The following is a 60,948-nucleotide window of genomic DNA, read 5'->3' as shown; positions in this document are numbered from 1 at the left end:
TTTTCACTTTACGATGCTTTTCGTATTTGCATGACCGTGATTTTTTCCCACATAAAGTTCCATCACAAATATAATCATCACATTCAACCAGGTCAAATATCTCAATGTTTTCAACAAGAGTCTGACTTCTGTCTTCTATCTCAATCATGATCAAGCGCCCCACTGTTTCCTTGCGCTACCTCGCTAACGCGGGAGACAGCGACAAAGTATATATATATATATATATATATATATATATATATATATATATATATATATATATATATATATATATGAAATATTAATGAGATTGCCTAGATTATGGCATTCAATTGCCCACGCCAATATATAAAATATCCCTGTCGAGATCTAAATAGGGAATCTGTACCACTTTTGGCGTCAAGTGTTTTATAAGAATCCCTGCGTACACTTCCAGATTTACACATCATTTACATTACTGCCATTGATCCCGACTTGCTGTTCCTTATCCTTGGGGAACCGGCAAAAGTCATGACAGATCATTCTTTCTTTTTTTCTACAAATAACACATGAACGCTATTTATTGGTCACTGCTGCCATGGCTTACAGTCACTCTCTAATTTGAATATTTCCAGAGTCCGCGGTGTAAACAAAGTGACAACTAGCGCCATCTGTACGTAGGACGGCTTCGCGTTTTCGTTTGTGCGTGACCTTACCTAAGAATGAACTTAGGGATTACATCTATAATCATTTTCTTTCGATCAGCTAGGGTAAAGTGTAATCACAGTACTTTATCCATAATTTCGATTACAGTGTGACATCATGGATACATCTGTAGGCTAACGATGATCTCATTCCAAAACTAGATACAATGTATCTTAATTAGTGTATGGAATGTAGGTGATTGGTAAAAGCCTGCAACAAGAATTACCATGTCCACTAATAGACGCAAATTCATAACAAGCGAAATAGGAGAAGAATCATAGACTTGAAATTCATTGATAAAGAGGTGTCTGGTGAATTCCACACGTTTCAAATTGATCAGAAGCGTTTACTCCTAAACCTGAAGGAAATGGAGGACGTACACAGGAGAAATGTAGACCAGCTACGATTTGCGGCATATCTACAACTACTATTAGTTATTGATTTCAGGGGTAGCCCAACGAGGGTGGAGGGTCACCCAATACTACTTCAATCCTCACGCTTACATAGCATCTTGCTGTGGCTGATTGTGGCTAACTGTCACCCAGGCAAAAGAGCAGAGTGTTACCTCTCCGGGTCATTTATCCGGAGTTCTGCTGAAGAAATTACAGGAAGAAGTTCCAAGGGAACTAGATTTTTCATCAAATTATGCTGTCTGACAAATTTCACTTTTTACCGGTTAGATAACCCTTACCAGCCACTAATCATGACTTAGATCCAATAATTATGTATCTAAAAAGTGATCAATTTTCTACTTAGTCATTAACATTGCATTCCTTTAGTTTCATGAAAGGTGAGGTATTATGTAATCGTGTTAATTCCATTCTGTCTCGAATGTCGCGGTAAAGGTCGCGCCTCACAAGACCTTCTGCTTCAGACGTTTCTGGCATATCGTCTGCTCAATGCCCCTCGCACTTACAGTGGCAGTTTTCGATTGAGCTCTTATATATATATATATATATATATATATATATATATATATATATATATATATATATATGAATGTACATGCACTTAGTCCTACATATCACTAACATTTAGTTGTGGGATGTATGTCCCATATATATTTATGTAAATACATTGTGCTACTTTTCTTCGACTTAAATCTTTTGAATTACTGATGACTGGATGAAGCAGCCATTGTTGGCAACGAACCTGAAAAGTTTATTGAAGTTGTTGATAGAACACACAAACCTTATAACAAAAACTAAAAGCTGTTGTATTCTCTTCGGGAAAAGGCACACCGCCCATGTTTCTATTTGTCATTAAAGTTGGTATACCAAAAACTATTTTGTTTTTATCTGACTTTTGTTTAGCTTCATTAATGACTATTAGGCACAGAGGAAAAAAAGAGAAGAAAATATGTAAATGTGAACGCGGTTGATTTCTGCTGATGCTGCCCCATGTAAACAAACCTAAAGCTGCAGAGTTGGGGAAGGTAAGGGGCTGAATATTGTACTCGTATTCATATGAATATTCACTACTTATCCATTGCAGAAAGAGTTAACGATAATGGTTGTTCATTGGGGAATAGATTTTTTCAGTGCCGGATTGCTGTTAATTAACAGAAGTGGGGAAAAATGCGAATGATATTGTCACTTAGCTTGAAACTGGGAATGGAGTTGCTGTACATAGCATTCAGTGAGTGAATCACCCACACAGAGTGTGGTTAGAGCTTGAATAGGATAGAGAATGTGTGGTATAGTCATTTTCTATCCTAGCACCACATCACTGCATGGCTATTGAATGGTTTAGTTCTTTGCCTATGTAGTATTTAGAGAACAAGGTGATTGACACAGAGTTTAGAATTATAGTGACATGTCTCGTTGAAGTTCATAGATGATTTTAGTGTATTAGGTAAAAATGTGGGGTTGATTATTGTAGATGTTAGTAATGAACACGTCGAAAATCAACAGAACCCATAAAAACTGCACCTAGAAGAGAACCACTCAGACTGAGGTGGTTTCTTAAAATAATTGGAAAAATTATTTCCAGTAAGTTGTTGCGAGATAAGTTTATGAAATGCCATCAGTTACATACATGCTTAGCCGTTTGGCAGTATGGCACGAGCAGTAGATATAATTAGTAGGTAAGAACACTTAGATGCATTAGGTAGGAGTAGTAGGTAGTTGTATTAGACAGGAGCATTAAGTATTTGTAGTCAGTAGGAACATTAGGAAGTGGCTTCTGCAAACACTGTGTTATGGTTGCCATCTGCCAGTGGCCTGTTAAGGGTGATGCTCTAAAGGCTAAGAATCGGCAGTTGAGCTCACTAGTTTTTGGTTTTTGAGACTCTGTTGCTGTGGGCACCCCCATGAGAGAGTTTCAGGTGGGAACAAGTGTCAGAGATAGATAGATAAATAGCGAGTTACTGTACAGAAAGGGGAGAGGCTGGGATCTGCATCAGCCATACTACGTATTACCTACAACACACATAATATTTGCTCTCCACACCACAGACATCAACAGCAAGGTAAGTGTGGGTTAATTGATGCCCAAAGAACACCCACTGGCACCAGTTTTGAACAAAGAAAAGATTCTCTTTGTATTGTGTGCAAACATTTTGCTCCACTCTAAGGTAAGCCTCACCTGCTTTGTCATCCACCTTGTCAAGAGCAAGTATATCAAAGCTGCAGATTACACAAACTTATGACACTTCCACAGCAGAACAAAATTATTTCCGGTTCAGTTTTACCTCAATGTGCTCAGCACTCAGCTTTTTGCAACAACATTAGACCACCTGCACCCAGACCAGTCCATAACAAACTACCAATCCACAAGTGAAAATAAAAAGATCACTCCCACTTCGTCCTTCAGCAGCGTATATACTAACTGACCCCACTCCCCCAAAGAATGCATCATCGACAAAAACATACACACTGTAATGACATAACAAGCACTAAACAGATGCCTTCCCAACCAATTTATAAACTCCCCTGTGCCAGGCATTCATCAGAAACCACTTCTAGGCACATATGAATTACACATCTTTGTCCACTTTCTGGGCACCACCCATCTTTCCAGCATATGAACACTGATGCAACAAATCACAAGAACCCATATGCCCAAGTTATTACAGCACCACACTTCTTGATATGTGGAGATTAACTTCCTAATAGCTCACTTACACTAAGACAAAAGTACCCATGTGAAGCGGATCTGCTTTACTTGGTGACTACCGATAATTCTCTTATATTTTCTTTCATGGACTAATATTGTTCCAAGTATGTACTTTATTTCTACGATAGTAAACTAGAGTGAAGAAGTATATCCCTAGTAAATGAATACTTGTCATCTGTCACCATCCAGTGCATTGGTATCAATCAGAGGCATCTCCTTCTCTCATATCTAGTGTTCTCTGATGGTGATTTAGAGTTATTATTCTAGTTACAGTGAATTATTACTGGTTAGAAGTAATACCTCAAGGTGAAATGTTGGTGGTTTTTAAAGACATACTTTGAAAGGTTGGTGGTGTTTAGAAACATAGTTGTGGTTATGATCAGTATTGTAACTTTTTTCTTTCACTGATTAGATTTGAAAACATGATAACTGATTGACCAGAGACCCTCATTTCCCAATGATCCTCCCTCCATTTTGAACTCCAGACACATGAATAACAGGTGCCAGCCTTATATGTTTAGTGGCTGTACATGCCTTTCTTGGAAAAATTGGAACCGTATTGAACATGGATGTACATAAAAATTATTTGCTGAGTTTTGGTAAGACAGAAAATATTCTAGTGTATCCCCAAGATTGTGTGCCAGAATTCAGAAACATAGTTGTTTAAATTTTATAGCCTCATAGACTGTTCTTGATGTATAATTGATCTTTCATTTTTTCAGAGTCTGTGGTATTGCACCCTTGCTTCACCATGTCTCATCTCAAGAAGCCTATTGATAACGTAAGTTGTTTTTAACTTTAATGTATTGAAATTGTAGAAATGTGGTATATGCTTTAGAGTGTAACATCATTGTAAAATTCAAGTTGTGGTTCCTCTTGATTTGAAACTAGACATAAACTGTATGGAGAAAGTACCAGACAACTAAGAAGATTCTTGGAGAGAAACAAGTAATAGGAAAGCTGATGAGATGACTGAAATTTATTTAGCTTTGAAAATAAGAGAGTTAAGAGATAATCTGGTACTGGAATTCATGATTATCAGTTGCTTCAGTAATCTTGATCTACGCAGCTGCTTAAGGCTTGATTTGTTGCTTTCACATTGCAGTAATATTTTATAGTTAATGAGGTGAAGTACTGTTTCATCAACAGGATCATTAACTTATGGAATGAATGTTGAATTACCAGAGAAACATTTTGGAATAGACTTGATGAATATTTTGTTTTAGTCCGTGACTGATATTCTTTGTGCATGAGAAGTTTGGGTTCCTTTTTGTCTTGTTATAATTTCTTATAGTTTACTTTCATGTTTGTTTTCAAGTTATTCCCCTTGAAGATGTTCTTCCAATTTGTTTTTAAAATGTCAGTTTTTGCACTGTGGTCTTTGTCTTGGTGAAAATTCATCTTGCTTCATTTTTTTTTTTTTTTTTTGCTTTGTTGCTGTCTCCCGCGTTTGCGAGGTAGCGCAAGGAAACAGACGAAAGAAATGGCCCAACCCACCCCCATACACATGTATATACATACGTCCACACACGCAAATATACATACCTACACAGCTTTCCATGGTTTACCCCAGATGCTTCACATGCCCTGATTCAATCCACTGACAGCACGTCAACCCCGGTATACCACATCGATCCAATTCACTCTATTCCTTGCCCTCCTTTCACCCTCCTGCATGTTCAGGCCCCGATCACACAAAATCTTTTTCACTCCATCTTTCCACCTCCAATTTGGTCTCCCACTTCTCCTCGTTCCCTCCACCTCCGACACATATATCCTCTTGGTCAATCTTTCCTCACTCATTCTCTCCATGTGCCCAAACCATTTCAAAACACCCTCTTCTGCTCTCTCAACCATGCTCTTTTTATTTCCACACATCTCTCTTACCCTTACGTTACTTACTTGATCAAACCACCTCACACCACATATTGTCCTCAAACATCTCATTTCCAGCACATCCATCCTCCTGGGCACAACTCTATCCACAGCCCATGCCTCGCAACCATACAACATTGTTGGAACCACTATTCCTTCAAACATACCCATTTTTGCTTTCCGAGATAATGTTCTCGACTTCCACACATTCTTCAAGGCTCCCAGAATTTTCGCCCCCTCCCCCACCCTATGATCCACTTCGAGCTTCCATGGTTCCATCCGCTGCCAGATCCACTCCCAGATATCTAAAACACTTTACTTCCTCCAGTTTTGCTCCATTCAAACTTACCTCCCAATTGACTTGACCCTCAACCCTACTGTACCTAATAACCTTGCTCTTATTCACATTTACTCTTAACTTTCTTCTTTCACACACTTTACCAAACTCAGTCACCAGCTTCTGCAGTTTCTCACATGAATCAGCCACCAGCGCTGTATCATCAGCGAACAACAACTGACTCACTTCCCAAGCTCTCTCATCCCCAACAACCTTCATACTTGCCCCTCTTTCCAAAACTCTTGCATTCACCTCCCTAACAACCCCATCCATAAACAAATTAAACAACCATGGAGACATCACACACCCCTGCCGCAAACCTACATTCACTGAGAACCAATCACTTTCCTCTCTTCCTACACGTACACATGCCTTACATCCTCGATAAAAACTTTTCACTGCTTCTAACAACTTGCCACCCACACCATATATTCTTAATACCTTCCACAGAGCATCTCTATCAACTCTATCATATGCCTTCTCCAGATCCATGAATGCTACATACAAATCCATTTGCTTTTCTAAGTATTTCTCACATAAATTCTTCAAAGCAAACACCTGATCCACACATCCTCTACCACTTCTGAAACCACACTGCTCTTCCCCAATCTGATGCTCTGTACATGCCTTCACCCTCTCAATCAATACCCTGCCATATAATTTACCAGGAATACTCAACAAACTTATACCTCTGTAATTTGAGCACTCACTCTTATCCCCTTTGCCTTTGTACAATGGCACTATGCATGCATTCCGCCAATCCTCAGGCACCTCACCATGAGTCATACATACTTTAAATAACCTTACCAACCAGTCAATAATACAGTCACCCCCTTTTTTAATAAATTCCAGTGCAATACCATCCAAACCTGCTGCCTTGCTGGCTTTCATCTTCTGCAAAGCTTTTACTACCTCTTCTCTGTGTACCAAATCATTTTCCCTAACCCTTTCACTTTGCACACCACCTCGACCAAAACACCCTATATCTGCCACTCTATCATCAAACACATTCAACAAACCTTCAAAATACTCACTCCATCTCCTTCTCACATCACCACTACTTGTTATCACCTCCCCATTTGCACCCTTCACTGAAGTTCCCATTTGCTCCCTTGTCTTACGCACTTTATTCACCTCCTTCCAGAACATCCTTTTATTCTCCCTAAAATTTAATGATACTCTCTCACCCCAACTCTCATTTGCCCTCTTTTTCACCTCTTGCACCTTTCTCTTGACCTCCTGTCTCTTTCTTTTATACATCTCCCACTCAATTGCATTTTTTCCCTGCAAAAATCGTCCAAATGCCTCTCTCTTCTCTTTCACTAATAATCTTACTTCTTCATCCCACCACTCACTACCCTTTCTAATCAACCCACCTCCCACTCTTCTCATGCCACAAGCATCTTTTGCGCAATCCATCACTGATTCCCTAAATACATCCCATTCCTCCCCCACTCCCCTTACTTCCATTGTTCTCACCTTTTTCCATTCTGTACTCAGTCTCTCCTGGTACTTCCTCACACAAGTCTCCTTCCCAAGCTCACTTACTCTCACCACCCTCTTCACCCCAACATTCACTCTTCTTTTCTGAAAACCCATACAAATCTTCACCTTAGCCTCCACAAGATAATGATCAGACATCCCTCCAGTTGCACCTCTCAGCACATTAACATCCAAAAGTCTCTCTTTCGCACGCCTGTCAATTAACACGTAATCCAATAACACTCTCTGGCCATCTCTCCTACTTACATACGTATACTTATGTATATCTCACTTTTTAAACCAGGTATTCCCAATCACCAGTCCTTTTTCAGCACATAAATCTACAAGCTCATCACCATTTCCATTTACAACACTGAACACCCCATGTATACCAATTATTCCCTCAACTGCCACATTACTCACCTTTGCATTCAAATCACCCATCACTATAACCCGGTCTCGTGCATCAAAACCACTAACACACTCATTCAGCTGCTCCCAAAACACTTGCCTCTCATGATCTTTCTTCTCATGCCCAGGTGCATATGCACCAATAATCACCCATCTCTCTCCATCAACTTTCAGTTTTACCCATATTAATCGAGAATTTACTTTCTTACATTCTATCACATACTCCCACAACTCCTGTTTCAGGAGTACTGCTACTCCTTCCCTTGCTCTTGTCCTCTCACTAACCCCTGACTTTACTCCCAAGACATTCCCAAACCACTCTTCCCCTTTACCCTTGAGCTTCGTTTCACTCAGAGCCAAAACATCCAGGTTCCTTTCCTCAAACATACTACCTATCTCTCCTTTTTTCACATCTTGGTTACATCCACACACATTTAGACACCCCAGTCTGAGCCTTCGAGGAGGATGAGCACTTCCCGCGTGACTCCTTCTTCTGTTTCCCATTTTAGAAAGTTAAAAAATACAAGGAGGGGAGGATTTCTGGCCCCCCGCTCCCGTCCCCTTTAGTCGCCTTCTACGACACGCGAGGAATGCTTCATATGATATTATTTTCATTTTCCTGTATCCTGTTCACATTCTTTTATTTCCGTACTGTTGTGAAAACAGCATCATGTCATATAAAAATGAGATCTATGATGCTATTCCCTCTTGTTGCCTTTTTGGTATACTTGTTAATGGTTGAATTAATCTCGTAGATTTATTAGCATTTGGGACTGTTTGCTTGCACTTTGCTGATCCATTATTCCTTGTTTTTGCATTGATAATCTACTCCTTTCTACCCTCAGGTTTTCTTCAGCATTAGTTGATATTTTGTTAAAGTCATTTACCTTGGTTTAGGTGGCCAGGAAGCTATAGATATTTTATTTCTGAATGATTTTCACCATGGTAGCTCACACTATGTGAGGTTAGTTTACATTTATTGATGCTTACCTTCCCTATCTGCTTTCCTTGTAGCTTATTATGTGTATATATTGCTACATTACCTTTTTTCAGTTTGGTTCTATCTGTTCTGAATGATCAGAATGATCCAACCGTGCTTCATCTATATCTTTCTCATTGAACCATGTTTCCCCGATGCTCATCAGGTTTACGTTGTTGTCCCTATTGTTTTCATTTATGTAGATTATCCTGGTTCCTGATTTCTCCCTTATATTTTGTTCTAAGGATTTGCTGTTCCTTTATTTGCCATCCACTGGTTTTGAGTTGTGTCCTTTATTTGCCCTCCACTAGTTTTGAGTTGTGTCCTTTATTTGCCCTCCACTGGTTTTGAGTTGTGTGCTTATTCTTTTTTTTCAATTTCTCATTGGGAGTTAGTGTATTTGTGATTTTCTGTTCCTATTTCTGCGAGGACTCTGGTATTTTGATAAGAGTGGATTCCACTGGTTTAATGATTTTTGTAGTCTACATATTCTGGCCAGTTATTACTGTTTCTCATTCCCTCTTGGTCAGCTGTTTGATTAGTCTTGTGGCTTTCATGTTCTGTTCAATGCTGGCGTGTAATTTTCACATTCTTACTCCATTCATTAATTGTATAATTCTAGTCATTCATCTCTGGTAATTTCCTTTTTTTTATCCTGTTTTTTAGGCTGTGTTTATCCAGTTATTCTTTCTTTGGTATTGGTTTTCATTATACTATCTCTGTCTCTGTTCACATCTTCCTGTATATATATTTTGATATCTGTTAATGTTGATTTTTTTCCCTTTCATATAGTTTATTGTTATCAGTTTTAGTATTTTGTATTTTTTTCCATATTACATTGTTATTGGATGTTTAGATTTACAATTCTCAGTGGGAAGCCAGCAGATGGGATAAGGCATTGGTGTAGAAGGATCAAGTTCAACACTACTGTTGGGTGCTGAAGTGTAGATGAAGAAGTAGCCTGAAATATTACAGGTGTAGCTGGCTCATAGCAAGACAAATGCATTGCCAGCATATCAAGGAAGATACACAATATCAAGTCTGGAACTATACCTGGAAACATTCCCTAACAGTATCAGATGAAAATTAATGAGTATCCTACAAAGAACCTTGAGCATGTTTTATGTGCCAGGAGAAATTAGAAACATAAATGGAACAACCACAGAAGTATTAAAGAAAGGACTGGTTTTTATGACTGAACTAATGAGCTGTAAATGGCTAATTAAGTATTTAAAGATGTTACGACAAAGAAAGATAGTTTTCTGTAGTTCATCATGCAATACATGCCATACATGTGGTTAGTGTACACACTAAATTCAACTGGAATCCTTTCATAAGTACTCGTTGGATGGTATTCTAGACATAGAGGTGGTTTGCAGTCTTCTAGCTTTTCTTACACATGACATTTCTTAAATTATTGTTTTCAGCCCTCTCCATCATGTTGCTTTTTACTATGTCACAGATCTTTTGGCTCCTCAAATTTGCTGTCTTCTGAAGTTCTCATGATACATTACATATCTTTATTTTTATTGAATTTACAAATAATCTTTCATCAGTGAACACTAAGTGTGCCTTCTTTTCTTATAAAGAAATCAGTGTCTTGTTAAGAAACTCATTTGAAATACCTTGTACTATGTAGATCATTTAATCAGTAGTTTTTTTTTCAAATTTTCACCCTTTAATGCCATAGTAAGGAACAGATGACTCAGTATCTTTCAAGGAAGTAGTGCTAATTTTTATTTCCACATCAGTATCTTTGTTTCTTCTTTTTCATAGGTGTCTGCACAGGAAGTGATGAAGAAGTTCCCAGATATGGCTTATTCTCCACATTGCCAAGATATCTTTCTGGAGGCTGTCAGTAAGTATTATTCTCATATTTATAGAATGTGATATTGTTGAATGAGATTATGATTGCAGGTGCACTCTCACAAATCCAGGAAGTTCCAGACTGAGGCATTGCCAGAATTCAGGATATTATGTTTTTCTTTAGATTGCTACCCCCCTTTGAATAATGGTACCAACAGAAGTAGTTTTAATGAAATTTCTGAAATTATGAATCATGGAACTTGCCCTCAAAAGCCTCTGACAGCAGAGTCTACATAGCCTTAGGAATATAGATCTTCCCTCTGTATATTTTTATTTCTGACACCTGTTCCCCTTTGGAACTCCCTCAAGGGGATGGACACAGCAAAAGTGACTCCATAACTGATTATCTCCATTGCCACTTCTTAGTGTGCAGTGCTTCACCCTTAACAGGCCATAGGCGGAGGGCAACTCTTAAATAGTGTTTGCAGAGGCTCCAAGCTAATTTTCCATTTACTACCTCTGTCTAGTGCTCCTGCCTAAATGTTCCTGCATACCACTTTGGTCTATTTCTCCTTCCATTTTGCCAAAAGGCAGGGCTACTGTGTAGTGCTGATTGCAGGAATATCTAGTGTTTTGAAGAATGAGCTGTGAGAGTTAAATGTCAGGTGTTATGTTTGACAAAGAGAGATTGTATGTTTGAGGATGGAATACCAGTAGTCGACATGTGTGCGGGAAGCGGGGAGAAAAGACAGCTACCTGGGTCAGAGGAGTGCACCTTGACAACCACTGTTTATGTAGGAAATATTGGAATATATGATTAAAATGAAATGGAATACACAACAATGAAAGGATATTTAGAAAGTTTAGCAGAGTTCTAGAACACACATATCTGAATACTTACCTATTACTTCTACATAATGCACCTATCTGATGTTTCTTCCTACTACTTCTCTCAATTGATCTTACTATTTTGCCAAAAGGTAGGGTTAGCTTATAGCACTCACTGCAGAAAAAGTTAGTTATGAAAAATGAGTTGTGTGAGTTAAGTGTTGTCAAGGGTTATGTGTAACAAGGAGAGACTGCATGTTTGTGGACAGAATGCCAGCAGTTAAAAGGAGAAAATCTTGAATTACAAAAAGAAGGAAATTTTGAATGATGAACAACAGACAAATAAATAAGACAGTGTTATGTTTGATAAAACTAGAGTTAGCTGATGCAGCCAGCATGATGCAGTAACACCAGTTAAGCCTAATGCTTGGGTCTGTAGCCTTTCACCTCCTTCTCATCCCAACCCCTAATTTTATGGAAATCTTATGAAATGTGCTTTTGTAAAATCATTGTGAAATATTTATTGAATGAATTCTATATCCTTGTTTGATATCTACTCACCTGGCCTTCCACCTGACCCTGTCCTGCCTTGCCAAAGGCTGGACTACTTACATTGATGAAGTTTGAATTTATTTATTATACTTTGTCGCTGTCTCCTGCATTAGGGAGGTAGCGCAAGGAGACAGATGAAAGAATGGCCCAGCCCACCCACATACACGTATATACATACACGTCCACACACGCACATATACATACCTATACATTTCAACGTATATACACATGTACATAATTCATACTTGCTGCCTTTATTCATGCGCGTTGCCACCCCGCCACACATGAAATGACACCCCCCTCCCCCCTGCACGCGTGCAAGGTAGCGCTAGGAAAAGACAACAAAGGCCACATTCATTCACACTTAGTCTCTAGCTGTCATGTATAATGCACCGAAACCACAGTTACAGTTTAAAGTTCACTTGGATAATGTACTTTAAAAGTTTGTATATTAATGTCAGATTTTAAGAATTTGTTTCTGTTTTTTAATGGCCTGATAAGAAATGGAAATTAAAGGTATGCATTGATAGGGCAAATCTACTTTGGAATTTTCTCAGGAATTCAGCAGAAATACATTAGTTTTGTTGACAGTGTAGATATTTTCAGTACTCAGATTTTCTTGATTTTGAATACAGTTTACCATTCTGAAGAATATTCACTGGGTTTTTCTGTTTTTAGTTCATCATAGAATGACTTGGCCTACCCAATCAAACATTAGCCAGAGTAGGTACTCTTTCATTCCTTTGCTGACAAAATCACTAATATAGAAATCGATCCACATCATTTATCTTCACTTTATGCAGAGCTTTACCCTAATTCATACGCTTGGAGTACAGTAGCACTGCCTGCAAAAAAGTGATATCTCCTCTGTTTCTTGACATCATGAATTGTTGAAGTATCTAGTACTGTCACCAGAATCTTCACCGAGCTTCCTTACAGGTGTACCTTTCTTGAGTTTCTTTAATAACTCAAGTCTGCAATTGAATTGTGACTTGTTTTTACTTTTTTATTTCAGTGAAACACTAAAGACTGCTCATTGGTCTTTTTGAAAACTGTGTAATGGGCAAAATTTTGACAAAAGAGTTTCACTCACCTCTAGATGGAGCAGTATGCCAATGTAAACATGGGTCTGTAATGACCATCAGCTGAAGTGGACACTGAATACAAACACCTTGTGATACCATTTTTTTTTTGAGAACTGTTCCTGGAGTAATGTCTCATATGTCTTATCAATAAGAATAGTTTGTTCTCTGGTGAAATTGTTCTTTGTTTTTTGAGACCTAGATTTGCAAGAGTGCACTGTGAAAGCTTTCATTAGTGTTAATTGGTTTATGTGGCTTACATACAGTTGTGAATGCTGCTGTTTTTGTTTAAGGATTTGAAAGAATTTAACCTTAGTTAAGTAGGCTTATTTCCTAGGAGTCATACTTTATCATCTAGAATTTTTATTATATTGTTAATGTTTTGATTTCATGGGAATAGGAGTCATAAATCTGCCTCTAATTTTTTGGTGCAATCATTGTTCAGGCTTTAATATTTTCTATTTTCTTGCTTCATCATGAAATTTCAACTCATTTATTAGAATTGATTGCACTGAATATGTAGAATAGTCAAGAAAATTTCTTCAGAATAACAGTTGATTATCCAATCAATGATGCTTCCAGGTATATTATACGGGCCGGGTTTTGTAATCAGACCTGATCCCTCCGGGCACATGCAATTCTGTTGTCAGGTACAGTGTGATTTTAGTAGTTATTATTTTTAGATAAGATTCTTACTGAAATCCTAGTGATACAGCTTAAAATTGGTAAGATTCAAAGAAAATTGTGATAATTTGTTTCTATTTCAAGAAAATTATTTTGTTTGGGTGCATGATATGTGATGCCTTGAGATTTATGCGAGTCATTTCTACATATTAGATGTTTTAGTGATGAGAACTTTAATAATTCAGAATCTTTTATAATTCCTAGATGGGGTCGAAAGTTTTTTCAAATTATGGTGATATGAAAAACCTAATAAAAAGCATCAGATTTATTTTTCATCATATTTGATCAGTTTTTGAGCCAACCCATCACCTGCCTTCATGTCATGTGGTTCTCTAGCTTAGCCATTTGATTTAGTCATTGTGGTAGAGATACCCATTGTAGATAATGCTACTTTCTCAATATTAGCACACATTTTAACTGTCCACTCTCCCTGTCTCTCTCTCTCTCTCTCTCTCTCTCTCTCTCTCTCTCTCTCTCTCTCTCTCTCTCTCTCTCTCTCTCTCAATGACAACTATTTTTCACATTCAGTCTCAGCTTTTCCCTCTCACACTCACAGTCCCTGACTTTTCAGTTTCTGACTTAAGTCTACCACCATAGCTGTGTTATAAACAAAAAGGCGATTGATTAACCTTCAGAGACCCCATGTCATCAAGAATCTTGCATTTATATCCCCTCACAACCCCATCCATAAACATATTAGATAGCCATATTAACATTATCATCAATGTCACAGACCTCCCTTCACCTGGAAGCATATATGTATGTATGTATATTTGCGTGTGTGGACGTATGTATATACATGTGTATGGGGGGGGTTGGGCCATTTCTTTCGTCTGTTTCCTTGCGCTACCTCGCAGACGCGGGAGACAGCGACAAAGTATAATATAAAAAAATATTCTTTTTATAATACTTAAACGCCGTCTCCTGTGTAAGCGAGGCAGTGCAAGGAAATAGATAAAAGAATGGCCTAACCCACCCACATGCACATGTATATACATAAACACCCACACACGCACATATACATACCTATACCTTTCAACGTATACATGTATATACATACACAGAGTATTAAGAGTATGTGGTGTGGGAGGTAAGTTGCTAGAAACAGTGAAAAGGTTTTGCCATGGATGCAAGGCATGTGTACGAGTAGGAAACATTGACAAAGAGGATATTTGTGTCAGAGGTGGAGGGAACGAGGATAAGTGGGAGACCAAATTGGAGGTGGAAGGATCGAGTGAAAAGGATTTTGAGTGATCGGGGCCTGAACATGCAGGAGGGTGAAAGGCGTGCAAGGAATTGGAACAATGTAATATACCGGGGTCGACCTGCTGTCAATGGATTGAACCAGGGCATGTGAAGCATCTGGGGTAAACCATGGAAAGTTTTGTGGATGTGGAAAGGGGGCTGTGGTTTCGGTGCATTATACATGACAGCTAGAGACTAAGTGTGAACGAATGTGGCCTTCGTTGTCTTTTCCTCGTGCTACCTCACACGCATTAGGGGGGAAGGGGTTGTCATTTCATGTGTGGTGGGGTGGCAGTGGGAATGAATGAAGGCAGCAAGTATGAATTATGTACATGTGTATATATGTATATGTCTATGTATGTATATATATGTATATGTTGAAATGTATAGGTATGTATATGTGTATGTGTGGACTTGTATGTAGATACATGTGTGTGTGGGTGGGTTGGGCCTTTCTTTCATCTTTTTTCCTTGCGCTACCTTGCTAACGCGGGAGACAGCAACAAAGTATAATAAAAAATGAAATATATATATATATATATATATATATATATATATATATATATATATATATATTTTTTTTTTTTTTTTTTTTTTTTTTTATACTTTGTCGCTGTCTCCCGCGTTTGCGAGGTAGCGCAAGGAAACAGACGAAAGAAATGGCCCACCCCCCCCCCCCATACACATGTACATACACACGTCCACACACGCAAATATACATACCTACACAGCTTTCCATGGTTTACCCCAGACGCTTCACATGCCTTGATTCAATCCACTGACAGCACGTCAACCCCTGTATACCACATGACTCCAATTCACTCTATTCCTTGCCCTCCTTTCACCCTCTTGCATGTTCAGGCCCCGATCACACAAAATCTTTTTCACTCCATCTTTCCACCTCCAATTTGGTCTCCCTCTTCTCCTCGTTCCCTCCACCTCCGACACATATATCCTCTTGGTCAATCTCTCCTCACTCATTCTCTCCATGTGCCCAAACCATTTCAAAACACCCTCTTCTGCTCTCTCAACCACGCTCTTTTTATTTCCACACATCTCTCTTACCCTTACGTTACTTACTCGATCAAACCACCTCACACCACACATTGTCCTCAAACATCTCATTTCCAGCACATCCATCCTCCTGCGCACATCTCTATCCATAGCCCACGCCTCGCAACCATACAACATTGTTGGAACCACTATTCCCTCAAACATACCCATTTTCGCTTTCCGAGATAATGTTCTCGACTTCCACACATTTTTCAAGGCTCCCAAAATTTTCGCCCCCTCCCCCACCCTATGATCCACTTCCGCTTCCATGGTTCCATCCGCTGACAGATCCACTCCCAGATATCTAAAACACTTCACTTCCTCCAGTTTTTCTCCATTCAAACTCACCTCCCAATTGACTTGACCCTCACCCCTACTGTACCTAATAACCTTGCTCTTATTCACATTTACTCTCAACTTTCTTCTTCCACACACTTTACCAAACTCAGTCACCAGCTTCTGCAGTTTCTCACATGAATCAGCCACCAGCGCTGTATCATCAGCGAACAACATATATATATATATTTATATATATAAAGAGAAAAATGAATAAGAGCAAGGTTATTAGTTACAGTAGGGTTGAGGGTCAAGTCAATTCGGAGGTGAGTTTGAATGGAGAAAAACTGGAGGAAGTGAAGTGTTTTAGATATCTGGGAGTGGATCTGGCAGTGGATGGAACCATGGAAGCGGAAGTGGATCATAGGGTGGGGGAGGGGGCAAAAATTCTGGGAGCCTTGAAGAATGTGTGGAAGTCGAGAACATTATCTCGGAAAGCAAAAATGGGTATGTTTGAAGGAATAGTGGTTCCAACAATGTTGTATGGTTGCGAGGCGTGGGCTATGGATAGAGTTGTGCGCAGGAGGATGGATGTGCTGGAAATGAGATGTTTGAGGACAATGTGTGGTGTGAGGTGGTTTGATCGAGTGAGTAACGTAAGGGTAAGAGAGGTGTGTGGAAATAAAAAGAGCGTGGTTGAGAGAGCAGAAGAGGGTGTTTTGAAGTGGTTTGGGCGCATGGAGAGGATGAGTGAGGAAAGATTGACCAAGAGGATATATGTGTCGGAGGTGGAGGGAACAAGGAGAAGAGGGAGACCAAATTGGAGGTGGAAAGATGGAGTGAAAAAGATTTTGTGTGATCGGGGCCTGAACATGCAGGAGGGTGAAAGGAGGGCAAGGAATAGAGTGAATTGGAGCGATGTAGTATACCGGGGTTGACGTGCTGTCAGTGGATTGAATCAAGGCATGTGAAGCGTCTGGGGTGAACCATGGAAAGCTGTGTAGGTATGTATATTTGCGTGTGTGGACGTATGTATATACATGTGTATGGGGGGGGGGTTAGGCCATTTCTTTCGTCTGTTTCCTTGCGCTACCTCGCAAACGCGGGAGACAGTGACAAAGCAAAAAATATATATATATATATATATATATATATATATATATATATATATATATATATATATATATATGAGTTTGGTAAAGTGTGTGGAAGAAGAAAGTTAAGAGTAAATGTGAATAAGAGCAAGGTTATTAAGTACAGTAGGGTTGAGGATCAAGTCAATTGGGAGGTGAGTTTGAATGGAGAAAAACTGAGGAAGTGAAGTGTTTTAGATATGTGGGAGTGGATCTGGCAGTGGATGGAACCATGGAAGCGGAAGTGGATCATAGGGTGGGGGAGGGGGCGAAAATTCTGGGGGCCTTGAAGAATGTGTGGAAGTCGAGAACATTATCTCGGAAAGCAAAAATGAGTATGTTTGAAGGAATAGTGGTGCCAACAATGTTGTAAGGTTGCGAGGCGTGGACTATGGATAGAGTTGTGCGCAGGAGGATGGATGTGCTGGAAATGAGATGTTTGAGGACAATGTGTGGTGTGAGGTGGTTTGATCGAGTGAGTAACGTAAGGGTAAGAGAGATGTGTGGAAATAAAAAGAGCGTGGTTGAGAGAGCAGAAGAGGGTGTTTTGAAGTGGTTTGGGCACATGGAGAGGATGAGTGAGGAAAGATTGACCAAAAGGATATAGGTGTCGGAGGTGGAGGGAACAAGGAGAAGACGGAGACCAAATTGGAGGTGGAAAGATTGAGTGAAAAAGATTTTGTGTGATCGGGGCCTGAACATGCAGGAGGGTGAAAGGAGGGCAAGGAATAGAGTGAATTGGAGCGATGTGGTATACCGGGGCTGACGTGCTGTCAGTGGATTGAATCAAGGCATGTGAAGCGTCTGGGGTAAACCATGGAAAGCTGTGTAGGTATGTATATTTGCGTGTGTGGACGTATGTATATACATGTGTATGGGGGGGGGGTTAGGCCATTTCTTTCGTCTGTTTCCTTGCGCTACCTCGCAAACGCGGGAGACAGCGACAAAGTATAAAAAAAAAAATATATATATATATATATATATATATATATATATATATATATATATATATATATATATATATATATAGAGGGGTAAGTATGCAGTCTGTTGGGGATGAGAGAGCTTGGGAAGTGAGTCAGTTGTTGTTCGCTGATGATACAGCACTGGTGGCTGATTCATGTGAGAAACTGCAGAAGCTGGTGACTGAGTTTGGTAAAGTGTGTGAAAGAAGAAAGTTAAGAGTAAATGTGAATAAGAGCAAGGTTATTAGGTACAGTAGGGTTGAGGGTCAAGTCAATTGGGAGGTAAGTTTGAATGGAGAAAAACTGGAGAAAGTAAAGTGTTTTAGATATCTGGGAGTGGATCTGGCAGCAGATGGAACCATGGAAGCAGAAGTGAATCATAGGGTGGGGGAGGGGACGAAAATCCTGGGAGCCTTGAAGAATGTGTGGAAGTCGAGAACATTATCTCGGAAAGCAAAAATGGGTATGTTTGAAGGAATAGTGGTTCCAACAATGTTGTATGGTTGCAAAGCGTGGGCCATGGATAGAGTTGTGCGCAGGAAGGTGAATGTGCTGGAAATGAGATGTTTGAGGACAATATGTGGTGTGAGGTGGTTTGATTAAGTAATGTAAGGGTAAGAGAGATGTGTGGAAATAAAAAGAGCATGGTTGAGAGAGCAGAAGAGGGTGTTTTGAAATTGTTTGGGCACATGGAGAGAATGAGTGAGGAAAGATTGACCAAGAGGATATATGTGTCGGAGGTGGAGGGAACGAGGAGAAGTGGGAGACCAAATTGGAGGTGGAAAGATGGAGTGAAAAAGATTTTGAGTGATCGGGGCCTGAACATGCAGGAGGGTGAAAGGCGGGCAAGGAATAGAGTGAATTGGATCGATGTGGTAAACCGGGGTTGACATGCTGTCAGTGGATTGAGTCAGGGCATGTGAAGCGTCTGGGGTAAACCATGGAAAGTTGTGTGGGGCCTGGATGTGGAAAGGGAGCTGTGGTTTCGGGCATTATTGCATGACAGCTGGAGACTGAGTGTGAGGGAATGGGGCCATTGTTGTCCTTTCCTGGCGCTGCCTCGCGCACATGAGGGGGGAGGGGGATGTTATTCCGTGTGTGGCGGGGTGGCGATGGGGGTGAGTAGGGGCAGACAGTGTGAATTGTGTGCATGTGTGTATATGTGTGTGTCTGTGTGTATATATATATGTGTACATTGAGATGTATAGGTATGTATATTTGCGTGTGTGGACGTGCATGTATATACATGTGTAGGGGGATGGGTTGGGCCATTTCTTTCATCTGTTTCCTTGCGCTACCTCGCAAACGCGGGAGACAGCGACAAAGCAAAATGAAAAAAAAATCTTTTTCTTTCAAACTATTCGCTAATTTCCCGCATATATAAATGTGTGTGTGTGTGTGTTTTTCACCTGTTTTCTGTGCTGCCTCACTAACATGAAAAATGGCCATCAGGTTTTAAAAAAGAAGATAGACATCTGTTATGATCTGGTAACCAATGATTTACTGTATGGTGCATAACTTGAAAAATTCTTTCACAGTTAATGATTTTCTTTCAGACATTTCTTGCAGGTCCATCAGAGATCAAAGCTGGCTGGAAGTCCAGTAAGACTTATGCCAAGAGATATTTGTTTAGAAAATTTTCTCATTACAAAAAAGTTTTGCCCTGGAAATATTGAGTCATTTGAAGTCCTCATCAAGAGAAAAGTATTAAAGGTTATCATCACTGGAAGAGAAGTGTCAGGGTCCTTTCTTCACCAAGTGCTCATATCAAGTATTTTCTAGTTATGTATATCCTGCTTTTCTGCCCCTGTTTTTGTGGTAAACTACAGGCAATTGATGGGCTGCCTCAAAATGTTGGCTTTCAGCTTGTGAAAAAGTTGTTGAGCCAGAGCCATCTCATGCCATCTGTTACCCATCCCACCTTTCCCTGCAAGGTGTGGTTTCCTTAAAACTGGTGAGATTTAAGATTGACCTAACAAACAATGATGTGATGGGGAGAAGGTTGGTTTGATGTCATCAGCAGGAAGGAAGGTGTAACAGCATATCAGACAATTGCACTGATTTATTGTAGATTTTTGTATGCAACCATCTAGTACATAATATTTTCATGTGTTTTTGTTGTAGGTTTTACTACTTCACTGACTGAATTAGATAGCATAGCTAGAGGACCACATGTTGGGGGAACAGGTAATGGTTCTGGCTCAAAATCATGTTTTTTGTAAGTTCAGACTGACTTTTTATTTATCATTGTAGTGTTTTCTGCTGTTCATTGTTTCATAATCCAGTTTCAGGTTTTTATGCACTTGTTCCTTCATAGGTATTTGGGGTTAGAGTTAGGTTAAATGAAATGTAAGTTGTATATTTTCTCTCTTACTCTTATGTAGGTAAATTGAATTCTTGTTTTCCTAAACAGATTTGTAATAGGGATATGAACTCAGAGAGTGCTGTAGCAGAACACTGCAGATCAGGAACTCATCAGAAGGTAAGATGATTGAGAATGAATATAACAGAAATAATGTTTTCACCCCAGTTTTGTTACAGATTAATAGTAAATGAAATTATTTCAGACTTGATTAATGTGATTTTTCCATGAGAATCATTACTTTATTATATTTTGCTTTTCATGTGCACACTTCATTTGTTTTATCAAGCTAATTATATGAAAATGCAGCATTTCTCTCCTAGAATGCAGACAGGAAGTTACAGGACAGAGGAGAACAAAGCTACCACTCCATTTACTCACGTTATGACCCCGACTCCCTACAGTTCAAACTGCTCAGTAGCCACGTCAAACCTTTAGGTATGTTACTTGTAGTGCAGTAATTCATCAGTTTTATTCACATCAACATTCTGCACTCATAAAACAAATACAATTGTATTTCTTTAGTCTGAATATTATCTGATGCCAGTGACAAATATGTAAGAACAAAATGATTTTTAGCTTCATGCAGACACTAGAATGCAATTTCTTGATTTGGTCAAGTTGATTAGTGTTTGAAGAGGGAAAGGGTGTTGTTCTCTGATTGAATCATTTTGTAAATGCAGTCATGCATCATTGCATTGCTGAGGTTCACAAGTAGGGCCCAGTATTTCATGATATTGTGTAGGTGCTACCTTTTTCATAGAGAAATGTTCTTTTTATATCATGTATTGCTTGATCTTTATCCAGAGCCTAATGGTATATGAGTACTTCATATACCTTCACTGTCATACCATCTTGTTTTGCACCAAGAAGTTGGAAACCTTGAAAAGAATGAAGGTTATCCAAGCTAGAATTGATAAAGGGAAAGTAAATGTAAAGAAGTATAAGAAACTAGAGGAAAGTGCCATAAATTTTTTTTGTACCACCCTACATCTGCTTTCCCATTGTTAATTCCAGCTTAGTTAACTTCCATCCTTTTCAGGGTTTCCAACATCTTAATGCAAAAATGTGGTAATAGTTAAGAAACTCATTATAACTACCGCTGGTGAATCATCTGTATTCATAGGAATGACTGTGAATGGGAGTTGATATGTCTGTATGCTGCTAGGTTCAATATACATAACAGAAAAAGAACACCTTTCTACAAAACAGGCAGCACCTGTACTCCTGTGAGATGTTAGTACATGTATGTAATACTGTAACATTGCAGTGCAATTACAGTGCACATATAAAAAGCCAAAGGAGAGTCCTGTTTAACATGGGCCATACACATGTGAGAGTATATATAGCCTTAGAATTACCTTTAACACATGAAGACACTGTTAGTTTTTGGGTAGTAGTTATGACTTGACCTTGTTGCTCTTCATGAATGTAGCAGTTGATAGCATAATTAACAGCTAACCAACCCACCAGTTGTGTAAATAATGGGGAAAGTAGAGAAAGGAGATATGAGTTATTTAAAATTTCAAGTTTGTTAATTTCATTTTGTATCATGAATACAATTTGACAATGAAGACATCTTATCATATCTTATGTATGACACACTATCAAATAGTGCTATAGGATGACCACAGAAATATCATACAGATATGAGCAATCGTTCCCTTTTCGCATGGTTCTATTATTGCTTTTTGTAGACAGCCATGGTCAGCCTGTATAAAGTTGAAACTCTAGGATTTTTCTTTCTTGTAAAGTTACCTATGAGCTATTGATTCCTTAGTTATCTGTCCATTTATAGATTTGATTGTGATGAGCTCCATTTTTACATGCACAAAAAAAAAAGACTTTAAAGAATAAGTGGATGGTTGGCTTATCTGAAGTATTTAGTTCAGAGCCCAAGACTGCATGCAATTAATAGTTAGTATGTACATTTGAGATGATGTTACAGCTCTGTTGTCCATGTAGCAAAAGCTTCAAACTGACATTAAAAGTACTACTTTATTTGTATGAAGCTTCATTTTGACCTATGTCAAAATCACGATCATGGTATCCATTCAAGGAGTATGAGAATGATATGCCTACCTATGCTATTTAGTTCAGAACCCAAGGTTGCTCCAATGGTTTTTATGTGCATTTGAGTTGATATTAAAACTGCATTCTTCTTTCAGCAAAAGTTTGATATTGATATTGAAATTACTGGTTACTCTTCTCTCATAAAATTTCTTTTTCACCTTTTAGGTTTGCAGATGGTAGAGGGATATGACAAGGGGAAAGGGTATACTTATTATAAGTGTAACCTTTGTGGAGCTCATGGCAAGCTGGACACTATGTACCTCCATTTGATTGGAAAAAGGCATACAGAGAAGTACATTGTATGTTTTTTGTGTAAAGGCCTTTTAATGGGGAAAAGGTCTTATAAGTCTTTTCAGTTGATTTACCAAGTGCTTGATTTTTTTTGCTTAAACCTAGTTGCTTCTGCTTTAGAGAGATAGCTTCATGAAGAAGCAAACATAGATCTCTTTTTTATGTGTGCTTTAGCTTCCATGTACATTGGTTGGTTTGTTACAACAACAGCACATTGCCTTTCTCATACTATATCAGTTTTATCCATTTAATCCCATGCTGTACTTTGTGTTATATGTCTTGATTCATTACAAAAATAGCATGTCACCTTCCTTATACTACATCACTTGCACACATATCACCCTCCTGAATGTTCAGATCTTAGTACCCCCAAACCTTTATCAATCTAACCCTCCATCTCTTAAGTCTACCCCTCCCTTTCCTCCCACTTTTCATGATACATAGATCCTCCTTGTAAGTCAGTCTTCTCTTGTCCTCTCCGTTTGTCTGAACTATTTTAGGACATCCTGGTCAACTCTCAGTCAGACTGCTTACTGTCTCACCTTTTTTATGCTGTCATTTTTTTACATGATCAGCCTGCCTCACTCCAAATATTGTCCTCAGAAATTTAATTCCTTTCATGTCCACCCATTTTCTATCGTATTCATCCAAAGCCAGAGACTTGGAGCCATACACCACATTCATGACTGTTGTTCTTAGAAATGCCCATTGTTGACTTAACAAACATTAACTATGTTCACACACCTAACATGAGCCTGGGATCATAACCCCTTCTTGCACCTGTCCATGTCCACTTCTAGGGACCTAAAGCACTCCACATCCTTCAGGCTCGTCCCATTCAGACTTTCCTGCAAACTATCTTGTATCTTTCCCCTGCTGCACCTTAGTGCGTTTGTTCACATTTACTCTCAGTTTTCTCATTTCAGACATTCTCCAAAATGATGTCACCAGCTCTTGGAATTTCTTTCTGGAGCCTGCCACCAGAGCTGTGTCATCAACAGACAATAAATGATGCAACTCCCATGCCATCCCATCCCATTCTGGGTATACTGCAAACCTCCCCCTTGCCCTGAGACCCTTTCAGTTATCTCCCTCACCACCCTGCCCATGCATAGATTAAGCAATCGTAGTGCAATCACACAACCTTCACTCACATAAACCTACACTAGGAACCACTCATCCCCTCTTCCTTCTCACTCACACATCCATGTGAGGTGACAAAGAGATGGAGTTCAAGGGCTGGTGAATGTGATAGATGATGGGATGGCAGGTATTGTATGTTTAAGGCGAAATGGCTCACAGAGTATAAGTCATGGTGAGTATTATGCTGAAAAGAGAGGTGTTGAAACCCTAGTCAAAGATGAAGTCCCAAGACGACCTTAATTAGGGCAATTTTTCTGTCCATGTCGTGTTGTTGTAAAAGTTAATAAAAAAAGAGTGATTGAGACAAGGTAGTATGCATAATGAAAGGGTCATTATAAGTGGTATAGTAGAATGCAGTGAAGTAGTGATCGCCCTACACAAGATAACGTTTGGTAAATCAAGTAAGTGGATAGGATTGCAAGCTTCTCAGGAAAGGGGATAACAGTGCTGCTAACTGGTTTGTCAGGCTGTTTGAGTTTATTTGGTCCATTGAGAAGCGTCTGAGGACTGGCATAATGTTTATTGTAAACACCCCAATACCAGAACCTATAGCTGACAACTAAGCTTCAGACTACTTTATGGTTCACCCAGTAGCATCATGTCACCCCTATATCCTTACAACACAGTGATCCAATTAATTCTACCTCATGCTGTACTAAATATTCAAGCCTGATATCCCAAGGCTTCTTTCACTCCATCCTTCCATTTAATTCAGGGTCTTCCCCTCCCCCTTTGTACCTATACTTCTGACATATATTCCCTTCCCACTTCCTACTTCTACTTCTGACAAATTTTGCCCTTCCTTCCTCTGCTTCTGGAAAACACATCCTCGTAGTCAGTCTGTCTGTGCTCATTTTTTGATGATTGCATCCAGTCCATTTCAACACGTGCTTATTATTACACCAGTCTCTTACACGATCATTCCTTACTCTGTTAACCTGCTTCGTCTCACAAATAATCCTCAGGCATTTCATTTCCAACATGTCTTCCCTCTTTCTTTCTTTAGCATTTAAGGTCTAGGGCTAATATTCACTCAGGTTTGCAGAGGTAAACCAATTGTTCATTCTGACACTTCTACCTGAAACTACCTGAAACTTGGATACCTGAAATCGATCTGAGAACCAGAACAAGGGGAGAACTTTCTTCCTTGAATTGGCCATGTGGCTGCATGCTTACATAGATCTCCATTTTGCACATGTGTTATGTCATTTCATTAGCTATTGCTTGTATCTTTATGCTATACTTGGCAGGTTTGTTCAGAATGTTTTATCAGAACAGACACTTGCCCCTGAAAGCTATGAGAATTTCATTGTTAGTAATCGATACAGGAAGAATAGTTCCAAATGCAACTTTCATCAAACTACACAGAAAGTCTCTAATAGGAGCCAATTTATCAATTAATCTGCATTGTACTTGGAGCTTTTTGTTTTTTCATCATATTTGAGACAGAGAAATCGTATACAGTGCAATGACATTGTTACCCCGAAAACTTACTCACCTGTGCCATCTGTGTTCCAAAGATACTCCAAATTCATTTTGTTGCTGTGATAAACACCTGCCAACAGCACTAGCCCTAAAAGAACTTTCATTTCAGTACAGGCTGTGTCTCATGCCGTGCTCTTTAGATTATATTTCATTCTTTCATCACTCATAGGCAATATGTATTCATCAATAATGTTTGTTTGCTTGTTTATTTCTTTTTCTCCCATACTTCATTTCCATTTCCTGTGTTAGGGAGGTAGTGCTAGGAACAGAAGAAGAAAGGTCATATCTGCTCACAGCCATTCTCGAGTTTTCATGTGTAATGCACCGAAACCACAGCTCTCGATCTACAACCAGGCCCCACAGACCTTTCTGTGGTTTACCCCAGATGCTTCACATGCCCTGGTTCTGTCCACTGGCAGCACATCGACCTTAGTATACCAAATTGTTCCAATTTACTTTATACCTTGCATGCCCTCTCACCCTCTTGCATGTTTAGGCCCATTTGCTCAGAATCTTTTTCATTCCATTCTCCCATCTCCAATTTGGTCTCCCATTCTTATTCTTTCCACTTCTGACACACATATTCCTCTTTGTCATCCTTTCCTCACTCATTCTCTTCTTATGTTCAAATCATTTCAGCATGCGCCCTTCATAAATCCAAACCATTTCAGCACACCTTCATATATCCAAACCATTTCTGCACACCCTCTTCAGTTCTCTCAACCACACTTTTTTACCACACATCTCTCTTACCCTTTCATTACTTACCTGATCAAACCAACTTACACCATATTGTCCTCATACATTTCATTTCTAACATGTTCACCCTCCTCCACACAGCCTTATCTGTAGCCCATACCTCACATCCATTTAATAGTGGAGGGAGCACTATGCCTTCAGACACTTAATTTTGCCTTACCAGATAATTTTTTCCTCTCTCCACGCATTCTTCTGCACTCCCAGAACCTTTTCTCCCTCCCCCACCCTATGACTCACCTCCGCTTCCATGGTTCCAATTCGCTGTCATATATTTAAAACACTTCACTTCCTCCAATTTTTCACCAATCATCCTCGCACCTTAGATAACCTGTTCCTCAGTTGTGCTAAATATAGTAACCTTGGTTTTATTCACACTCACTCTCAACTTCCTCCTTTTGCACATTCTTTAGAACACAGTCACCAACTTCTGCTGTTTTTATATGGTGAAAGTAGATAGTAGTTGTCTGGTGAAGGGGAAAGTTTATATTGTTTCTTATTGAACTGCTTTTATATATACATAGGTTTATGCATTGAGGCTTCACTGTTTTTGGTATACTTGTATACCATAATGAGTGATAATTACATATGAAAATGTCACAAGTATGCCAATATTAATGTTTCTGTCTTTCAGAAATCTGCTTGTGTCCTGCAGAATTCAGTTATAACTTCAGATGAGCTTGAAGATATTCGTCATGAGCTGTTCAAAATAGAGGGAATTAATTGTCAAGCCATCAAAATTATTAGAGGTATCTATCTGTTTGTCTGTCTATCTTCTATCTGTATTTCTGATGCCCGTTCCCTCCTGGAACTTCCCAAGGTGATGTCTACCGCGGAAGTCTCCATAACTGGTGAACTCCAGTGCCATTTCTTAGCCTCAATACCTCACCCTTAGCAGGTCATTGGCAGAGGGCAATTTGAGCGCAGTGTTTCCAAAGGCTCCTACCTAATGTCTGTGCAAACCACTTCTACCTAATGTGTCTACCCAAGGTTCGTATCTACTACTGCAACTTAATGTTATTTCCTAATGCTCATGTTTATTGTTCTTACCTATTGCTTCTGTTTATTGCTCATGCCATTTTGCCCAAAGGCAGGGCTGACACACAGTGCTTGCCACAGGAAAATTTAGAGTTACGAAGAATGACTTCTGTGAGTTAAGTGTTGCTAAGTGTTATGTGTGACAAGAAGAGATTGTATGTTTGTGGACAGAATGCTAGCAGTTCATGTGTTAGTGAGGCAGAAAGGAAAGACAGCTACCTAGGTTACAGGAGTGCAACTTGAAGACCACTGGAGTGCTGCCAACCAATCAGTAGCACCGTCACTCCCTTTCTTAATATATTCAACTGCAGGACCATCCAAACCTGCTGCCTTGCCCAATTTCATCTTCTGCTAGGCTTTCACCATCTCTTCTCTCTCCACCAAACCTTTCTCACTGACTCTCTCACTTAGCACACCACCCCAACCAAAACACCCTACGTCTGCCACTCTATTATCAGACACATTCAACATACCTTCAAAATTCTCACTTCATCACTACTTGTTATCACTTTCCCCATGTTCCCTTCACCAGTGTTCCCTTTTGTTCTCATTTTATGCACATTATTTACCTCCTTCCAAAATATCTTTTTATTCTCCCACAAGTATAATGATCCTTTTGCACCCCTTCTCTCATTTGCCCTCTTTTTCAACCCTTGCACCTTCCTCTTGACCTTTAGCCACTTTCTCTTATACGTCTAATCATTTGCACTCCTTCCTTCCAAGTATTGTCCAAACGCCTCTCATTACTCTTTCATTAACAATTGTACTTCTTCATCCCACTGCTCCACCCTTTCTAATCTGCCCACCTCCCACCTTTCTCATGCCACATGTATCTCTTGGACATGCTATCACTGCTTCCCTAAATACATGCCATTCCTCACCTCTTCATGTCATTTTCTGTCACCTTTTGCCATTCTACACTCAATCTCTCCTGGTAGTTCTTCACACAAATTTGTTCTGTAATTATTATTGTCTTTTTTTCAGGAAGAGAGTACTATCCAGAGAAGTGGGAAGAAGAAGGTTATGTCTCTACAAAACTTCATAGAAAATTCAAAGAAGAGGCCAGGTATGCTTATAGTGAGTGTTTAGAGTTCTTTCATATCAAAGAGTATCTCTTTTTAGGAAATTGTCCTGCATACTATAAACTGCTGAATAGAATTTTCCTTTGTTATTGTTTTAGGGATTTAATTCCATCTCATTCACTTTTATGAGGTCATTGTATTCTCCTTTTACCTACTAGTAACATCTTCCTTGAAAATTAAGATAGTCCCATATATGGTTGCACTCTATGTGGTAAAATTTGGTAAGAATTAGAAATGCAAACTTATGATTCAGAAAGAAAAACATGCAAGCTGTTTTTATTCTGTATGTCATCTGTTAGATTTTGTATTTGTGGCTGAGGTAATCCTTCCTTGTCGTACATAACGCTTGACAACACTAACTCACACGGCTCATTCTTTGTATTTCTTAATACTCCTGTTGTGAGCTCTATGAGCTAGCCCTGGTGCTATAACTATAATTCTAATGCCAGTTCCCCCTTGAAACTCCCTCTTAGGGTTGGCCATGGCAACAGAGGCTCCATAACTTGTGAACTCCATTGTCACCTCTTAACCTTTGGTACCTCACCCTTGACAGGCCACTGGCAGAGGGTAAGTCTAGTGCAGTGTTTTCCGAGGCTCCTACCTGATGTTCCTTTTGACTAAGTCTACTTAATGCTTCTGCCTAATATCCTACCTACTACATGTACCTAATGTTTCTACCTAATGCTCTTGCCTAAATGTTCCTACCTACTTCTTCAATCTATTGCCCTTACCATTTTACCAAAAGGCAGGGCAAGCACATAGTGCTCACTGCAGGAAAATGTAGAGTTATGAAGAATGATGTGTGTGAGTTAAGTGTTGTCAGAAGTAGCACTGGATTTCATTATTTATAGAGACTTGCTGTGCCCACCCCTTTGAGGGAGTTCCAGGTGGGAACATGTTGTCAGAAGTAGCACTGGATTTCATTATTTATAGAGACTGTTGCTGTGCCCACCCCTGTGGGGCCTCACATCCATATAACATTGTTAGAACCACTATTCCTTCAAACATACCCATTTTTGCTCTCCGAGATAACGTTCTTGCCTTCCACACATTCTTCAACACTCCCAGAACTTTCACCCCCTCCTCCACCCAATAATTTACGTCCGCTTCCATGGTTCCATCCACTACCAAATCCACCCCCAGATATCTAAAACACTTCACTTCCTCCAGTTTTTCTCCATTCAGACTTACCTCCCAATTGAATTGTCCCTCAACCCTACTGTACCTAGTAACCTTGCTCTTATTCACATTTACTGTCAGCTTTCTTCTTTCACACACTTTACCAAACTCAGTCACCAGCTTCTGCAGTTTCTCACACGAATCAGCCACCAGCGCTGTATCATCAGCGAACAACAACTGACTCACTTCCCAAGCTCTCTCATCCCCAACAGACTTCATACTTGCCCCCCTTTCCAAAACTCTTGCATTCACCTCCCTAACAACCCCATCCATAAACAAATTAAACTACCATGGAAACATCACTCACCCGTGCCGCAAACCAACATTCACTGAGAACCAATCACTTTCCTCTCTTCCTGCACGTACACATGCCTTACATCCTCGATAAAAACTTTTCACTGCTTCTAACAACTTGCCTCCCACACCATATATTCTTAATACCTTCCACAGAGCATCTCTGTCAGCTTTATAATATTCCTTCTCCAGATCCATAAATGCTACATACAAATCCATTTGCTTTTCTGAGTATTTCTCACATACATTCTTCAAAGCAAACACCTGATCCACACATCCTCTACCACTTCTGAAACCACATTGCTCTTCCCCAATCTGATGCTCTGTACATGACTTCACCCTCTCAATCAATACCCTCCCATATAATTTCCCAGGAATACTCAACAAACTTATACCTCTGCAATTTGAGCTCTCACTTTTATCCCCTTTGCCTATGTACAGTGGCACTATGCAAGCATTCCGCCAATCCTCAGGCACCTCACCATGAGTCATACATACATTAAATAACCTTACCAACCAGTCAACAATACAGTCACCCCCTTTTTCAATAAATTCCACTGCATACTTTTCACCATTTCCCGCATTAGCGAGGTAGTGTTAAGAACAGAGGACTGAGCTTGGAGAGTTGGTGAGGAATGAGAGATATTAAGGGAAGCAGTGCTAATGTATGAGAGAAGTGTATGGCTTGTAGAAGGTGGGAGGTTGCTTGTGAGAAAGGGCATTGAGTGATGGGATGACAAAGTAAAGTTACTAGTTAAAGAGATGAGAGGGATGTATAAGCATTATTTGGAGGGAAGGAGTGCAGATGATTGGGAGATGTACAAGAGAAAGTGGCAGAAGATCAAGAGAAAAATGAAGGGGCTGAAAAAAAGAGGGCATATGAGATTTTGTGTGAGTAAGTATCTGCAAATTTCAGGGAGAGTAAGATGTTTTGGAAGAAGGTTGATAGTGTGATAAAATCATGAAAACAAATGGGAACATCAGTGAATGGGAAAGTGGTAACAGGCAGTGACAAGGTGAAGGGGAGAAGGAGTGATTACTATGAAGGATTGATGATTGGGTCGGGACAGTATGTGAAGTGAGGATCATAGCAAGTATTTTGGTGGAAGTGGTAACAGGCAGTGACAAGGTGAAGGGGAGAAGGAGTGATTACTCTGAAGGATTGATGATTGGGTTGGGACAGTATGTGAAGTGAGAATCATAGCAAGTGTTTTGGTGAAGAGAGAAGAGATAGTGAAAGCCTTTCATAAGATGAAATGTGCAAGGCAGCTGGAGTGGATAGTATTACAGTTGAATTTCTTAAGGAAGAGGGTGACTGTATTGTTGATTGGTATGTGTGGATCATGATAGGGTTACTGAGGAGTGACAGAATGCATGTATAGTGCCACTAGATAAAGGCAAGGGGGGGGGGGGGTCAAAGGTATAAGTTTATTAAGTGTACCTGGTAAGTTTTATAAAAGAATGGTGACTGAGGGAGTGGTGGCATGCACGTACCATCAGATTGGGGAGGAACAGTATGGTTTCAGTGATGGTAAAGGATGTACAGATTAGGTGTTTGCTTTGAAGAATGTGTGTGATTCTTAATGAATTTGAAGGATTTGTATGTGGTATTAGTGGACCAGAAAGCATATAATAGAATATATAGAGATGCGTTGTGAAAGGTGGTATGAATATTTGCTGTGGTAGGAAAGCTGTTAGGAGCAGTAAGGAGCTATTATAAAGAGAGTAAGGCATGTGTTAGTAGGTAGAGAGGAGGGAGAGTCATTCCATGGCTGTGTAATTTGTTTATGGATGGGGTGGTCAGGGATGTAAATGCAAGGGTCCTTGGGAGAGAGGGGAGGTATAGGCTTCAAGAGATGGGGCACACTCACATTGATGATTACTGATATTTCAGATCCTCTTCTAATTCCCCTTCACCTGGACCATCAAGAAGTACGTCTGGGAGCAGCCACCAAACTGGTCTTGTAAGTTGCAAAAGGTCACCTGACCAAACACATGTAAGCTCTTCTAAGAGACCTTTGAAGCATTCTCCCATATTGTCTCTCAAAAAATCTCCGAATCACTTGCCCAAATTATTTGATGATCCATGGGGGACAACATCAAGAGAAAAGTCACCATTAGCTCGTTACCGCAACAAGTCTCCTCCACATCTGCATGCTTCATCAGGTGATGTTAGAGTATTAGCAGGCATGTGTTTCACTTACTGATGTGTTTTTTGTTGCTGCCTTACTTTGCACTTGCTGCAGTGGTTAATGTTTTCAGTTGCTATTTTTGTTAGGTCACTGATACATGAAAATTTATGATACCCAGTATGGGCGGACAGCATGCAACCCACTCATCTGTTCATTTTTCCTTTGGCTATGATAAAGTAGCTACCAACTTTGGTACTTACAGCATGTAACTTTTCTCAGGTTTTGTTTACAATGTTCTTCTTTGTTGATATAGACCCCATAGACAGTTCCATGGCCTACTAGGGGGTAGCACTTTCTCTAATTGTCAAGTTTTTTTCTGAAGAGGGATAATTTATTTCTCTTAATAACATAAAGGAAACAGTGATGATTTATGGCAAGTATAGGACTTCCGTAAAGTTTCAGAACCACATTTTCATATGTATATAATTGTGAAAGCGAGGTTGAAGATTTGTAGAAGTTTTTGGACAAGAGGAAGCAGTATCAGCAAGAAGAGTGTAGCAGTACTAAGTGAGCTTTGAAAAGAGACATGTGAAGAAATACCAGAAGTAATTGAGTGTTGGAGGGCAATAGGTGAGAGTAATTGAAGCAAGAGGACTATGTAAGGAATGGGAGATATGTAGAGAAGCAGGGCTGGCATTAGTAAGTTTTGCATGTGGCAAGTGAAGGACAGGAGATGGGCAGATTAGAAAGGGTAGTGAGTGGTGAGATGAAGTAAAGTTGCTAATGAAAGAGAAAGTTAGGCATTTAGGTGGTACTTATTTGGAAGGAGTGCATATGATTTGGAAATGTATAAAAGAAGTCAGCAGGAGGTGAAGAGGACGGTGCAAGGATTGAAAAAGTGGGCAGATGAGAGTTAAGATAAGCAAATATCAGTAAACTTAGGGAGAATAAGAAAATGATGTGGAAGGAGGTTTATAATGTGTGAAAAACAAAAACAAATAGAAACATCTGTGAAGTGGAGGCAAAAGGGGAAGTGGTAACAGGTTGTTATGAGGTAAGGAGGGGATGCAGTGATTTTTTTTGAAGGACTGTTGTGTGTGTTTGAGGATTGGGTGGCAGCTGTAGGATGTTTGTGTCATTGTGGTTTGCAAAGAAAAGAGAGTCATGGAGAGTGGTTTGATGTTAAGAGAAGGGGTGGTGAAAGCCTTGACTAAGATGAAATGTGGCTTGGCAGCTGAAATGGATGGTATTGCAGTTGAATTTATAAAGAAAGGGGGTGACGGTGTTGTTGATTGGTTACATAGGATTTTCATTGTATGTATGAATCATGGTAAGGTGCCTGAGGGTTGGCAGAATCCATGTATAGTGTCATTGTATGAAGGCAAGGGGATAAAGGTGAGTGTTCAAGCTGTAGAGGTATAAGCTTGCTGAATTTACCAGGTAGGTTGCATGGAAGGTTAATGATTGAGAGAGTGAAGGCAAATACAGAGCATCAGGTTGGGGAGGAACAGTATGGCAGAGGATGTGTGGATCAGGTATTTGCTCTAAGTAATGTGTGTGAGAAATACTTAGAGAAATAGAGATTTGTATGTGGCATTTATGGATCTGGTGAAAGCATGTGATAGGATCGATAGACATACCTTGTGGAAGGTCTTAAGAAAATATGTTGTAGGAGGAAAGCTACTAGAATCAGTGAGAATTTTCTATCAAGGTTGTAAGTTATGTGTGTGAGTAGAAAGAGAGGAGAGGAAATGGTTTCAAGTGAAGGTAGGTCTATGGCAGTGGTGTGTGATGTCACCATGGTTGTTGAATTTGTTTATGAATGGGGTGGTTAGGGAGGTAAATTCAAGAGTTTTAGAGAGCAGGGCGAGTATGTAGTCTGGGCCTGGGAAGTGTCAGTGGTTGTTTGCTGATGATAATGCCCTGGTGGCTGGTTTGAGTGAGAAACTGCAGAAGTTGGTGACTGAGCTTGGAAGGGTGTGTGAAAGGATGTAGAGAGTAAATGTAAATGGAAGCAAGATTATTAGGTTTATCAGGGTTGAGGGATGGGTTAGCTAGAGACTGAGTGTGAACGCATGTGGCCTTTGTTGTCTTTTCCTGTCGCTACCTTGCACGTGCACAGGGGAGGGGGGTGCCATTTCATGTGTGGCGACAGGAATGAATGGGGGCAGCAAGTATAAGTGTGTACATGTGTATATATGTATATGTCTGTGTATGTATATGTATGTATACATTGAAATGTATAGGTATGTATATGTGCATGTGTGGGCTTGTGTGTATATAAATGTGCAAGTGGGTGGGTTGTGCCATTCTTTCGTCAGTTTCCTTGCGCTACCTCACTAACGTGGGAGACAGCAACAAAGTATAATTAATGAATGAATAATATACTTATATATTATCCCTGGGGATAGGGGAAAAAGAATACTTCCCACATATTCCCTGCATGTTAGAAGGCAACTAAAAGGGGAGGGAGCAGGGGAGTGGAATTTCTCCCCTCCCATTTTTAATTTTCCAAAAGAGGGAACAGAGAAGTGGGCTAAGTGAGGATATTTCCTCTAAGGTGCAGTCCTCTGTTCTTAATGTTACCTCGCCAATGTAGGATATGGTGAATATGTGTAAAAAAAAAAAAAAAAACACTTTTTATTACCACACATCTCTCTTACCCTTTCATTGCTACGTCTCTCTTACCCTTTCATTACTTACTTGATCAAACCACCTCACACCACATATTGTCCTCAAACATCTCATTTCCAGCACATCCACCCTCCTCCGCAGGAGGTTAAGAGAAGGGTGCAAGAGGTGAAAAAGAGGGCAAATGAGAGTTAGGGTGAGAGAGTATCATTAAATTTTAGAGAGGATAAAAAGATGTTTTGGAAAGAGGTAAATGAAGTGCATAAGACAAAGGAACAAATGGGAACATCAATGAAGGGGCTAATGGGGAGGTGATAACAAGTAGTAGTGATGTGAGAAGGAGATGGAGTGAGTATTTTGATGGTTTGTTGAATGTGTTTGATGATAGAGTGGCAGATGTAGGGTGTTTTGGTCGAGGTGGTGTGCAAAGTGAGAGGGTTAGGGAGAATGATTTGGTAAACAGAGAAGAGGTAGTAAACGATTTGCGGGAGATGAAAGCTGGCAAGGCAGCAGGTTTGGATGGTATTGCTGTGGAATTTATTAGAAAAGGTGGTGACTGTATTGTTGACTGGTTGGTTAGGTTATTTAATGTATGTATGACTCATGGTGAGGTGCCTGACGATTGGCGGAATGCTTGCATAGTGCCATTGTACAAAGGCAAAGGGGATAAAAGTGAGTGCTCAAATTACAGAGGTATAAGTACGTTGAGTATTCCTAGGAAATTATACGGGAGGGTATTAATTGAGAGGGTAAAGGCATGTACAGAGCATCAGATTGGGGAAGAGCAGCGTGGTTTCAGAAGTGGTGAGAAATACTTAGAAAAGCGAATGGATTTGTATGTATATATATATTTGTATATATATATATATATATATATATATATATATATATATATATATATCTTTTTTCTTTCTTTCGTACTATTCGCCATTTCCCACATTAGCGAGGTAGCGTTAAGAACAGAGGACTGGGCCTTTGAGGAAATATCCTCACCTGGCCCCCTTCTCTGTTCCTTCTTTTGGAAAAAAAAAAAATGAGAGGGGAGGATTTCCAGCCCCCCGCTCCCTTCCCTTTTAGTCGCCTTCTACGACACGCAGGGAATACGTGGGAAGTATTCTTTCTCCCCTATCCCCAGGGATAATATATATATATATATATATATATATATGGATGGTATTGCAGTGGAATTTATTAAAAAAGGGGGTGACTGTATTGTTGACTGGTTGGTAAGGTTATTTAATGTATGTATGACTCATGGTGAGGTGCCTGAGGATTGGCGGAATGCGTGCATAGTGCCATTGTACAAAGGCAAAGGGGATAAGAGTGAGTGCTCAAATTACAGAGGTATAAGTTTGTTGAGTATTCCTGGTAAATTATATGGGAGGGTATTGATTGAGAGGGTGAAGGCATGTACAGAGCATCAGATTGGGGAAGAGCAGTGTGGTTTCAGAAGTGGTAGAGGATGTGTGGATCAGGTGTTTGCTTTGAAGAATGTATGTGAGAAATACTTAGAAAAGCAAATGGATTTGTATGTAGCATTTATGGATCTGGAGAAGGCATATGATAGAGTTGATAGAGATGCTCTGTGGAAGGTATTAAGAATATATGGTGTGGGAGGCAAGTTGTTAGAAGCAGTGAAAAGTTTTTATCGAGGATGTAAGGCATGTGTACGTGTAGGAAGAGAGGAAAGTGATTGGTTCTCAGTGAATGTAGGTTTGCGGCAGGGGTGTGTGATGTCTCCATGGTTGTTTAATTTGTTTATGGATGGGGTTGTTAGGGAGGTAAATGCAAGAGTTTTGGAAAGAGGGGCAAGTATGAAGTCTGTTGGGGATGAGAGAGCTTGGGAAGTGAGTCAGTTGTTGTTCGCTGATGATACAGCGCTGGTGGCTGATTCATGTGAGAAACTGCAGAAGCTGGTGACTGAGTTTGGTAAAGTGTGTGGAAGAAGAAAGTTAAGAGTAAATGTGAATAAGAGCAAGGTTATTAGGTACAGTAGGGTTAAGGGTCAAGTCAATTGGGAGGTGAGTTTGAATGGAGAAAAACTGGAGGAAGTGAAGTGTTTTAGATATCTGGGAGTGGATCTGGCAGCGGATGGAACCATGGAAGCGGAAGTGGATCATAGGGTGGGGGAGGGGGCGAAAATTCTGGGGGCCTTGAAGAATGTGTGGAAGTCGAGAACATTATCTCGGAAAGCAAAAATGGGTATGTTTGAAGGAATAGTGGTTCCAACAATGTTGTATGGTTGCGAGGCGTGGGCTATGGATAGAGTTGTGCGCAGGAGGATGGATGTGCTGGAAATGAGATGTTTGAGGACAATGTGTGGTGTGAGGTGGTTTGATCGAGTGAGTAACGTAAGGGTAAGAGAGATGTGTGGAAATAAAAAGAGCGTGGTTGAGAGAGCAGAAGAGGGTGTTTTGAAGTGGTTTGGGCACATGGAGAGGATGAGTGAGGAAAGATTGACCAAGAGGATATATGTGTCGGAGGTGGAGGGAGCAAGGAGAAGAGGGAGACCAAATTGGAGGTGGAAAGATGGAGTGAAAAAGATTTTGTGTGATCGGGGCCTGAACATGCAGGAGGGTGAAAGGAGGGCAAGGAATAGAGTGAATTGGAGCGATGTGGTATACCGGGGTTGACGTGCTGTCAGTGGATTGAATCAAGGCATGTGAAGCGTCTGGGGTAAACCATGGAAAGCTGTGTAGGTTTGTATATTTGCGTGTGTGGACGTATGTATATACATGTGTGTGGGGGGGGTTGGGCCATTTCTTTCGTCTGTTTCCTTGCGCTACCTCGCAAACGCGGGAGACAGCGACAAAGTATAAAAAAAAAATATATATATATATATATATATATATATATATATATATATATATATATATATATATATATATATATATATGTGTTTGAATGGAGAAAAACTGGAGGAAGTGAAGTGTTTTAGATATCTGGGAGTGGATCTGGCAGCGGACGGAACCATGGAAGCGGAAGTGGATCATAGGGTGGGGGAGGGGGCCAAAATCCTGGGGGCCTTGAAGAATGTGTGGAAGTCGAGAACATTATCTCGGAAAGCAAAAATGGGTATGTTTGAAGGAATAGTGGTTCCAACAATGTTGTATGGTTGCGAGGCGTGGGCTATGGATAGAGTTGTGCGCAGGAGGATGGATGTGCTGGAAATGAGATGTTTGAGGACAATGTGTGGTGTGAGGTGGTTTGATCGAGTGAGTAACGTAAGGGTAAGAGAGATGTGTGGAAATAAAAAGAGCGTGGTTGAGAGAGCAGAAGAGGGTGTTTTGAAGTGGTTTGGGCACATGGAGAGGATGAGTGAGGAAAGATTGACCAAGAGGATATATGTGTCGGAGGTGGAGGGAACAAGGAGAAGAGGGAGACCAAATTGGAGGTGGAAAGATGGAGTGAAAAAGATTTTGTGTGATCGGGGCCTGAACATGCAGGAGGGTGAAAGGAGGGCAAGGAATAGAGTGAATTGGAGCGATGTGGTATACCGGGGTTGACGTGCTGTCAGTGGATTGAAGCAGGGCATGTGAAGCGTCTGGGGTAAACCATGGAAAACTGTGTAGGTATGTACATTTGCGTGTGTGGACATATGTATATACATGTGTATGGGGGGGGGTTGGGCCATTTCTTTCGTCTGTTTCCTTGCGCTACCTCGCAAACGCGGGAGACAGCGACAAAGTATAATAAATAAAAAAAAAAAAAATAATATATTTTTTTTTTTTTTTTTTTTTCATACTATTCGCCATTTCCCGCGTTTGCGAGGTAGCGTTAAGAACAGAGGACTGGGCCTTAGAGGGAAAATCCTCACCTGGCCCCCTTCTCTGTTCCTTCTTTTGGAAAATCAAAAAAAAACGAGAGGGGAGGATTTCCAGCCACCCGCTCCCTCCCCTTTTAGTCGCCTTCTACGACACGCAGGGAATACGTGGGAAGTATTCTTTCTCCCCTATCCCCAGGGAAAAATAATATATATATATATATAATAATATATATATATGGAGAAAATTGTGAATGGAGAAAAACTGGAGGAAGTAAAGTGTTTTAGATATCTGGGAGTGGATCTGGCAGCGGATGGAACCATGGAAGCGGACGTGAATCATAGGGTGGGGGAGGGGGCGAAAATCCTGGGAGCCTTGAAGAATGTGTGGAAGTCGAGAACATTATCTCGGAAAGCAGAAATGGGTATGTTTGAAGGAATAGTGGTTCCAACAATGTTGTATGGTTGCGAGGCGTGGGCTATGGATAGAGTTGTGCGCAGGAAGGTGGATGTGCTGGAAATGAGATGTTTGAGGACAATATGTGGTGTGAGGTGGTTTGATCGAGTAAGTAATGTAAGGGTAAGAGAGATGTGTGGAAATAAAAAGAGCGTGGTTGAGAGAGCAGAAGAGGGTGTTTTGAAATGGTTTGGGCACATGGAGAGAATGAGTGAGGAAAGATTGACCAAGAGGATATATGTGTCAGAGGTGGAGGGAACGAGGAGAAGTGGGAGACCAAATTGGAGGTGGAAAGATGGAGTGAAAAAGATTTTGAGTGATCGGGGCCTGAACATGCAGGAGGGTGAAAGGCGGGCAAGGAATAGAGTGAATTGGTTCGATGTAGTATACCGGGGTTGACGTGCTGTCAGTGGATTGAATCAGGGCATGTGAAGCATCTGGGGTAAACCATGGAAAGCTGTGTGGGGCCTGGATGTGGAAAGGGAGCTGTGGTTTCGGGCATTATTGCATGACAGCTAGAGACTGAGTATGAACGAATGAGGCCTTTGTTGTCTTTTCCTAGCGCTACCCCGCTCACATGAGGGGGGGAGGGGGATGGTATTCCATGTGTGGCGAGGTGGCGATGGGAATGAATAAAGGCAGACAGTGTGAATTGTGTGCATGGGTATATATGTATGTGTCTGTGTGTGTATATATATATGTACATTGAGATGTATAGGTATGTATATTTGCGTGTGTGCACGTGTGTGTATATACATGTGTATGGGGGTGGGTTGGGCCATTTCTTTCGTCTGTGTCCTTGCGCTACCTCGCAAACGTGGGAGACAGTGACAAAGCAAAATAAATAAATATAAATATATATGAGTGTATGTGTGTGTGTGTGTGTGTGTGTGTGTGTGTGTCTGTGTGTGTATATGTGGATGGCTTATTCTTCATCTGTTTCCTGGTGTTACCTTGCTGATGCGGAAAACAGCGATCAGGTGTAATAGATAAGAAATGAATTGTTTTAGATACCTAGGAGTGGGCATGGCAGCAAATGGAACCATGGATCTGTGAGTGCTGGAGAATGTGCAGAAAGAGAGATCATTATATAGAAGGGCAAAAATGGGTATTTGTAGGTACAGTAGTCTCAACAGTATTTTTATGGGTGTGAGGCAAGGGCTGTAGATAAGGCTGTGTGGAGTTGGTTGGGTGGTTTGAATTGAATTGTTTGGGGACAATATGTGGTGTTAGGTGGTTTGATTGAGTAAGTATTGAAAGGGTAAGAGTGAGGTATGGTAATAAAGAGTATGGTTGAGAGAGCTGAATAGGATGTGCTGAAATTGTTTGTCCATATGGAGAGAATAAGTGAAGAAAAGTTAACAAAGAGGATATATGTGTCAGAAGTGAAAGGAACAAAGAAATGGAAGATGTGGATAGGATAGAGAATGTAGTGGTATATAAGGGTTGATGTGCTATCAATGGACTGAACTAGGGCATTTGAACTGTTTGAGTTAAACCATGAAAAGGTCTGTGGGGTTCTGGTTGTGAACAAGGAGATGTGGTTTAGGTGTATTACACACATGAGCTAAAGAATGGATATGAGCAGATACAGCCGTTCTTCATTTGCTCCTGGTGCTATCTCATTAACATGGGAAATGGTGATCAAGTATGAAAAAATGTGAATAACATAACAAGGATATTAGCAGCAACTATCAGTGAAAAAATATCAAAGGTGCCTTCAATGACATGCAAGAGGTACATAATTGGTAGTTTTGACTTGCCACATACTTATCGATTGGCTTTGTTGCAGAAAAATTGCCTTCTCAGCTAAGTAGATGTTCAGATTTGATACTGTTGAATATGTGAAAACAGAGTTGACGCAAATTTTGCAAAAAAAATTGCAAGATTTTTACATGATAAAATTTACACTCTTTCACTAAGAATATGTCCTTTATTCAGAAGTCTCCACACCTTTATGTACAGTACTTTTTTATATCTGTGATTTCCTGTACTTTCACTTTTTCTTTTTCTTCTTTTATCTCTGCTTCTACTTTCCCTGTGGTGTATACTTAATGAGACAGCTCTCTGTCTTTTCATGCGTACAGGTATTTATATTTCTCATAACCTAGACGAATGCCAATTTTTTATGAGTGTTTGTGTGTGTGCGTGTTTGTTTATTAGATCTTGAAGTGGGAAAAGTGGATATGTTCTCTTGAGTCATTTTAGGATGGTTCTTCTTGAATTATTTTCTGAAAGCAGAAAATTGCACTTTTGAAGTATAGTCATTGGAATTATTTCTGTGGTAATGTAATTTTTGTTTGCAGGCTAACTATTTTTGGTACTCCTTCTTTTAGATGATACCCTGCAACCTTCATTAACTTCATCGCCCCATGTGCCATCGCTGCCACCCCCACCAACATCACCACCACCATTGCCACCACCACTACCACCACTTCCTCCTCTGCCACCACCATCACCACCATCACAGTTGGTGGACAATAGATGTCAGGGTGTACAGAAATTTGACTTAGAGGAGCTTATGATCCAACTGAATTTCATTGTGAAGACTAACAGTATGGCTGGTAAGTCGGTTCTCTCTCTCTCTCTCTCTCTCTCTCTCTCTCTCTCTCTCTCTCTCTCTCTCTCATAGATTATCATTTCCTGGACTCATGGTCATGACCCAAATGAGGGTCGCAAGGATGCTCCTGAAGGTCGTGTGATGGTTTGAAAAAATATTGAAAATAAGAAAGTAAATAAGACTTTAGATGTACAAAATAGTGCAAATATATTTACATCAACAACCACCACCAATGGAAGGGACATCTTTGTTATGGTGGACAGTTTTTTCAAGAAACACAACTCAGGCTGGTTGAATTGTTTGGCTGTGTGTACTGATGGAGTATCATCTGTGATGGGAAGTCATATAGGTTTTGTCACTCAGATTAAAGGAGAAAACCCTGATGTCATAATATTTCACTGTTTCTTACATTGGGAAAACTTGGCCTCCCAACGTCTTCAGCCAGAACTCCATGTGGTTCTGTATGATGTTATCCAAATTGTGAATTTTATTGAGGCCAGAGCTTTAAACTCTTGCATTTTCCATAAAATGTGTGAAGAGATGGGATCACATCACCAGCACTTACTGTTCCACTCTGATGTCTGATGGCTGTCTTGAGAATGCATTCTTGGACAGGTAATTGAATTAAAAACTGAAATAGAAGTTTTTCTCCAAGAGAAGAAGCTTGGGTTGCAAAGTTAGCATATTTAGGCAACATCTTCTAGTACCTGAACGAGTTGAACTCAGGTATGCAAGGCTTAAATCAAATTATGATGGATATTAGTGAAAAAATTGCCTCATTCAAGATAAAACCTGCACTTTGGAGAGAAAGAGTTGCCAGGGGAAAAATGACTTCTTTTCCAGAACTGAGTGCAGTGCTGGAAGATTCATCAGAAATAGCCCTTGCTGATATTAAAGTGGTTTTTCAAGATCATTTTAAGAAGCTTCAGGAGGAAATGGACAGATTGCCAGAAAATGTCAACCTATGTCAACATAGCTGGGTTAGGAATGTGTTTGGTGTAAATGTCACTGAAGTTGGAAAAGATATCCCTGGTTTTCAAGAACTTATAGATCTCCAAAATCAGGTGCAGAAGCAATGTTTTGAAAGTCTCTCGTACTCTGAATTCTTGGTTCAACCCAAGGATAAGCCTGTTCTGACTTGTGAGGCTGAAAAGGCTCTACTCCGTTTTCCAACCATATACCTATGTGAACAAGGATTTTCAGCTCTTGTTATGATCAGGACTAAAGCAAGGAACTGCCTGAATCCTCAGCATGATTTGCACTATGCTCCGTCTATCAACATAAAGCCAAATCTGGAAGAACTTACCCATAAAATGAAGGAACATCAAGATAGCCACTAAAATACTAAATGTTTTCTTTCTTTTAAATTTTTGCAATGAAGTCCATTTGAAGAAAGAAATGATCAAATTCTTGTCATTTGTGTGATTATAGAAAAGCATCATTATGGTAACCGCAATTTTTGTTTACTAAATTTATATACAAAGAATAGTAGTTAGAAGAGCTCATTCATGAAGTAGCATCATAGCTGCCAGTCAAAAGTTTGTTTTTCTTTGCTTGCCTGATTTTATAATAAATGACATTTGCATGAAGTTGTGCCTTTCATTTTTCCAACTTGACAGTCGCCAGGCCAAAAATATTCTGTATTCAGGGTCACGTCCAAAAAAGTTTGGGAAACACTGCTAAAGATGATACCCTGCAACCTTCATCCCACCATTTTCTACCACTGCTCCCCTTCTTTCTTCATCTCTCTCTCTCTCTCTCTCTCTCTCTCTCTCTCTCTAGGTAAAAAGTAGGTCTCTTATGAAGAGTCAGCTGTAATGAGTAAATTAGAGTAGATAATCATAGAACTACACTTTTATCCCTCATTTACCTTCTAATCTTTTAAAGATATTTTTGTACTTTCTTTTGAATACTTTTATAGTGCAGCAAGGTCTTATTTTTTTTTTGAGCTGCCCTAAATTTCACTTCAAATTTAAAGTAGTGGAAGAGAAATGGATTATTGCAGACCCAGGTGGAAAGTACACCCAGAATTTGAGTTCATGCTGATCTTAACATGGTCCCACTTGGAAAATACCCTCAAAAGTTGTGTTAATGTGGATCACAAAATGCATAAGCGCAGTCTCAACCAGAGAATTGCAAAGTTAGAGTTAACATAGGCCACAAGTGCATCGATGTGGTCCCAACTGGAAAGCTTGAAATTTTTTAAAGTATGAAACAGTTACTGAACATTTTTCTGTCTTGGATTCAGGCTCCTAAACCCCTACTTCCAAGTAAAAACATGGTGCTTGTCCCAGTCTCGCATTCATGTGCAACCCTTCTGTATCATAATTTATCTTCTAACTTTTCATATTTCAATTTGTTCCACATTTCTTAAAGTGGTGTTTATTTTAATGTGTTTATGTAAGGAGCTTAATGAAGGTCAATGTTTATATGTGGAAACCTGCAAAGGTCTTTGAAAAAAGGTACATATACTCAACACACCTGGCAGGAATACATTTGATGTGCTTGACTTGAAAGAGAATTGTTAAATAGGCATCATTGTTGTGCTTCTAACAACACTTGACAAGTACTGGAAATCTTTATGACTGAGAAGAATGTGAAAGGTATTAAGCAGTTAAGCTGTACATAAAATTAGGAGTCTTCATCAAAGATGAGTGATGTCACATGGTTGTTCAACCTGTACATGAACAGTAAGATGAGATAAATATAGGGTCCTTGGAGTAAGTGAAGTGGAGTTTACATTATGTAAGGGTGAGGGAGATGGGAGGTTATTCATTTGCTATTCACATGTGAAAGTCTCTAGTGACAGACTCCAGAGATGAGCCTAAGCAGCTGGTGAGAGAGGTAGGGGGAGAGTGTAAAAGGGAAAAGTAAGGAGTAAATGTGAACAAAAGTGAATAGAATCTAGAGAAAAATGGAGAACTTTAGGTCCCAGGGAGAGGACAAGTAAGCAGATAGAACCATGGAGGCTGAAGTGAGTCATAGAGTGGAAAAGAGAGATGTGGATACAATAAAGAGTGTGTGGAAGGGGAGGTCAGTTTGAAGGTATAGTAGTTCCAAAAATATTGTATGGATGTGAGTCTAGGGCCTTTAATGTCAGAGAAAGGCAGTGGGTGGACTTGTCTTAAATGAAGTGCCTAGGTACCGTGTGCAGTTTAAGATGTGTTGATCATGAGGATGTTAATAAACAGCCTTACAAATATGTATTATGAGATTTGTCATAGTGACAGAACTAACACACAGTGCTCTCCACATATCTTGCTTGATGAATAATTATGCTGTATCTGTCTGCCTTTAATCCATTTATGCAATGGTCTGTTGAAGGTTAATCAGGTATAGATTTCTCAGACATGAGTCTGGTTCTCTTCTGAATGCTTTTGCATTAACTCTGTGCTTGTGTTTCTTACTTCTCATGGTATTGCATTCTCTCTATGTATCTGATGCCCATTCCTTCAAGGGGGTGGCCATGGCAAAAGAGTGTCCATAACTGAACTCCAGAGCCACTTCTTAGCCTTTTGTGCCTCACCCTTAACAGACTGCTGACAAAGTGCAACTCTGGCGCAGTGTTTCCAAAGGCTTCTACCTAATGTTTCAACCTTCTGCTTCTACATAATACGCCTGGCTAATGTTCCTTTTTTTTTTTTTCCACAACCATATTGGATGTATTAGGACCTTTTTCAGAAGTACATTATCATCAGCAAAAACAAGAGTAGTTTAAGAATATAACTTATAATACTTATTTTCAGATAGTGATATTCGAAATCATCAAGATGCAAAATTGGCCATTGACCTAATGTTCAAGATATCTGATGCTCTTTCTACCATAACCCGTATGCTTCTAGATGATGACGTGAAATACACATCACAGGAAGGAATTACTAAATTGAAAAATCAAAAAACAGTATGTCCCATTTTCATTAGTTTTTGGTTTAAGAAAGGCTGATTGTGTTTCATAAGGCAAATATCAATAATGGAAATTAGGAAAATCTTGTAGTCAGAGGAATTTTTTTCATGCTTGTTTGCTGTTGCCTATATAAGCAAGGTCGCAGAAAGGAACAGGCAAAACAAGGCCTCATTCGCTCACATTCATCCATTAGCTGCCATATGTAGTGCACCAAAACCTCAGCCTCCTCTCCACAACCATGCCCCATAGACCTTTCCATAGGTTTTCCTGTCTGTTTCACATGCCCATGTTCATTCCAGTGTTATGTACAATGTGCTCTTCTGTATGTGTGATTACTAATATGTGCTAGTGTTTCACCTATATCTGTTGCACAGAGTTCTAAATTTTCCAGTGCTGTCTGTATTCATTTCATATGTGCTTAGCTTGTTCCACATATTCACTTCACATGTTTCAACAACAACACTTCCTTGAAAAATCAGACACACTAGATTTCTACTTGTTTATATCAGAATGGAGCTGCTGACCACATAACATTTAGAGCAATCTACCATCATGCTACACTCAAATAATCAACCATCTTACAGACTCAAAGCTTTAAGTATCAGTGACTGAAGGACACTTGTCCAAACTACTTCAGAGATCTCTGAAAAAGTGGGAGTACTTACCTACTTATGTCTAAGACAAACTTTTGCTGGAGAAGCAGGGCTAGTGTCTGATGTTCACTGCATGTCTTGCTTGTTTAATAATGCTGTTTATTTCAATTGCAGTGTAATAATCATCCATTTTAAACTTGTCTAGGGTTGACTTCATCCATGTATATATATATATACTTGATGGCTGTTTCAAATTTCTCTTGGAATTGCATTGAATGATAACTAAGATTTCTTGGCTGGACATTCGTGTAACCTGATATCTTTTTTAGTATGTTCTCCAGATAACTCCTGATTTGATAGTTCTTTTCCTTCCTTGTTAAGACTCATGTTGCTGCCATGCATATATTATCATGTAATGCTCTCTTCTTTCCAGACTGTATGGTTCAAGGTCTTTCAGACTTTCATGATAATTCATGTGCTCCAGTCCTTCAGTTTTACTTAAGTATTTTTTTATTATTTCCATTTAATTAACTGGTATAACACAGTACAGCATTATTCTTTTATTCATTACTTCTTGTGTATGCATGATTGAACAGTTTCATCATCAGCTTTCTGACTCTTGTTGTGAAAGTTCTCTTTATTATACCACTGATCAATTGGCTTAAAAGCATTATCTTATCAATATGCTCCATAATTGAAGTTATCCATTTACAGAACTCCCCAGCCTTAGATAACTTCTTCACTTGCAATTTCTGTGCTTGTCTGACCTGTGTAGGAGGGTGCTGGTACACTGTTGATTGCTCCAAAGCCTGTTTGTTGGGGTTACCCCTCAACATCTTCCTTCAGGTTCTCCTCAGCCCATTCATACATATTATCCAGATCATTTTGAAGGTTTTGTTGATTTTTACCCACAGTTTTACTCTTGCATCTTCTGCAAAACATCTGATTTTACAATCTCTCACAGATTTTTCTATATCTGAGGGAGACAGTTATGGAGGGAAGAGAGAGTGAGAATAGACTAACTAGATAATTAATGAAATTACAAATTTAGAGAGACATTACGATGATTTATAAATGTAAAAATTTAAAACCATCTTTTATGGACATCCTTAAAACATTATATGTCTGATGTGCCATGATACCTGATGTTTTTGCAGTGCAGTTATTGATTCCAGGAGAATGAGAGACCTTCAGACAGCAGTTAATAGAGACTTAAGATTTTTGATGTACTTTCTAGACATCAGAGAGAATTTTACAAGAATATTACATTGTCTCTAAAAAAAACCAGGAGCAGAAATTTGACACCACCACCACCCCCAGTCAAACCTCCATAACATAATGCAAGAACGATAACTTGAGAAAACATCATAGTAGTTATAAGAGAAAGAGAGATTCCTTTTGGAAATAAGATATGGAATATAACTGCTTCAAATAAAATGAATGAGAACACAGACGAACCAAAAGAATGGAGTCAGGAAACTGTTGTAGATATAGAAGGTGGGTGAGGTAAGAGAAATGCTGAGGGAAGTAGCAGGCATGGTTATGGAGACTGGAAGCTGTGAAATAAAGGTAGAGACAGCCAGAAAGGGGGAAACACTGCAAAGTTTAAGTATGATAACATTGCAAAGATTAAGTATGAAAATACTCTGTTTAACCTGCAAAGATTAAGTATGAAAATACTGTGTTTAACCTACAAAGATTAGATATGAAAATACTGTACTTAACCTACAAAGGTTAAGTATGAAAACACTGTTTAACCTGCAAAGGTTAAGTATTTAAACACTGTTTAACACTGCAAAGATTAAGTATCAAAACACTGTGTTTAAGTGTTAAAACTGTTTAACACTGCAAAGATTAAGTATTAAAATACTGTGTTTAACACTGCAAAGATTAGGTATTAAAAATGTGTTTAACATTGCAAAGATTAGTATTAAAACTGTGTTTAACACTGCAAAGGTTAAGTATTAAAACACTATGTTTAATTTTGCAAAGATTGTGTTAAATCTGTGTTTAGCACTATAAAGATTAAGTATTAAAAGTGTGTTTAACACTGCAAAGATTAAGTATTAAAACTGTGTTTTAACACTGCAAAGATTAAGTATTAAAACTGTGTTTTAACACTGCAAAGATTAAGTATTAAAACTAACACCGCAAAGATTAAGAATTAAAATTGTGTTTGAGGTTTCACGTCCTTTGATCAACCATGCATCTATAAAACCATATACCTTGAATCTATGTATCTTCTTTTCTTTTCCTGTACAGTCATGTTTTCCTTTAGCTTTTCTATTGTATATTCCCTCAGATACGTAGGGTTAAGTATTTATAACAAACTGATTTTGATCATTACAGATACGTATCTACGGTCTTCACTCTTGACCTCTCCTTTTGAAACTGTGAAACCTTTGACCAGAGTCATACACTTAGGCAACTGTCTTTTTTGTACTATTCTACTGTAATGAGAAATCAAATGTTCTTACTTGCACAAGCATCGTCATTTAGCAAACCTAAAGGCAGAAAACTCACAAAGTTCTCTTAGACATCCATATTCATTGTGTAACAAGTCCAGTACCTCTCATTTCACTCATTTTCACCTGAATCCATCACATCATTCCAGCCAAATCCATCTCAATCTCTAGCTTTGTGGGATAATCCCTGAGTGAGCTGGGATACTGGAAGGAGCCAATAGACTACCACCTTTACTCTTCTGTTCCCTCTTTATCTGATTAACCCCTCAAATACTCCTCTCAGCCATCTGGACCCACAATATTTGCTTTAGGCGTTTGTGGATCCTTCAGCACAGTTTTAATAAGGATAGCTTGTAGTAGACAGAGTTACTGCAAATATGACTGAGGTGTCTTTTCCTTATCACTTAGCCCCCAGTGACCTTCTATAAATAAATGTATTTTTTAAATTTGTTCAAAACCATCTTTTTTAATTAAATCATTTTACCAATTCTTGCCTTCTTTTCTTTTCCAGGTGCTATCGAAGATTATGGGGTACGTTAAGTATAGAATGGAAGAAGCATGGAACCAGGAGATGGATATGTAGAACATCATATGTTGCACTTGTCATGCATATATCTATGCAAGTCAGATTAGGTGAAGTTTTGCCTTTGTTTGTACAAGAATTTGCTTCAAAGGACAAAAGATTATATTACACATGTAGATATAAGTAGTGAATTGCCTAATAGATTTATGTTGATGGATAAAGACCATTTGATTTTTTGTAATTAACAGGTTTAGAAAAGAGTGCTAAGTTATGTTTTATATATAAAAAAAATTAAATACTGTATTTATAAATTATTATGGATTCTAGGCTTTCAGTAATGAAAAGGGGATTGTGTGATAGGAAGCGAAATTAGCGATTTAATTTTATGATATTCTTTAGATCATTGAGAATCAGTCTCCTTTTCTGTTTCCTAGAAATAGCTCTATAAATTTGAGCAATATAAGGGGTCAGTATGTACCTCTTATGTACTCTACAGGGTACTTCTTATAATGAATAGAATTAAGGTTTTAATTAACATTAAATCAGAGCATTTTCTTTGTAGAAGTAAGTGCATCAGTCAGTATTTACAGACAAAAATCACAAGATGCAAGTTACTATATTAAATGTAAACGATGATGAAATATTTAACATTTCTCTATTGAAATATATTGATTTTTGCATGTCTGTCATTTCAATGCATAATTAATTGTCATCTGACTGACACTGCATTAGGTTGAATCTTTGACTGTTAAGTCTTCCTGTTTATATCCTACCACTCACATAATGTACTGTATGTGGGACATACATTGTCTGTTTGTGTACACAACTGTTAGTACGATTACTCAGGAATACTATGTGATAGAAACTTCATACTTTCACCATAGGTACCCCTTGTCAAGTTGAAAAATTTATCAGATTTAAGGGCATGTAGTTGCATAAATTTGCACATCAGAGAAAAACTGTTTTGCAAATACTATAACTCAAGTGTTGGGAAGTTCAAATTTACAACATATAAGACAAAACTTATGGCAAACACATCTATGAAAATTAATCAGCTCTTTAGCTTTATATGTTACGTATATAGATATTTTTCATACTCAGTTTCCCACGTTAGCAAAGTGATTAGCATCATTCGTGAACATCCATTGTATAGTTAGCACGTAATGCACCGAAACCACGGTCTCCTATCCACATCAGGCACCTCAAACCTTTCAGTGACTTCCCCTGACCTCTTCATATGCCAGGGTTCAGTCCACTGACAGTACATTGCTCCCCTTTATACCACATCACTCTTGTTCACTCTGTCTATTGCAAGCCTTACACCCTTCTGCATGTCCAAGCCCCAAGCACTCTAAATCTCTTCCATCTCCAATTCAGACTTCCCCTTCTTGTCACTCCACTTGTGACATATATAACCTCTGTGTAAACCTCTTCACTCATTCTGTTCATATGTCCAAACCATTTCACTACATCCTTTTCAGCTCTCTCAGCTATACTCTTCTTATTATCACACTTTTGTCTTACCCTGTCATTTCCAACTTGATCAACCTTCCTTATACTATGTATTGTTATCAAACATTTAAATTCCGATACATACACCCTCTTCCAGACAGACTCATCTAGAACTCTAGCCTTGCATACATACAACACCAGTGGGACTATTGTACCTTCAAACATGCCCATCTTTGCTCTCTCTTTCCACACATGCTTCAGTGCAACTAGGACCTCAGCCTCCTCATCCAACTCATGTCTTACTTCAGTGTCCGTGGTTCATTTCACTGCCATTCATTCTTTACATATGTAAAACATCCCAATTCCTCCCGGTTCTCTCCATTCAGACTCGCACTCTAAGTAACATATCACTTTACAGCTAAACCTAATAACCTTGCTTTTATTCACATAAATCTAACTTTCTCCTCTCCTTTCATTCACTCTTCCAAACTAAGACACTATCTTCTTCAGTTTCTCACTCAGATCTGTCACCCCAATTAAACTGCAGAGCTGCCCCTCACTCCAAGATCCTTCTATTCACCTCCCTCACTACTCATCCATAAACAAAGTAAACAGCCATGGTGACATTACATCCCTGCTGTGGACCCACCTGCTCATGGAACTACACATCCTCCTCTCATCTTACTCACACATGCACATATTCTATAGATAAAGTCTATTCACTTTTTCTAGCAGATTTCCTCCCACTCCATGTGTCCACCAGTGAAGTAGTTGTAAGAGGGTTGCGGCACAACCATTAAGGATAAACATGAATTAAACCATGAAAACTGTATATTCACCACTAACTAATATTTTATTAGTTTTTCTTTCCTCTGTATATACTCCTTGAAATGACTAGGAACTGAATTAGCAAGGTTCTTAAGCCATTTTAGGGTCTGTGTTTGCCCAAGGTTCACAAATGGTCACCTCCAGCTTAGGTAGCAATGAAGTATCCCTGTTACATAATTTCATTTTCATAAATACCCTCAAGATTTCTGTTGGATTCAAATTCAGTGAATTCCTGGGCCAGTCACTGAAGAAATCTGCTGCACATTCCTTATGGCAGTCAGTGATTAGTGTGGAAGGTAGCCTTATCCTACATGAACACTTTGGCCTTGCACTTTTTGAACAAATCTAGATGATGGTCAGACAGTAGCGTGTGGTAACTATGTACATAGTTTTCATTCGTAGGCAACACAAGATCCCAACACCATAATAGCTGAAATAATTCCATACCATAAGTGAAGCAGGGAACTTTACAGTACTTGAAATGTACTTAGGTTCAGTTGGATCACTGTTGACTGTATACGTACCCATCATGGCCATCTGTCATAGAAAAGGTGGACTCATCACTTCCACAAGACATTTCTGAACATAGCCTTATCCTAAGGGACATATTTCTTGCAAAATTCAACTCTTTTCTTCAGATGTCTATGGGTTATGAGCAGTTTTGGATGCAAGCTGCAGGTTTGGTACCTAAGAGTCATGTAAGTGGAGCTACACTGTCTTTACCAAAACATCATTGAGCAGTCAAGATTTTTCTTTTAATTCTTTTGCACTCAAACTAAGATCTGTATCCACTTGACATTTAAGAACATTAGGGTATGTGGAAAGATTTTTCTAGGATGCCCAGGGTGTTTCACATGGATTGTGGCAGTGGTGCAGCAGCTTTCATTAAATTTCTACACCTATCGTTGTACTGATCTCAAGCTCATACAGGTAATATTAGAAATTTCAAGTTGCTTATTTCCCTTGGAAAATGTAACTATAGAAGGTATTTTGTTGCTTGTGAGTATTTCCAACCATATTAGGTGGTAGAAGTACAAAAAGGAAAAAAATATGAAAATCCAGCGTATAATTGGGGAGCACAACAGGGCATTCCTGACTCCTCCAACAGCTAAACTGCTACTGAGGCAGGCATATCCCTCTTATGTGGTATGCCAATACGTCACATAATTGCCAATGCTCGCTAGTGGGCATCAACTTCACTGATGGACACCAACACTATTTTAGGTGGGATACAGTGATTTGTGTCAATATAATTGCTGTGGGCCCTCTTGCACCTACTTCATTGTTGGGCATTGTATATATTTTATATATTTATTTTTTTTCTTTAAGTTGGAGGCTCCAGTCAGACAAAAGTCTACATCAAGGCCAGGCCTCATTTGAAATATAAAAATGTTTATGAAGGTGGTCAGAGGACAGTTTTGGATGAAGTGGAAAAACCTCTTTTAAAAAAAGGCCAGGTCATAGTTGTTGGGAAAGACATGAGAAGGCAGAGTTCCAAAAGTTTTGAAGTGTGGGGAAAGAAACAATTACAAAAACAGTCCACCCTTGGCTCAACATTCTTAGCCAAATTTCCCTGGGGAAAACTCATAAACCAACTGAAAACTTTCAGTATCATCTGACACAACAAACCAACCAGACTAAAAATCCTTCACCTCCTGCAGCCGACCTCACCTGTTTCCAAGCACTGCACACAAGGACCACCAGTAGTATGCAACAAAACTGTCCTCTAACCACCTGCCCATCATGATAACTATCCACATGGCCCATTGAATCACCAAAAAGTTTTACACAAACTACAGGAAAGTAGACTCACCAGCCTTCACACATGCATGGAAGCATCTCCAAAACTTTAGTATAAGGGATTTTCAGTCCCTATATCATGCAGTTTCACACTTCATCAACATCCCCAGTGATGTCAGCAAAAAGCAAGGAAATGGAAGCAATGTAACCCAAACATCTTCCCACATGTTACACACCTCATAAAAACAGGAACTAACCCCAACAGAAATCAGAGAACAAATTCAAATTCAAAATGACAATCACTGAAAGACAAACTGAAACTCTGCAATCCTTCCTCTATATATTTAAGTGAAAAGGCAAATTGAAAACCTGCAGTCCTCCTACATAGTGATCCACAAGACCCACAGCAACCAATCATGAAGCATATAAATGAAGATCCACACTTACCACTCCTATCCAGCCCCACATTCAAGGGCACTCTTGATCCATTCTGGTGATATCCTTTCTCTCAGAGGACACACAAAATGCTGTCATTACACTACTCTTTTATACCACAAAAAATCTGCCACTTCCTCCAACATACTTGCATTTACCTTCTTCACCACCCCATCCATAAACAGATTAGTCATGGTGACATCTCACACCCTTGCCACAGACCCACCTTCACTTGGAAACACTACCTCGTGTCCTATTCCACACACATACCTTCCAGAAAATGTCTCTATTATTCAAATTTGACTTTTTCTCTAGGTCCTTAAGTGTCACATCGAATCTTTTTTTTTTTCTCTAATATTTCTTACAAAGACTCTTCAAAGCAAACAACTGATCCACACATTGCTTACCACTCCATATAATCCTCCGGCACCTAACTATTACCCTCTTAAGAAATTCAGCCATTTCTTTTTTCACCAAACCATTTGCCATAACTGTTGCTTTACATAAATATTTTTCCCACATCTCAAACACCTCGAATCTACTACCCAATCATGAAAAACATTCCTTACTTTCAAAATACTAACTATTAGCTCTTCACCTCTTCTTCAACTTTTACCTTTTCCCCATCAGTTCCCTTTGCTGATCCTTCTATTTCTTTTCTTGCTCTCGCACCATTGACCTCATTCCATTTTCTCCCTGATTAAGTTTTCTGATACTGTATCACCCCAACTTTCATTTGCCTTCTTTGTGAGCCCCTGCACTTTCTTGTACATCTAGTCATTTGCACTGCCTTCCTGTAGGTAACATCCATAAGTCTCTCTTCTCTCTCACTAATGACTACTTATAAGTGACTTAACTTACAAGCCCACATCCCACCATCTGCATACCACAAACTTCTGTTGCACATCTAAGCACTGCTTTCCCAAATACTTTCCATTTACTTTCAACTTTTATCACATATCTATCTGTCTACATCTCTGTTTCTTATTCCTTCCAGGAACTCCCATTAAGGGACTGGCCACAGCAAAAGTCTCTCCACTTCTCCCTGTTTTTACACAATGTCTTCATGTACACCATTCCATACATTATTCCACCATTTTTCTCGCTCCAGTACTCTTTCGCTCTGTTTTCCCATGTCACAGTTTTGATATCTTTTTCTTTCTTTCATACGTGTTCGCTATTTCCAAAGCGAGTGAGTTAGCATCTGTTCCTTCTGTTAGAAAGTAATATGGGAGGGGGAGGATTTCCAGCCTTCTGCTCCCACCTCTCTTAGTCACCTTCTATGACATGCAGTAGATACATGAAAAGTGCTCTCTCACCCATGTTCTCTGGGATATTGTGTGTAATTAGTTACTTATTTGCACTCTATGGAGAGGGAATTTACACTTGTGGGGCACTGCATCTTCAACCCTCTCTCCTATGATGCATCTTGAAATAGTATACTTTCTGCATGTATATATATATTCTCATATTCACCATTTCCTGCATTCATGAGGTAATTCCAGGAGCAGACCAAGAAATTACCTCATTTGCTCATGTTCACTTTGTCATTTATAACACACTGAAACCAATGCCCTTTTGTCCTTATCCAAGCCCCTGAGACATTTCCATGGTTCCCCCAATTGCTTCACATCCCCTGGTTCAGCCCTTTGGCACCATGTTGCCCCCTGTATACTCCATGGTTGCAAATTGCTCTGTCCCATGCTTACCTCACACCCTTCTGCATGTTCAGCCTCCTTACACTGAAAGCATCTTTAACTTCAATCTTTTTGCCTCCTCTTGCTCCCTTCACTTCCAAAATGTACATCCTCCTCGTCAGCCTCCTATCACCATCTCATTTATATCCAGCTCTCTTCCATACTCATTTCTAACAAAACTTTCTGTTACCTTATCATTTTATATTTGATCAACCCTCCTCACACCACTTACTATTCTCAAACATTTAATTTCAACATATCCACCCACCTTTGTACTTTTTTTTTGTGTAGGCTCGTGGTTCATATCCATACAGCAGTGTTGGAACTATACCATCAAATGTACCCATCTGTGCCCAATCAGAAGTGACCTTTGTTTCTACACATTCCTGTGTGTGCCTAGGATGGCAGCCTCCTCATCCACCTTATGACTTACTTCAACTTCCATGGTTCCATATGCTGCTATATTTATATCCAGGTATCAAAAACACTTCTTTTTCCTCCAGGTTCTCTCCATAAGACTCACACTCCAGCCAACCTGACTCTCCACTGCTGAACCTGATAACATTACTTTTATTCACTTTTTCAATCTTTATACTTTGACATACTCTTCCAAACTTAAAAACCAACTAATGCAGTTTCACTCGAATCTGCCATCAGAGCTGTGTCATCAGCAAAAACTATCTGACTCATCTCCCAGGCAACTACTACCCCTAGCAGACTGCAGACCTGCCTCTCTTTCAAAAATTATTGCACTTACCTCCCTTACCACCCCATCCAAAATGAGTTAAATGGCCATGATGACATCGCTGACTCACCATCAGCAGGAACCATTTGCTGTCCTCACTTCCTATTCTCACATGTCTTACTCTTACGATAAAAAATTTTCACTGCTTCTAGTAGCTTTCCTTTGACATATATATTTGTAATACCAATCATACACATTTTCTAAATCTATAAATTCTTTATACATATCATTGTTTTTCTAAGTGTTTCTAATATAAAGTTGCTGAACTCTGCTTGCTGGTGTTATCTGGTTCTGCCTGTTCAAGGTTAAAGCAAGTGAAAAATCATCTGTGGCATGGGGAAATACAGCAGGAGAGAACTGGAGGGAGAGAAATGGTGTAAAAATGCATGGAATGGTATAAGCAAGGCAGGCATGAAATGTAAGGACGGACAAGTGGAGACTTTTGCCGTGACCATCCCCTTGAGGGATTGGGCATCAGATATAGATAGATAATATCATTGGGAGTACACTCTTATCAACGAACTTTTCAATCCAGAGGATTTGATCTTGATCATCCCTGTATGAGGCAAACTTTGGAGTTCTTCAAGGTCCATGCAATCCTCCATGCTTTTTACTTCATAACCTTTGCATCATCTGCAAATATATTCAGATCAAGTAGAGTAATGATCCCAGAATAGAACCCTGTGGAACTCTGCTTGTGACCTCGACCCATTTTGAGAAGGTGCCTTTTGGCATACGTCCACTTCAATAAACCTCTATTCATTGAAAGAGTTCCACCTCATTCTTGCCTGGTAATCCAGCTGCTTCACCAGCCTCCAATGCATACAATGTTGAATGCTTTTTGGCTGTCTAGATACAAACAATCCACCCAACCTTCCCTTTTTGTCTAAGACAGAACCCACTCTCTTGCATGAAGGTTTATGCACACGTGCAGTGTTTATGCTTGAGAAAACAATTTTTACCTCTGTCATTCTTGGGTATTCCCTATATTTAACTTGCCCTCTTCCTCGTAATGTACAGAGTTTAAAGGTTTCTGTTAGGCAACAATCAGGAGTAAACCACAAAATTGTGGTAGTGAAGGTTCCTCATTGAAAATTATTCATTCTTTGGTCCAGCTGTTTGTGAAACACCATATAACATCTTGTTTCAGTGTCTAATCATTTCAGGAGAAAGATATGGTTGAAAATTCTTGTCTTTTATAGCTATGTTGAAGCTTCTTAAAGTTTGTACAATATCTGAAAAAAAAGAATGCTTGAGCTAAAGATTAACAGAAGCTATCAGTTTAAATCTTTTGTTGTAACAATTATCTGTGAAAAAAAGCAAATTGTTTATTAGCCTGATTTTTTAAAACAAAGGTAAAACTTACTCAGCAAAACAGAATTTAAAACATAATTTGCTTACACCAAATTTGTAGTTAATGTCTTCAGAAAAATGATTATGAAATATACCCTTACGCAAAAAGGAAAAAATGCCAGATGAAAAATACAAAGGTATTATACAAAAAACTATGCTAGTGTTAGTTTGTACTAAAGTGTTGCAACACATGGATAGTCCCACTAATATTCCATAACAGTAGTAGTATAAATTAGAGCTACCGAGATGCTAAATTAGAACATTGTCATACAAAAAGGAATTTTGAAGTGGTATATGAGTGACATGCACCTATTATTTAAGAATGTGATACAAAATATTTATTTTTTCGTTTATAAGATTTTAAAAATTGTGATTATTTCATCATGATGTTCAAAGACTTATTTTTTAGGGAAATATTTGTAATTAATAACATTAAACTAGCAACATATCTGACTTTTTATTCGTGCTTTTGGTTAAATGTATATTGGTAGTGGGTAAGGAATCAGAACTGTTTAGTCAAGTACTGCTTACATATGTGTGAGAAGTGTAAAGCATGTGGGAGGTTTAAGTTTTAAGAATACATGGACTTGGAAAAGGCACATGACAGGGATGATATAGACGCTTTGCGGAAGGTTATACGAATATATGTTGTGGGATGAAAACTAATAGAAGCATGAAGTAATTTTTATCAAAAGAGTAAGGCATGCATGCAAGTAAGAAGAGAAGAGGGTGAATGGTTCCAGGTAAAGAGGGGTCTGCATTAAGGATGTATGATCACACCATGTCTATTCAATCTGTTTATGGATGGGATGATGAGGGAGATAAGTGTAACAGTCTGAGAGAAATGGCCAGGTCTGTTGGGAGGGGTATGGGAGTTGAAGCAGTGAAACTTTGCAGAAGCTGGTGTCTTAGTTTGAAAGTGTGTTAAATGGGAAAGTTGACAGTTTATGTGCATAAGAGAAAGGTTATTTAGCCTAGCAGGGAGTGAGAATCACCGACTGGAGTGTAAATCTGAATGGAGATATCTTAGGGAAGTGGAATTTTAATACCTGAAAGTGAACATGGACTCCCATGGTGTAGCAGTTAGTGTTCCTGACCATGACACATTCATGGGCCACCCAAGGTTGAGCATATAGGTTCAAATCTTGATTGCGGCAGTGGGTTCAGTAATGCACCAAGACCACAGCTCCCTATCCACATCCAAGCCCCACAAACGCTTTCTATGGTTTACCTCAGATGTTTCAAATGCCCTGGTTCGACCCATTTACAGCAAATCGACCCCAGTATACCACATCATTCCAATTCTCTTTATCCCTTGCATGCCTTTCACCCGACTGTATATTTACGCCCTGATCACTCAAAATCTTTTTCACTCCATCCTTCCACCCACAATTTGGTCTCCTACTTTTTGATCCTCTGACACATATAACCTCTTTGTCAACCTTTCCTCACTCATTCTCTCAATATATCCTAACCATCTCAGCACACCCCCATCTGCTCTCTCAACTACAGTCTTTTATTACCACTTATCTCTCTTACCCTTTCATTACTTACTTGATCAAACCACCTCACACCACACATTGTCCTCAAACATTTCATTTCCAACACATCCACCCTCCTCCGTACAACCCTATCTATAGCCTATTTATGGCCTTGATTAGAGCCTCAGCTTAAAAAAAAATTGGAGGTGAATTAAGCCACAAGGTAGGGAAGGGGGTTAAGGTCTTGAGTATAAAGAATGTATGAGAAAAGAGGTTATTGTTTGAGAGCAAAAAGATGGGTATTTCTGATAATTCAGTGGTCCCAAAAGTTTTATACCGATGTAAGGCATGGACTACAGATGAAAGAGTGCAGAAGAGGGTGGATGTGTTTTGAGGAAGGTTGATTGAATAAGAAATGATAGGATAATAGAGAGGTGTGGTAGTAAGAACATGTATAAGATAGCTGAAGAGAGTGTGCTGAAATGGTTTGGACATAAAGACTAAATATGAGGGTGTAAATGTTGAAAGTGAAGGAAAAAATGAGGATGGGGAATACATAGACAAGATCGAAGGATGGAGCAAAGACTTTGAGATTTGGGGGTGGGATGAAGCATGGATGGGATAGAGCAAACCTGAGCTATGTAGTATACAGGGGATGACATGCTGTCAGTGGGCTGAATCAGGACATATGAATTAGTCAGGGGAAACCAAAGGTAGATTTGAGGGAATATAATGACCTAGAGAAATATCTGATGTAGGAGCTAGTCAAAGGCGAGACCTAGGTCCTTGTTACAGGTTAACCCTGGAGGTGTGCTGACAGTGCTCATCCTGTAAATGTATGTTGTTCCAACTACAGTGTTAAAAAGTGAGGAGATTACCCTTGACAAGAAAACAACATTCACATTTTGTAAAATAGTATTTGTGTACCATTAGTATCCTCTGCTTAAAATGAAAGTTTTCTTATAAATGTACATGAAATGGAAGACATGTAAAAAAATAAATTACTTCTGTCTATGCACAAGCCATATACAATCTTAGAAGTGATTATGCACTGTGAAAAGGATGTACACACACTGCTCAACATTTCCCCTAACTTACCCAATTTCAGAACTATCAACTTCATAAAATAAGGAAGTCAAACCCCTGAACAAAAAGATATGAAAGTGTTTTAGGGCACAGACAGAAGCAACTATATAATATTTTAATTGTTTTATTACAACTGTATAGTTTAATGTATATATGGGCACAGTTTTTACATATCTAATACACTAAGGCAACTGGAGTTAAGAGATGAGAGGTTATAGAAGGCAGGAGTGTGGGATACACGCAACTTCATGCAACAAATATGAAAGCCCACAATGAAGATGTAACATTAAATGCTTTTATGGATGCACCAACTGTGCTGTACTAAGAAAAACGTGATGAAATTATGAAAACTGAAAAAATTAGTATGCCTTTTGGAAGATGCAAAGAATGCAGCAGTTTCATAAAGAAAAAAAATTAAGAAAAGCATGTTACAAAGAATCTTAAAATGAGTAGGGAGGATGAATATGTCACACAGTTGTGTGACATATTCATCATAAGACTAATGAAAAAGTATTGAAAAACCAAATATATACAATCTTTTTGATACATAAAAATGATACTTCACTATGCTATTGTGTGAAAATATGAAACACTATGCAGGATACTGAAAGTATATCTATCTATATCTCTGATGCCCATTCCCTCTGAGAACTTCCTAGAGAAGATGGCCATGGCAAAAATCTCCATAACTGGTGAACTTCAGTGACACTTCTCTGCCTTTCATACCTCACCCTTAGTGTAGCGTTTTCAGAGGCTCCTACCTGATGTTTCTACCAACTAATTCTATCTAATGTGTTTAACTGATGTTCCAATCTACTACTACCTAATGCTCCTCACTAATCTTTCTTTCTACTTCTATATAATGTTTCTACTTAATGCCCCTGCCTAATGTTCCTAATTCCTGCTTCTACT

The 60,948-nt window shown here is 39.2% G+C and overlaps 1 protein-coding gene across 2 annotated transcripts; it reads left to right on the top strand.

The window, feature by feature from the left end:
• The first annotated feature begins 2,008 nt into the window (after window positions 1-2,008).
• Window positions 2,009-57,917, top strand: LOC139756143 (uncharacterized). 2 transcript variants are annotated; one of them, XM_071675280.1, is made up of 13 exons: window positions 2,010-2,098; window positions 4,503-4,561; window positions 10,641-10,722; window positions 13,715-13,782; window positions 20,902-20,970; window positions 21,174-21,288; window positions 23,089-23,222; window positions 27,233-27,347; window positions 28,621-28,702; window positions 32,086-32,357; window positions 41,511-41,738; window positions 45,481-45,635; window positions 49,208-57,917. In XM_071675280.1, the coding sequence occupies exons 2-13, from the start codon at window positions 4,532-4,534 to the stop codon at window positions 49,277-49,279; spliced, it is 1,422 nt and encodes a 473-aa protein (XP_071531381.1). In that variant the 5' UTR covers window positions 2,010-2,098; window positions 4,503-4,531; the 3' UTR covers window positions 49,280-57,917. The 2 variants fall into 2 exon arrangements, with proteins under 2 accessions (XP_071531382.1, XP_071531381.1); XM_071675281.1 differs by lacking the exons at window positions 45,481-45,635; window positions 49,208-57,917 and having other exon boundaries at window positions 2,009-2,098; window positions 28,621-28,713; window positions 32,086-32,155; window positions 41,511-41,650.
• Window positions 57,918-60,948: the final 3,031 nt, after the last annotated feature.

The sequence above is a fragment of the Panulirus ornatus genome, chromosome 20 (assembly GCF_036320965.1).
Source record: "Panulirus ornatus isolate Po-2019 chromosome 20, ASM3632096v1, whole genome shotgun sequence".
NCBI lineage: Eukaryota > Metazoa > Arthropoda > Malacostraca > Decapoda > Palinuridae > Panulirus > Panulirus ornatus.
This window is presented reverse-complemented; position numbering and strand designations above follow the sequence as displayed.

Excerpts from the sequence above, each read along its gene's own strand:
- LOC139756143 (XM_071675280.1), top strand. The coding sequence starts at position 4,532 with ATGTCTCATCTCAAGAAGCCTATTGATAAC. Across the intron at positions 28,703-32,085 it reads AAATTCAAAGAAGAGGCCAG|ATCCTCTTCTAATTCCCCTT; the intron begins GTATGCTTATAG and ends CTGATATTTCAG. Across the intron at positions 32,358-41,510 it reads ACATCTGCATGCTTCATCAG|ATGATACCCTGCAACCTTCA; the intron begins GTGATGTTAGAG and ends TCCTTCTTTTAG.